The following is a 72,089-nucleotide window of genomic DNA, read 5'->3' as shown; positions in this document are numbered from 1 at the left end:
TTATTAGATATTAACTACATGAAAAAAATTAAACATTTATTCTATTTTTCTTTTTTGATACCATTCTTGCCGGTGTTATTGGATCCTAAAAATAGTCAGGAAGCAAAATAATAACTCATATTTATAGCAAAACAATCAAATGTTGAGACAATGAATGACTTTGGATAAAACTTAACTCTTTTACTACTACTTGAACTTTTATTTGGTATGTTGATATCTCAAAAATATTTCTTTCTTAAATTTCAGTTTCTAAAACATTATTTTTCAATAATAATTATTTTTATAATAATGTAATTGAAAATATTATTCTTAATTCAAAACCCATTTTAGTTGGCTATCTAAAAATATAAAAAATTCTTTAGCTAGGGAAAACGTTTTTACTCCATTTTGATATTTGACACTAACCATGTTAAATATCTGAGTTATTTGAATTATATGTAAATAACCTTAACATTTAAATCTTTTAAATAATTATAGATAATCGTCAAATATTAATTAAGAAACACTATATAAAAAAAGACTAACATTTTCTCAATTCTCGTAGTGATAATTTTATTTTTGCACTATTCTCATAGATATCATTGGAACCTAAAAATAGGCACAAAGTGAAATAATAACTCATATTTATGACAAAGCACAAAGGTTGACACGATATGAACGATTCTTTAATTACGATGTGACTCTTATACTACGACTTGAACTCTTATTTGGTATGATTTTATCTTTCAAAAATATTTCTATTTTGAAATTTCAATTTCTAAAACTTTATATATATTAAAATAATAATTATTTTTATAATAATGCAAGTGAAGATATTATCCTTAATTTAAAATTCACTTTAATCGGCTATCTAAAAATTTAAATGATTCTTTGGCCGGATTTATTTCAGTATGACTCCACTTTAAGCTCATCGATATCTCTAGCCCTAGAATTTGAATTTTTAATACCCTGTATATACAAAAAATTTGTTCTTTGAATCATTAAATGTTAAATTAATTGATTATTGTTAATAAACATTGCATATATTATCTTAAAATTATCAAGTAGTTTATTTTTCGACATCATACTTGGTTTAACCTCAATGAAAACTACTCAAATTGCTTTCGAATTCAAATTCGAATATCATATCAGTTTGATAGTAATAGTAATTTTTTAAAAACGCCACATAATGTAAATTAATAAAAAATATTCGAAGATATCCTTATCTTATAATCTGTGTATTTGAGTTGGAAAAAAATAATTAAAATCAATGAGATTAACTTTCAAATTTTTTATACTCAACAAAGATGAAACATAAGGAGAAATTTGTTATCATCTTTTATTTCTTGTTTTTAGATCTTTCTAACATTGTTTTTCAATATTTATTTTCTTTTATCTTATTTTTTATGTCATTATTTTTGTTGTTACAAAAATTAATTTATTTCACTATAAAAGGATGAGTTTTAATAAAAATTGTCTACATATGAACTTTAATTATATTTTTAGTTTTTGGTTGAAATTATTTCATATTTTTCTTTTGGCTTTATCTAATCAGCCTAAATAGGTGCTCACCCGATCACTTAAATTAAAAAATTAAAACATATATAATTTATATATAATCCATATATAATATGTGTATAATCGTGCATTGTCGGTATATCATCTATTTATATTAGCTATAAAAAGTAAGCAATAAATATGGCTGGATATTATATAAATATTCCATAAGATTTCAGTTTTTTAAGTTTATCCATGATATAACCTCTATTATAATAATTTTAAAACTCTCTATTAATGTTCAAAAATATCTTATCTTTTTATTATTTTGAATTAAAAAAGTAAAGAGATTTTTTGAAATAATTTGTTTACATTTTAAAAAAATATTTCACGTCATACCAATTTTTTCTTTATACATACTCTTTGTTACACGTAAAAGTCGCTATAGAAATTATCAATTAGAAACCAATTTATCTCTTGTTGAATTTGAAAAAAAAACCTTTCACATAATCTATTGAGTCAAAACTAATATTCTTCAACGAAAAAAATATTATACCCTTGCAATATTGGCTTGACTACAACTAAATGAAGGAGTTTCAGCTTATACCCTTCTTCCTTGAATGTGCTAAATTAGAATTAATGATAACAATTGTATAGCCAAAGTTTTGTTATTTGTTTGATGTCCATTTATACAAATTGACACTTCAAACAAATATTCTTCAAGAAGAAAAAAGAAACAACCTTTTTTTAAAATATTGACTGATTTTGTGATGTTTCTTTCTCCAGCATGTACGTTTACTTTATTATATATGTAAGTAAACTTTTATTTGGTTTTGTAAACTCTTTTTTGTTATTTAGATAAACATAGACGTGTACCCTATATATCATATTTATTTTAAAAGAATTTCATTTTATTCAAATCTAGCTACAGTGTTTCAAAGAACTATACTTATAGGATTTTAAATGTGAAAGAGTTTTATAGTTATATGGAGTAGTTTATTTTTTTGCTAGAGGCGAAGTCGTATTTAAATAATTATAAAAAATAATAAAAGTTCCTAACATGATTGCATATGATCATTAACCGAATTAAGTATGATAACATGATTAAAAAAAGATAAATTTTATTTTTAATTTAAATTCGAATTTTAGAACTTTATCTATAAATTCAAAATTATCTTTTAATTCAAATTTTGTATATATTATATTATATTATACTTGTATTTAACTAAAATAGTCAAATATAGAATAAAATTACCATATACTATTAACATTTATTAGCTTGCCAGTGGCTTAATCATAATGTCAATTATATATGGTAACTTTCTTGCTTTAATATATATATATATATACACATATATTTGTATTTAACTAAAATAGTCAAATATAGAATAAAGTTACCATATACTATTGACATTTATTAGCTTGCCACTTGGCTTAATCATAATGTCAATTATATATGGTAACTTTCTTGCTTTAATATATATATATATATATATATATATATATATATATATATATTATATTATACTTGTATTTAACTAAAATAGTCAGACTTTAACTTAACTACTTATACATTCATTTTATATACGTAAATTGAAAGAATACTCTCTGGGAAATGGATCCCCGACCTTATGCGCAACAACACACAATACCACCCAAATCCCCAGACATTGATCAAGACATGATCAAACCAAGCTTCAAAGAAATGCTAATCACTTCAAACCCTTTACTCTTCACTCCAATTGAAAATCAACCAAATATGGACTTCCAAAGTATGGACTCAGAAGAACAAATAGTTGATCAATCAACGTTAATGCATTCAAAGGGCATCAAGTTCATCACACTCTCTGAGGAAGAGAAGGTAAGAATTTATGAGCCATGGAGAAATTCCATCATTGTGAAACTAGTGGACAAACGAATGTTAAACCACTATCTAAAGAAAAAAATTCAAGAATTATGGAGACCAACGGAAGATTTCAACTGATCGACCTCGGAGAAGACTACTATATCATTAAATTCAAGAAAAAGGAAAATAGGGATAAAGCAATACATCAAGGCCCTTGGTTCATTAACAGACACTTTCTCTCCATCACAAGATGGAAGCCAAGCTTTGTTTCCACCCAAGAGAAAGTCACAAATTCAGCAGTATGGATTAGACTTCCCCCAATTGCCTACAGAATTTTACGATGGAAAAATTATAGAAAAAATTGGTAATGAAATTGGCCGGCTATTAAAAATAGATGTTTGCACATCAACCACCCTGAGAGGTCGTTATGCAAGATTATATGTGGAACTCCCGTTGGAAGTCCCAGTCCTACCTTTCATCTATATTGGCCACCACAAACAAGTAATACACTATGAAGGTGATATTTTTCTTTGCAAAAATTATGGATGACTGGGGCACATAGCAAAACAATGCTCCTTTATTATTCACAAAAGTATGGACAATGAAGAACCAAACAGGGAGATATCACCAATTACAAATGCTGAGGAACAAGAAGAATGAAAAACAGTTTCCTTTTCCAAAGGAAGACAACAAGGTGCAAAAGGTACTCAAAAGCACCTCAATGCTAATCCGATCAAAAAATCAAATGGCCCAGGTATCTCTGTCAAATTATTCAATGCCAACACCGGTAAGTATTTAGATACTCAAATTTTACAATACAAATCTAAAGAACAAAATGCTACTCCTTCATCACACACTCACAATCCTCAATCTTCGACCACTATGGTTGGTGATCAAAATAATTTGACAACAAAAAACAACTTTTCTCTCCTAACTGAAGAGCCACTAGTTTTGGAAGAAACCACCAAAAGAGAAAAAAAATCAAAAAGAAAATTCTAATGATTGCCATGCAATTGAACAAATGTCACTAACAAACAAAGACATTGACATGCTGGACATAAACATGTCTTTCCTTACTAATCCTACTAATCACTTTGATAAGGTGGCCATGCAAGATTACCACCAAACTGACCTTAATGCCCCTATTAAAAATCACAAGGATGCTGCCAATACTAACCTTCCTAATAAGCAAATTAGTAATAATCCTACTATTACCCAAAACCTCAAGCAAGATCCTTCCCCAGGATCTGATTATCCCCAACGGCCTAAGCATGTCAACCAAGTGGCAAAAGAAAAAGAAAAAAACAAGCCAAATGTCTGTTAACCCAAAACACGCAAAGGATATGGGAAATCAACCTATAAAATTCACTCTTGGGGACTCAAACGACATGCAAAAAGACTCCCCAATCATTACCCTATCAACCAATCCCTCCCATATACCCAATAGCCCCTCCCCCACGCCTAAGTTAGAGCCCTTAAGTTCACAGAACACCGGTCACAATGCCCAACATACTATAATCTCTAAGGATGAGACAAAGACTTCTCCAAATACTTCGACAAAACAGAATTACCATGGAAAACCTTCCACCTTTATACCCTCAACCAGCAAATCCTCAAATAATTTATGTTCAACCACCACAAGCTCAAAACTATCAACCTGTGTCATGGATGGAGATGGGCCTGATTAGCCATGCATGTTCATTCAATGTCCAAATAAATGGCCAGGACTCGATCATCATCAATCACGACACTCAATACCTAGCCCAGTTAGTGACAAAAGGCATGGGGTTGGCCATGAACAACTACCTCAATCGGGCATGGCTCAACAACATCCTTCAACCCTTAGCACCATCAGTGAATCCCCAACTGGTTCATGCAATGAGAAACTAGTGGAACCTTTCTCCACATTTCAATCTGATTTACCTATAAAATGCACTCCTGTACATGCCTTTCTTCATGCCAGAGAATTTATCTCAACTGAATCCCATATTCCTTCCATGGGAACAACCTCAACCAGTCCAAGAGCCACAAGTACCACAACCTCATCAACAACCTCCCTCTCCTCCCCACAATCAAGTACATGCACCAGATCCAGTAGAGGCAGAAATGGAAGAGAAGGAGGAACCCAAAAACCTACTCTTAGAAAAAGTCCTAGAATTCTCAAGTCTCGACGGAGTAAAAGTGTTTCTCTTTACGGAGAGGCAAGAGAAGGGGCATATTCTCAGTTTCCCACTAGCATTATACAAATGCTCGATGGACATAAGACCTCTACAGGATCCAACTGTGGGCAACAGAGCCATGATCCTAGTTCCATCATTGAGGGAACCCAGTACTAGGGGAAGTGAGGGAGAATGGAAATCCGGCCAACTCAAAACTTAATATCTCCATGAATTGACCTACTAATATTATCCTTTGGAACATAAGGGGAGGGAAAAATGACAACTTTAGGAGGAACTTCAGGGAAATGGTAGACACACATAGACCTTGCATGGTGGCTTTGTTAGAAACTAGGATGGGGAATCACATGGAGCTGCTGGATGATTACTGAGTTCATAGAAGTTCCAGCTGAAGACCAGGCAGGTGGGATAGTGGTCTTGTACAATCATGAAGTTGTCACCTTTCAAAACTTTGTTCGAAGGAATCAAGATATTCATGCTACGATTGAGGTAACTCCTATATGTAAAAACTGGCTTTTTAGTGCTATTTATGCTAGTATAGACATGCTCAATAGGAATAAGATATAGGATAATATTGAGAGCATTAGCAAAAATTACAATAGTCCTTGGTTATTAGGGGGAGATTTCAATGATGTTTTCTGCTCAAAAGAAAAATTTGGTGCCAATAGTATAAAGGACAGTAGGGCAAAATATCTTTGGTCCAAGGTTAACAATTATAACTTAATTGATTTAGGATATAAAGGGTGTAAATATACATGGTCGAACCATTGGCATAAGAACAGGAGTTTGATTATGGAAAGGTTGGATAAAGTGTTAGGAAATGAGGATTAGATTAATCTATTTCCTAAGAGTTCTATTATACACCTGCCTAAAATTCATTCGGATCACAACCCCATTTTAGTAGAATTAATCCCTAAAAATAATTTTCAATACAAGCCTCCTTTTCGACTTGAGACCTACTGGTGTAAACATCCTGGTTTCAAGACCCTAGTCCAAGATAATTGGACAAACAATGACTATAATAGAGCTAGCAATATGTTCATAGAAAAAGTCAAGTTTTGGAAGCATCAAACTTTTGGGGATATAGTGGGGAAAAAAGGAAATTTCTAGCCCGGCTTCAAGGTATTCAAAATTCCAAACATCACCCTTATAGTAATTTCCTGCAAACCCTAGAAACAAACCTAAAAAAAGATTACAATGATCTTCTAAAAATAGAAGAGGACTATTGAAAATTAAGGTCAAGGGTTATGTGGCTAAATGAGGGAGATGCAACTACCAAATTTTTTCACATTTCGGCCACCAATAGAAAAAGAAGAAATAAGATCAATTTCTTTAAAGACGAAGCAGGAAATTGGATTAACGATCCTCATCTTGTCACCTCTCATGTTGTAACTATTTCACTACTATTTTTACCACTACTTACAAAAATTCTAGTAGGGTTAGCCCATTAAAAAATAACTCTCAAAACTCCTTAAACCTCAATGGTCTAGATAATTCCTTGCTTAGTATTGAGATCAACAAGGCCATTTTCTCTTTTAAACCTTTTAAAGCGCCTGGACCAGATGGCCTCCATCAGTTCGTTTTTCTAAGGTATTGGGATATAATAGGACCCTCTGTAACAAACTTGTGCCATGACATTTTTAGAACCCAAGAGATCCCCCCTGAACTTAACAAAACTTACCTTTGCCTAATTCCAAAAATACCCAATACCAATAGTATCAAAAACTTTAGACCTATTGGCCTTTGCAACACTATATATAAAGTAATCACAAAAATCCTTACAAGACGCCTCAAACCTTTCCTTGACCAACTTGTTAGCCCTTGCCAAGCTAGTTTTATAAAAAATAGAAGGGCTTCGGATAATGCTATTATCATACAGGAACTTGTTTCAAAAATCCACAAGTTAAAAGGGAAACAAGGTCATATGCTCCTAAAAATTGACCTTGAAAACTCTTTTGAACGTTTAGAGTGGTCTTTTGTACATCACACATTAACCTACTTCAGTTTCCCTCCAAAATTTAAGAAACTCCTCTTAAATTGCATCTCAACTAGTTTTATAGTTGTTCTAGTAAATGGCTCTATTATTACCTTTTCTAAACCTAGCGGGGGAATCAGGCAAGGTGATTTTATATCACCGTATGTCTTCATCCTCTGCCTAGAAATATTGTCACGTTATATAAATCATCAAGTTGATGTTAGGAATTGGGATCCAATTATCATAGGAAAAAAGGCCACAAATTCTCTCCTCTTTTCTTTGCTGATGATCTCACATCAATGGCTAGAGCCAATATGAAATCAAGCCATACAATTCAAAAAGGCTTAGACCTCTTTTGTAATCTCTCAGGGCAATGTATTAACACCTCCAAGTCAAAAATTATCTTCTCCACAAATTGTCCTCAAAATCTTACTAATGAAATTACCAATATTCTGAATATTAAAAAAAGTGATTCCTTTGGTACTTATATAGGCTTTCCTATCCTAAACAAACACCCTAGACCAAAAGATTATCAATTCATTATTGACAAAATGAGAGCCAAATTAATGGCTTGGAAAATGAAATTTTTAAATATTTTCCGGACAACTCTCTCTCTTTCCTGTCTAAACTCAATTCCTAACCACTACATGCAATTTACCCTCCTCCCTATGAACATTCTTAATAAAATTGACAAAGTTCGAAGAGATTTCATATGGGGTACTACTAATGAGAAGCGAAAAAATCACCTTATTAATTGGTCAACCATTTGCAAACCTAAAAGCATTGAAGGCCTGGGACTCCATAAAGTCAAGGATAAAAACATTTGTAACCTTGCTAACCTAGCCTGGAGAGCCATTACAAAACCTACCACCCCTTGGGCTCATCTTATGATTACTGCCTATGCCAACAATTATAATACTAGAAATACTTCTTTTATATGGAAAAGTATTCAAAAGGGGTGGGAACTATGTTCCAAAGGTATCACTTGGCAACTTCATCACCACTCAAACATGAATATTTGGGAGACCAATTGGATCCCTAACTTGGGAAGCCTTACAAATACAATAGAAGGCCCTTTATTAAAATATAACTATTCTTTAAAAATAAAAGACATCTTTGATGGTAAGAATTGACACTTTGCCAATATATCCCTCAATCTCCCCGATGATATCAAGGACTCCATATCAAAGGTCAAAATCCCTGTTAAAAGTCCTAATGGTGATATCCCTATTTGGTCCCTAAATACAAAATGCTTCTTTACAAGCAAAACTTGCTATTCTTTAATTAACACTAATGAGGGCAAGGATATTGATTTTTATTGGATTTGGGACTTGGCGTGCCCTAATAAAATCAAATTCTACCTTTGGCAATGTCTTCATAATAGAATTCCTTATAGACAATATCTGGCAAAAATTGGTCTTAATATAGACCCTCACTATCCTATATGCAGAAATCAAATAGATGAATCTATAACTCATATCTTCTTTAAGTGCCAAGCAAGCAAACATCTTTGCGGCACCCTTGGATGTCAAAATTTTTATAAGGACGATGGTGATCATTGGTTAATCTAATTAAAGAATTTTAACTACCCCCTCAACAAAAGTTTTTTAAATTGGAATCTCTTCTTCCCTTTTGCTATTTGGCATATTTGGATTAATAGGAATAGCAACAACCAGAACAATACTAATTTCCCTATAAACATTAATCTCATCATGGATAGAGCTATTGAATTTCTCCTCTTAACTGAAAAAAGTGTGATTCCATCTCCAAAGCTCCATATCAAGGTTAGATGGCATAAACTCTAATGGGATGGTTTAAATTAAACATCGATGATAGTTTCCACAAAAACATGCAAATTTGTGGCCTAGGTGGCGTAATCAGGAATGCTAAGGGAAACTAGATTGTGGACTATAACAAATCTGCACATGCAAATGGTAGTCTACAAGATAAGATCAAAGCCCTACTAGAAGGACTAAAAACAGCCCTTGATTGGGGGTTGTTTCCACTACAAATTGAAATAGATTCCATGGAGGTAATCCTGTCAATCCAACAAGGAAATAATATGTATGCTAACACTATCAATAAATGCAGGTTGTTAATGCACCAACAAAAATAGGTCATCCTCCAACACGAGTTCTGGCAAGGGAATAAGATAGCTCACCAACTGGCACATATGGGAATTGCTAATACTAGGAAGAAGAAAGTTTTTGTTGATCCTCCAACAGATGTTAAGATCCTAGTAGAACATGATGTACTAGAACAATATGCTTTTGAAAAACTTTTATCCTATGATGCTTGTAATACTTTAGCAAGCTTAGGTAATCAAAGTGTCCTATGTGACACTAACTACGAATCAGATGTAATGCATGTTCCTTAACCTTTAATATATATATTTCCTATTTGCTCAAAAAAAAAAACTAAAATAGTCAAATATAGAATAAAGTTACCATGTACTATTGACATTTATTAGCTTGCCACTTGACTTAATCATAATGTCAATTATATATGATAACTTTCTTGCTTTAAATATATATTACAAGAGTATTCTAGTTTAGAAAAAGCTTTTCTAAGTTCTAACATCCAGGAAATGAGTTTTCAATATTTACAAGTGTTATAAGTGGGTTTAAGGATATGTGACTTCACTTGGCACAAACTGATAAATACGAGAAATAATGTTAGAAATTAACAGTAAAATAAAACAAACCAGTGTGATGAACAACTGTGGTTTCCTCAACATACCAAAAATAAAGCAAACCATTTACCTTCAAGCTTTTGAGTTTATTTGTTTGTTTTCCCCCAAAACACCAAATATCCCAATCTTTGTTCTCCCTTGTTCACAAAAACAAAATGGCCAAAACATCTAAAACCATTCCGCAGAAAAAAAAGCTTTCTCGTCTCATCCGGCCGGCGAGCAACCAGCGACGGAGCCACGCCCTAAACAATTCGTTCTCGTAGGGTGCGTCCTTGACTCTGACTTCAAGGTTGAAAAGATCCCCTCGGTTGCGGGCCAATACGATCCATGTCGGGGTACATATGCACGATCACCGGTGACCTTCTCGACCAAGTCAAATAGGACTACAATAGGTTGGCAAGCATGTGGTGGTGCCCTCGCCTGAGGAGTCAATCACTACCCATGTGGATGGGTTTCTAAGTTCTTACACTTACCCTTTCACATTGGGCCCCTTGGACCCGGTCATTGTGGACTTCTGCAAGAAGTACGAAGTGACCCTCGGCCAAATTCACCCCTCCTTCTGGAGGATAGTAATATTGCTCCGCTTTTTTGTGAGCCTAGTCGATGGGATTCCCTTCACCCTCGACCATCTCATACCCTTATATAGGCCCTGACTTTATCGAGGGGACTAATAAAGCATCAATGTTGGGCCTACAATGAAGCTTTCTCGAGTATAGATGAGTAAAAGGACCAGGGCTGGATGGGCCGATTTTGTCAGAGTGAAGACCCCGGACCTGATCCCGGGCGAAGGTACACCATTTCCGGAGAAATGGAATATGAGATGTAAGTATAACTCCATCCTTAACTTCTTCTTGTTATCTTCATATTTTTTTATCTTTTCTTATTGGCACTTTACTTGGTGTAGCTGTTGCCTAGATGCCGGGTACGATCCCCGTCTCGAGAACTGGGTCAGGAGCCTAGTCGAAGTCGACACACGTTAAGCGCGCATGGCGTGATTTGGCGAAGGGTCGATGGGAGTCCCAAAACCACGGTAAGTTTTCATATGACTCGACAATTTTGATCACCATCCGAATTTTTTCTTGATCTTACTTGTCCTTCTTTTGCAGGTCTCGGGAAGGACGTGATGATGAGGCCCCCATCTGGCGATGAAGTAAACCTTCCTCAATCATCTGCTCCAAAATAGAAGAAAGGGTGAAAAAGGAGAAGGGCTCTGAGCTCCACTAAGTTGGATGAGCAAAAGTCCAAAAAGAGGCGAACTCGTAAGGGAAATGCCATCCCTCTAACAATGGACTCAGTCCCTAGGCTATGAGATGAGCCCGAAGAAGGTGAAGAAGAAGAGAATGAAGTTGATTCCGGGTTGGTGGCCCGTGCACGAGCTAGTACCGGGGCTTGGAAAGCTTTGGAACTAGTGGGAGTCAATGCTGCTCAGCCTAGACTCGATGAGGTCGAGGAGGAGACTTCGACCCAAGTCCCCGACCCAAAAGGAACCAAATATGTTTTACCTCAGGGCAAAGAGGCCGTTGAAGAGGCAATGGGCGCCGATGCAAAAACCGAGATCGAGACTCCCCAAGACGGAGGAAGTGCCTCAAAGGATCCACTTGGGGCAATAGAGATTAGGGATTTCTCTTTGTTTCCTTTGGTCTCCGATTCGATGATACGTGATGCTCAGGCCGCGGAGACTTGTCATGCGGAAGGAGCCTACGGAGAGGAGGATCTCTTTCGTTGTTTATTTGTTGGGGTAGAAGATGTCACTGGTTTGAGTGACTTGGAGGTTCTGAAGAAAAGCTCAAGCGAGGCTTCCTCAAGTTTTAAATTGACCAAAAAAATTTCTGGCCCCAAGTGTCGATCCCGGGTGCAAGAAGACAATCATGATCACGGTCCTGAAGGATGCCCGGATTCTCGCTGCCCCCTAAGGGGTGGCCAGCTACCTCCGGTGTTTGGTCATAGAGGAAGACTGCACCCAGATGGATGAGGTGGGAGTTCCTTGTCTTTTCAATGAAGTCCAACAGGCTCTAAACCAGGTAATTCCTAATTATCCTATCCATTTTCATACTTAGGTTTTTCTCCCTTCGTATAACTTTTCCGTTCTATGTTTGCAGGCTTCGGTGCTTCATCATGAAGCTTTCCTCCAATTCCGAGTGGAGCTGAGCCGTTATGAGGCCGAGATCCGAGGGCTGGATAAGGAAAAAGATGCCTTCAAACTTCTCAATGAGCAAAGAAAAGGGGAAGGTAAAGCCTCCTTGCTAAGCTAGAAATGGTTCAGAAAGAGTACACTGAACTGATGGAGCATGTAAGAAGAATTTTTGAAGTTAGTGATAGAGATTCAGGCATCGTAGCTAATGGTTTGAACCAGCAGGTCCAACAAAAACTCGATGCGATCAGGCAGCTTCGTGAAGAAACAGATGCACTAAAAGCTGAGGCCGAAGGATGGAAGGAGAAGATAGACCGCTTGACCTCAGAGAATGCAGTTGCCCGAGCTCAACTGGCCTCGACTGAGAACCAGCTTTGAGTCTTGAAAGAGAATGCCTCAGTGCAAGCCAAGAAAATTGAGGAGTTCCAGTCTCGGTTGGGTTTAGCAACTTCCGATCGAGAGAAGCCTACAACAGAACTTGCAGCGGCCAAATTGGAGATCGAAACGGCCAAGGCCAATGCCGATGCTGTGGTGGCTGTCTATCGAATCGATGTTGAAGCTGCTTAGGCTCAGGCAAAGGAGGTTGCCGAAGCTGCTCAAGTTTGAGCGAACTGGGTTGTCGAGCATGCTAAATTCCAATCTCGAAGAGAGACTCTCGAGGAGATCCACACTCGTGGATTCAATCTTGTAGCTGAGATTGAGAGTGCTAAAGAGCTCGAAGTTGAATCCAAAGTGTTGGGATTTCCTGACGACGGCGATTCTGGAAGCATGATCGGGTCTGAAAGTGGGGAAGACCCCGAGAGTGAGGATGGTAATCCCGAAGAAGACTAGGCACTTGTATTTTTTCTTCCTATTTCTTTTAGGGACGTTTTGGCTTTTGTAGAGAATTCTGATCCGGCCATGTTGCCCTTGTAAATGATTTTTGATATATTTAAAAAATTTCCTTCTGTTCCATGGCTTATGAATCTATTGTCCTTTTTTTTGTGATTTCATGTAAGGGTCAAAATGCCTTAGCATAAGATCATGAAGTTGTGTTCAAGGGTCCTAGGTTTGGGAAAGGTAAGGGCCGATATTAAGCCTTGTCTTCGATCTTTTCTAATCGATGGACCCCGAATGATAACACGAATTTTGAGTTTATGTAACCCTTGAGCTTAATGATTGAGTGCGGACCTGATCGAACTTGAAATTAGGTCGCCTTTAGACTTTTAGTCGATTGAGAATGATATCTCGAACTCAAAGTAAGGGTTTGCTGGAACTCGAAATAAGTTAGTCCTTAGGTTTTTAGTCGAGTGAGAAGGATTTCTCGAACTCGGAGTGAAAGTAGCCCTTAGGCCTTTGTAAATTTTATATTAGGCCGATCTGGCCTTTGTAAAACGATGGTTTAATCACACATAAATAAGGCTTTTTCTACCCTTTTTTGCTTCTAAAGTTTTTCCTTTGTTTATCATTCATGTTCACAAAGGTTTCAATGCTTAGCACGAAGTAAGGAACCGTTCGAGAGTTCGAACAATTTTGTACTCATTAGAGTTTTCGAGGCTTGATAGCATCGAAGCCTTTTATGATTTTGCCGGGGGTAGCCCTTTTAACCGGTTTATGAAAGAATTTGAAGGCCTATTTTGTTACGGAATTCGGACGTCTTCGATACACGTTAATTTGGCCGTAGCCTCTTTAGTTCAGGATTTGCCCCTTAGGCTTATTTTTCCTGTTTTACTTCGAGCTTGCCTGAATTGTCAGTCCTCGAGTGGGGTGGCCGTGGCCTATATAAATCGAGAGTTGCCTAAAAGGTCTTTTGGTCTCGAAGTTTTGATAATTCGATCTCGTTTATTTTTTGGACGACAGTCCCCGAGCGTAGGGGTAATTATCCGAACTCCGGTTACAATCGGCCCTTAAGCCATAATAGATAGAGAGGGTAAATTTGTAAAGTAGAAAAATTTTTCTAAGGCATGAGATATTGGTAAGGAAAAATGCTTCTATTTATAATTGATTATACATGCGTACATGTTTTGTACCAGGGATGGAGCAAACTACGCGGGCACGGTTCGTTTGACTGTTTGGCCCTTACAAATTTTCCTATCGAAGCCCTGATGCCATGAAGTAACTTCTTTGCAACAAAGTTGACATTCGAGGGTAATGCCCCCAGTATTCGAGGTTGATTGTAAAGAAGCCTCGAATACTGTTGACTTGTTCTAAGTTAGCACGATCAATGTTTACCTCATCAAAAACCTCACCGAAAATCCCTTTTGGGACAAAACTGGTCTAAGGGAAAAAGAGTGCAACGCGTGCTTTCAGACCTAAAGTCTTCGTGTCGAGGAGTCCAATGATGTTTCTGATCGAACACCTGTAGGAGTTAGTTTAAAATATAAATGTAAATGGAAAGGGTAATACCCTATCAGTAGTATCGTTTTAGGTGCGATATGTTCCAGTTGCTCGATAATTGTTTGTTGTTTATTGTACTGAGCTTGTATGACCCTTTTCTAATTATTTCGAGAACCTGATACGGTTCTTCCCAGGTTGGACTCAGCTTCCCTTCATTTGGATTTTGGGTGTTGAGGGTGACCTTTCTTAGCACCAAGTCCCCGATGTTAAAATGTCAAAGATTGTCTCTTCGATTGTAGTAACTTTCGATCCGCTTTTTTTGAACGGCCAATCGGACGAGGGCATCTTCACGTCTTTCATCCAATAGTTCTAGGCTTGTATTCATGGCCTTATTATTTGACTTTTCTATTGCATATCGAAATCTGATGCTGGGCTCTCCGACTTTGACCGGGATTAGAGCTTTGATGCCATAAACCAATGAGATCGATGTTGCTCCGGCACTGGATTTCGATATTGTGTGGTACGCCCATAGATCTTCGAGCAGTATCTCTCTCCATTCCCTTTGGCATCAGTCAATATCTTCTTAAGGTTCTGAATGATGGTTTTATTGGTTGATTCGGCTTGTCCGTTCCCGCTGAGATGATAAGGCGTCGATAAGATTCTTTTGATATTGTGGTCCTCGAGAAACTTAGTCACTTTGCTACCGATGAATTGATTTTCATTATCATACACGATCTCGGAGGGCATCCCGAATCGACATATGATGTGATCTCATATGTAGTCTATGTCTTCTTTTTCTTTGACTTTCTTGAAAGCCCGTACTTCAACTCACTTAGAAAAATAATCAGTCAAAAATAAAATAAACTGAGCTTTACCTGGGGCCGATGGAAGAGGGCCGATGATGTCCATTCCCCATTTCATGAACGACCATGGGGATAAGACCAAACGTAGATGCTCTATGGGCTGGTGAATCATTGGTGCATAACTTTGGCATTGGTTGCATTTTTGAACGAACTCCTTTGCGTCCTTATCTATATCGATCTAGTAGTATCCTGCTCTGATTGCTTTGTGGACCAACGATTCAACACCGGAATGTTTTCCACAAGTGCCTTCGTGAACTTCCCATAGGACGTAATCGGTATCTCCCAGTCCCAAGCATATCGCCAGCGATCCATCGAATGTCCTTCTAAACAACGTTCCATCTTCAGACAAAGTAAATTGTACTGCCTTTGTGCGTAGAGTTCTCGACTCCTTTGGATCCGATGGGAGTTTTCCGTTCTTTAAGTTCTCTATGTACATGTTTTTCCAATCCCAGGTCAAACTCGTGGAGTTTATTTCGGCGTGGCCTTCTTCGATCATCGACCTCATGAGTTGTACGATATTCCCCGAGTTGAGTTTGTCGTCTTCAACCTATGAACCTAGGTTGGTGAGAGTGTCGGCCTCGTTGTTCTGTTCTCGAGGTACATGCTGCAAGGTCCATTCCTTAAACCGATGTAGAGTCATCTATAGTTTATCCAAGTACCTTTGCATTCGGTCTTCTCGGACTTCAAAAGTCCTGTTAACTTGGTTTAAAATGAGGAGGGAATACACTTGGCCTATAAGACCTCTGCTCCGAAACATTTTGCTAGTTCGAGACCTATAATCATGGCTTCACATTCGGCCTCATTGTTAGTCAATTTCGATGTTCTAATAGACTGTCTAACTATATTACCCGTGGGTGATTTTAGTACGATGCCTAGTCCGGACCCCTTCACATTTGAAGCACCGTCCGTGAAGAGGGTCCAGACTCCCGAAAATGTACCCAATTTCATCAGTAGTTCCTTTTCAACCTTGACGAGGGCCGGCACAAAGTCATCCACGAAGTCTGCCAATATTTGAGACTTGATGGCGGTTTGGGGTCGATACTCAATATCGTACCCATTGATTTGGACGACCCATTTGGCCAGTCGGCCCGACAGTTCGGGTTTGTGCAAAATATTTCGAAGAGGATAAGTTATCACAACACATATTGGATGACATTGGAAGTACGACTTTAGTTTCCTAGAGGCGCTTATTAAAGCAAATACTAATTTTTCTAAGTGTGGTTATCTAGTTTCGGCCTCACCTAAGGTCCGACTAACATAATAAATAGGGAATTGTGTACCTTGTTCTTCTCGTACTAGGACTCCACTTACCGCTATCTCCAAGACTGCCAAGTACAAGTAAAGTTGTTCGTCCATTTTTGGGGTATGAAGCAGCGACGGGCTCGATAAGTACCGCTTTAGTTCCTCCAAGGCCTGCTGGCATTCCGAGGTCCATGTAAAATAGTTCTTCATCCTTAGCAGTGAGAAGAATCGGTGACTGCTGTCTGAGGACCTTGAAATGAACCGGCCTAGGGTGGCTATTGTCGTGCCCCCTTTTTCCTCGCGGAGTCCAGGTTTCAACATTTTGGGACAACTTCTTTCCTTTTGGGAATTGGGTAAGATATTTGAAGAGGTGCCACCTAACGGATTAAGGTGCGTTAGGGCACCTAGAGCAAATACCTCATGAACTAGTTTACATTATCAGAGATTGGGTAAGGGCTCGAAATTACCTTGAGAGGAAGGTGTTAGGCACCCCTCGAGGTCCACGATGGTGGGTCCCTCCCAAACTCAATTTAGGTGAATTAGTCTTTAAGGAAATAAAGCAATTTAAACAAACAAGTATCACTTTTACACAAGGAATAAAAGGGGTCCTACGTTTTTTAGCCTATAGGATCACTTCTGTACAATACTTGGTAATCGTCCCTAAGTTGGGGTGCTACACATAGCATTAGCGCACAGGTCATCATTTCCTTTGCTACCCATTTACCGTTCCCAGTTATTACTTAAGCACACTAATTGATTCGTATCCTATGTGTGCACTACTCGTCCTTTTCCTCTGGCCCTGGAGGTGTTTAGGGCCTCTATTTAAGGCGGTTCTAGACTTACCTATGTTGTTTAAAAGGATAAAACTAAGCGACAAACAAAAGTCAAGTAGGACTATCACATAAAGAGCAATTAAGTGGGCTCATATTAACCTTCACAAGTAGACAAACAAATGCACATTGTTCAAACAACTTTAAATGCTTTTAGGATCCTATAGGCAGGATATCTAAATAAGCACTAATAGTATATACAACAGTTTTATTAAAGCGAGCAGACGAGTACCTATCAGTTGCCTACTGATTTTCATTAATACTCTAAAACCGGGCACATGTCACACAAGCAGTCATAGTTTTTAGACCCAAAATATAATTAACCTACAGGCTTGCCTAAGTGATAACCGGGCAGAACCTTATAGACATGGCATCTAAGCTGTAGATCAACTACTGATTTTTAACATGCAGATTTTATCTTAAATCCTATAGGCATGCTTTCTAAATGCAGAAACTGATTCCTATAGGCATGATTTCTAAGTGCAGAAACAGATTTTTTGAACACTTACTTCCTATAGGTATGATGTCTAACTGTCAAGACTGATTTTATACTTATTCCCTATAGGCATGATATCTAAGTTGCATAAAACTGATTTTAAAACCTTATGGGCATGAATTTTAAAGGCAGAAACTGATTTTAAAACCTTATAGGCATGATATCTAAACACAGAAACTAATTTTAAAACCTTACAAGCATGGTTTCTAAATGCAGAAACTGATTTTAAAACCTTATAGGCATGATATCTAAATGCAAAAACTGATTTTGAAATTCTATAGTCATGGTATCTACAATTATAAACCTATTGGCATGATATCTATTAATCACACGTGGGGGAGAATTCTTTAAGCACATTGCTAGGAAAATTTATTAATCAAACGGACAGAAACCTATAGACATGGTCACTAGTGCACGTTGAGTTGAAAATACATGTAGATCCTATAAGCAGGATTTCTAATACGCAGAATTAAACATAAAGTCCTATAAGTAGGGTTTCTAATAGAGTCAAACGATCATAAAAATCCTACTGGCAGGATCACAGTATAGTATCCACATAGTGCAATCAGCATAGTTAAGTCCTATAGATAGGATTTCTACCCAATTTCAACAGGAAATATGAGAATAGACCCCCCAAGTTTACTAATAACCCTATATCTGTTTATTACAGGCCAATATAAATAAACTACACAATAAGAATTATTATACTATAGGGAGCCTTAGCAGGCCCAATATAAACTTGAGAGCCAAACCTTCAGCACAATAGCCTTGAAATAGTAGCAGGGATCCATTCATAACACATTAAACCAAGCTTCTAGTGTATCAAAGTTCTCAAAGAGCCTTAGGGACCCCGAGCAATGCTCACACTAGAACTATGTATTCAACACAGAATTCATAAAGGGTCTGAAAACCATCCCCAATGTGTTAGAGTTCAAAGAAGTCTCAGGGAACCTAGGCAGTGCTCACACTGGGGTTGGTAGGAGCCTAAAGAACTAAGAGTAGCAATTTGAAAACCAGTACATAGAAGGTAAAGGGGACAATTTTAGAAAATAGTTTAGTTTAATAAGTAAATATATTCAGGCTACAAGATTACAAACATAGTTGTACAAACAGAATCTATATTTAGCACATGATTCAGGAAGATTGGTATTTGTTTAGACTGGATGCTTGTATCCGTGATCATAAAAAAAGCAAGGACAGAGTTAGCCACATTACATGCTTGCAGTATCTAGCCATGTTCAGAATATGGAACATACAACTGATTTAGCTAGGGTTTCACATAACTTAGTTTATTAGCTATCACTAGGTGGACTCATATAGACATACATTGAATAGAAGCATGCTGGATTTGAAATAACTATCCAAACAAACATATAGCACAGGATAGCAGGAACTAAAGCTCGCTAGTCTAGAAAGAAGTAAACAGAAATCAAGGGCTAGACATGCTATGGTAAGCCCATCACATAACCCCATAGAATAAAGCAAATTATCAGGATTTGAGGCATACTAGTTAGGGAGAATGCAAGAAGGAAACACATGGCAAATAAAAGCTAATCATATAATCATATGGAACAGCAATAACTGAGGCATAAAACGTGAGAACAAGATGACCAGGAATCATGTATCAAACAGAAATATGTTGAGGTCTATAATAGACTGACTATATAGCATATAGAATAGAACATGGTAACGGTAATTGAGATATACTAGTTAAGAGAGCAGTAAATAGGAAATAGAAGGACAAACAGAATCATATTGAAGTCTAACTACATAACATATAGAAGAGAACATGATAACAGAAATGGAGGCATACCAGTTAAAGAGATAGCAAACAGGAAGGTGAAGACGAATGAAATATAAGAGTCTAGCCTTGGCTTTCATCCAGCTAGACAGTGCAACAAATCAAAGAAACTGAAATTGTGTGTGTAAGCGTGTATCAGTATGTGTTAGTAAGTATAGATGTCTGAGTCTGAGCGTGTGTGTTCGTGTCTTGTTTAAAAAAAATCAGAACGGTGAGGTTATATAGCATTCAACAGAGTAGAGCAAATAAGGTAAAGGAAATTAAGAGTTCACAAATAAGGTATGCAAATCATTCAATCAGTTAATTAAGGCTAAACTCAATCAATTAACATGATAGGATCCGAAAAGACCCCTTAAATTAGGAATAAATCTCATACGAAATCAATTAGTGGACAGAATTGAGGTTTAATAAGGTAAGAAATAAGTCTAAGACCATTTATAGGTTGGTCAGAACAAATCAAACCCAGAAATTAGGCCAGTAGCATAATTAAGGGAGGCAGTACTAATTATAAGTCACATATGGGAAAGAATAAATAAAAATCTCATAAATATACCAATTTTAAAACAAAAATATAATTTCAAATCCTAATTAAGCAAGTAAACCAATTAATCCGCTTATTTAACAGAGCCAAAATAAACGGGCAAGATCAGTGAGGTAAACAATTGAATAGCGGAAAACTTTAAGCATGTAGAAGCACAGAGATGAAACATCAAGCAAAGACACTAGTCGAACAGTAGAGAAGAAAGGCCGGAGTTGAGCCTTTAGGCATTTTAAAGCATTTGTGAAAACTTAAAAAGTTGAAACCCTAGTTTTTTTAGGGAAAAACGAAAATCGACCAACAATAATAAGAAAAATAGCGGAATACTAAAAGAAAAATAACAAACAAACAGAACAGTTTTAGATCTAAGGAGATCTGAACGATTTAACCAGAAATAGTTAGGTCTTGCAAAAGATAAACAGAGGTGAGAAAAATCTGGTTTGAACCAGAGATTTGAAGCCATGAAAACGAAGATACCCACACTCACAAACATAGAGATGAACATAGGCAGGTTCATCGAGAAAAGTGAAGAGTTGAAGCCAGGTCTGTGTTGAATCTCTTCGAGTCCCCATCAAACAACAAGAAAATCGAATAGCCAATAGGGATAAGAGGCCAAATGTGGCCTAAAATCAAAGGGAAACCTCATGGATTGAAGGGTTTCCGGCGACAATGGGCTAGGGTTAGGGGAGATTTTGAGAGAGAAGAGAGAGGGGGAGGGATTCAAAGGCAGCAGATTTTGTAAAATGAGGTAGGGTTTGGGGGTTTGGTTAAGTTAAAAAAGGAAAATTAATCCTGGACGTTGATCTTCTGAGATCAACGACCAAGATTAAATCTTTGGCTAGGTCGGGTTAGGAAATTGGGTCGTGGGTATGGTTTAATTGGGCTAGAGTAATTTTGAGCTAAGTCCGAAATTAAACAAAATTAAAGAGGCTATTTGTTAAATAGCCAATTAATTGATAAAATAATTTGTAAAAATAGTTAATTAAATGATAAAAATGATTTTTATGCATGAAAATGATTTAAAATAATTACATAATATTATAAAAATAGAAAAGTTTTTTTTGTGAACTAAGGTAATTATGCACACATGGGCCATTATTGCATTGCAATTATAACCCTAACATGTGAATGTGGCTATACATGAAATAATTAAAGCTTAGTATAAATATAAAATAATAAAATTAAGCAATAAAATTATCATAAAACTGTTTGTGATGCAATTAGTAATTATTTGGATAATAAAATACTAGAATAAATTAATTGAAATTTAAAATTACAGAAAAATTATGGAAAAATAGTGGTTGATGTTCATGCACTATTTTGAAAGTATATATGCATTTTAAAATATATCAGGGAAAAATTGGGTATCAACAGCTGCCCCTCTTTACCCGGGAAGGATGAAAGAGTTTTCGGGTAAAGAAATGATGACTAATTTTGACCGAATTAGGTTTTTTTGAAAAATATAAGCCGCACCCTGGTCTCTGAGCTGCCTATATATCCCTGGTTTTACAGGAATCAGGTGTAGTTTTGGACCCGCCAGTGAATGAAGCCGACGGAATAAGAATGGTAGTCTGTTTTAGAAAAGGGTTTCTTTTGAGAAAGATAGTATCAGATGGGTCTGTGCAGAGTTATGAAGGCGAATCTAAATAATGATGGATGTACCACAGGGCATGTATCTGAACGGTCATGGAGTGAAGGCAAGCAATTGATGAGAATTGGTTACGTTTGCAATAACAGCAAGGTATGAGCAGAAATCAGAGAGAAGGTTGCTCCCGTTTGAAGAACAGTTACCTCTTGGATTTCTTGCAAAACTTAAAACACGATGCATGCAAGTATATAGATTACTGCAAAAATTTAAACATGATGCAAATTCCCTTTGGACCATGAAGGTTGTCTTTGGACAGAGAGGATGGCGTCCTTAGACCATGACGTCCTGGGCCATGAATCATGAGATAGGGGATTCGCAGTCCATTAAATGATGTTCTCAGGACATGAAAACGGTGCCTCTAAAACCATGACACCTTTGAATACTGATGTGCAATATTGAGAGATCCTCAGGACATGACATGGTGTCTTCAGGCTATGAGGATGATGCCTTCAGACAAGTTGGCTACACCTCAGTTTATGAAATGTGGAGACATGATACCAAAGGTGACAACAAGACAAAGCTTAGTCTTATGCAGAGTTTTGGGATAGAGCTTAGCCTCGAGAGAAGAAGATAATGTAAAGTCTAGAATAGGGCAATAATTATGCAGAAGGAGACAAAGCTTAATCTCACGAGAAAGCAGTGCTTAACTTTATGCAAATATGGAAGCAGGGCTTAGCCTCATGCGAGATTTGTGACAAGGCTTAGTCTCATGCAAAGAAAAGGCAGTGCTTAGCCTTATGCAAATATGGAGGCAAGGCTTAGCCTCATGCAAGATTTGAGACAAGTCTTAGTCTCATGCAAGGAGAAGGCAGTGCTTAGCCTCATACAAATATGAAAGCAGGGCTTAGCCTCATGCAAGATTTGAGACAAGGCTTAGTCTCATGCAAAGAGAAGGCAGTGCTCAGCCTTATGCAAATATGGAGGTAGGGCTTAGCCTCATGCAAGATTTGAGACAAGGCTTAGTCTCATACAAGGAGAAGGCAGTACTTAGCCTTATGCAAATATGGAGGCAGGGCTTAGCCTCATGCCAGATTTGAAATAGGGCTTCATCTCATGCAAAGAAAGGGCATTGCTTAGACTTATGAAAATATGGAGGCAGGGCTTAGCCTCATGCAAGATTTGATACAACCCTTAGTCTCATCCAAGGACAAGGCATTGCTTAGCCTTATGCAAATATAAAGGCAGGGGTTAACCTCATGCTATATTTGAGACCGGGCTTAGTCTCATGCAAGGAGAAGGCAGTGCTTAGCCTTATGCAAATAGGGAGGCAGGGCTTAGCCTCATGCAAGATTTGAGACAAGGCTTAGTCTCATGCAAAGAGAAGGCAATGCTTAGCCTTATATAGTGAACAAGTATCAGATAAGAGTAGAATATTTCTTAGCTAGAGATATATTTGCATCTGATGGCCTGATTATTATGAGGATAGTGACTTTGATATGTGTATATTTGCGAATACTCATGTTATGTTCACTGTGCCTGTATCCAAAGAAAAATCGTGAGTTTTGTAGGGGGAGGTTGGTTCGTGCCCTTGTCTGCTTGCTTTGCTCTGGAGGCCCTGTTTGAGTTGTTCTGGGTAACACCGGGCTAACATAGAAATAAAGTTTTCAAAAAATATGCACTTATTTGATGAAATAGAGTTATTTTAGAAACATAATGGTGCATAATATCAAGTAAATTAGATGAACTAATGACTGTAACACTTTTATAGACATTGCAACTTCCTTGCACTAGAATATTTAGGGTCATCCTCAAAATTCTGCTCCAGTTTGATCTTTTGATCATTCTGCGTGCAACGAAGTTTGTTGGATCTGCTCCAGAATTTTGAGAATCCTTCTTAAAATTCTACCCTAGTTACTTAACTGATTTCTGATTTTCTGGCATATGATGGCATCAGTTGGACTTGCTCCGGAATTTTGAGGGTCCTCCTCAAAAATTCTGCCCTAGTTTCTAGTTCTGAGGGAAATGAAGGTTTTATAAAGATATGACTGAACCCACAGGGCTGCCTACATATCCCCTCTTAAATGGAAATCAGGTCAAGCGTAGTTCAGTTACATCAGATGAATGAATGCAAACAATCTAAGCATAGTATCTCTTGACTGCATCTTAATTGATAGGTTTTGGCCAAACTTCTCCGTCCATTTCTCCGAGTATGAGTGACCCTCCTGTTAGCACCCTGTGAACTATGTAGGGACCTTTCCAGTTGGGTGAAAATTTCCCTTTGGCTTCATCCTGATGTGGGAAGCACCAGCTGCCCCGGTCCGAATCGTTTTGGTCTGACACTTTTGTTGAAAGATCTAGACATTCTATTCTGATAAAGCTGAGTGACATACTGCGTTCATTCTTTTTAGTCTATGAGGGCTAGTTTCTCACAGCGGCTCCTTATCCATTCTGCATCGCTGAGTTCGGATTTCTCTATGATCCTTAGAGAAGGAATTTCTACCTCGGCTGGAATGATAGCTTCGGTACCATAAACCAGTAAATAGAGAGTTGCCCCAGTTGATGTACGAACCATAGCGCGGTACCCCAATAGGGAAAAAGGTAACTTCTCATGCCATTGTCTGTGATTTTCAACCATCTTCCTTAGTATCTTCTTGATGTTCTTGTTGGCAGCTTCCATAACTCCGTTCATTTGAGGCCTGTATGTTGTAGAGTTTTTGTGCTTGATTTTGAAAGTTTTACACATGGCTTTCATCAGGTCACTATTGAGATTGGCAGCATTATCAGTGATAATGGACTCTGGAACCCCAAATCGGCAAAAAATACGATCCTTGACACAATTTGCGACGACTTTCTTGATTACAGCTTTGTAAGATGCTGCCTTTACCCATTTTGTGAAATAGTCGATAGCCGGTAAAATGAAATGGTGTCCATTAGAAGCGGTGGGCTTGATCGGACCAATGGCATCCATTCCCCAGGAAGCAAAAGGCCATGGTACACTTGTTGCATTGAGCTCATTTGGTGGTACCCTTATCATGTCTGCATGTACCTGGCATTGGTGGCATTTTTGGACGTACCGGATGCTCTAACAACTTCCTCAGGTATTTCATCTTCTTATTCTGAGTCACTATCCTTATGTTGCATTGTCTCATTACATGTCACGGTCATTGGTTCATCAGGAAAAGTAATAATAACACTGTAGAAGAAATTTTTTAAGATAATCATGAATACTAAATGGCAGTGCATTAATTAAATTTGAAAATATAAAAAATAGGTACGGCTCGATGACTCGAGCAATTATTTCAAAACAACATGCGTCTTTAGAAACAAAATTGCTGAAAATATCTTAAATGCCTAGCATGGCTATTAAAACAAGTCAGGCTGATCGCCAAGCTACCCAAGAACTCGGCGGGCCCGGGATGGTGTGGCAATCCAATTCTTGAGAACAAATCCCTTCTCCACAATCTGAATGGTGAGGCCTTCTTTCTCCTTCTCCTCTTCAATTATCACATTGCAATCCATATTTTCGTTTTCTAGGAACAAGTTTCTCAACCCAGCCAAAACTTCTTCCTCTGTAGATCCCCATATTGTATCGGCCTGGTGAAAAATCTGACTTAGGTATGGTACCAGCTGCTCGAGAGGGTAATAAGGACCACACCATGGGGGCGACCAATCATCATATTCTTTCCAGGTGTATGGATATCCCATCCCGAAAGTTGTGCCATGATGTTTCAACTGTATCGGTTTAGTAATGCCCTAGAGTTTCTTCCCCATCCCTTTGCCGGGTTCATACCCAGACCATGCCAGTATGTTTTCTATTTTGTTACTCCACCACTTGTCCTTCTCAATCGCGTTGACATGCTTAATGTGGTGATAAATCTCTCCACCCAACCTTCTTCTATTCTCGATAACCGAGACAGTTTGACTGGTGTAAATGGGGTTACTTCTATCTCCGTGAATGATTACCTTCTGATGGTTCCATTCGAACTTCATGGCATGGTGTTGTGTGGAAGCCACGGCCCCAACGGCATGTATCTAAGGTTGTCCCAATAGAAGATAGTATGTAGCTGATATGTCTAGTACTTGGAACTCGACATCGAATCAAGTTGGTCTTATCTACAGACATAGTTTAATCTCTCCAATCGTGGCCCTTTGAGATCCATCAAATGCTTTCACGTTCATACTCCCTGCTCATATCTCATGGAAATCTTTGCCCAACCGTTTCAGAGTAATCAATGGACAAATGTTGAGGCTTGAACCCCCATTTATTAGGACCCTGGCGATAAATTTGTCCTCGAACTGTACTATGATATGCAATGCCCTGTTGTGACTTAATCCTTCAGGTGGTAGTTCATCTTCGTGAAAGGTGATCTTGTGACTTTCCAGTACTTGCCCTACCATGTTGGCCATCTCTCCACTGATAATGTTATTGGGAACATAATATTCATTCAACACCATCATCAGAGCATTCTTATGTGCCTCCAAATTTTGCAATAGTGACAGGATGGATATCTGGGCGGGGGTCTTGTCTAAATAATCGATGACAGAGTATTCCCTCGCCTGTACTTTCCTCCAAAGATCGTCCGGTCCAGTTTCAATGACAGGTTATTTTGTAGCAGTCTCCTTGCTTAACTCTCCTAAATTTTTGGGTGTATAGATCCTTCTAGTCCTGGTCATCCTCTGCGCGGCCTCAGATCCTTCCATATTTGTTTTTCCTTTTTGCCTAGCTTCGGCAACGTAATCCCAATGTATAGAATTAAACTTAAAAGGAGGCGTAGTTGCCACTATCACTGTGAAAGGTGTGGCCACTTCTACCTCAAATGGAACAGGTGTGGCTACAGGTAGTATAGGTGGTGTTACTTCTACCTCAAACGGAACTGATGTGATTACCTCAACCTTAACTGGAAGCTATAATTGGACCACAATAGGATTGAGCATAACTGCGGTCTTCTTAGGATCATCGCCTTCTTTGATAAGTCCAATTGATCCCTTGGGATCCCACTCCTCATCAGTTTCTATCACACTGATCCCTTCGCCCCTATGATCTAGAAGAGGATTGTTGCGGATGTTGGGTGCAGCCTCATTCACATGTATGACCTTATTATCAATCAATGTCTGGGTCTTATCTTTCAATGTTCGGCACTCGTCAATGGTGTGCCCCTTCATACCCGAATGAAATGCACAGGTTTTGTTTGGGTTGACCCATTGAGATGAATTCTCTATTGCCACAATGGGAATAGAGGCGACATAACCAGCAACCTTCAATCTTTCATATAGATGGTCGATGGGTTCAGCAATGGCGGTGTACTGTCTGGGTTGTTTGCGATCGAAATTAAGTCGGGGTTTCTGGTAATTTGGACAAGTTGGAGGTGAATGATAGTAGGCTAGCTGGGTGTTATAAGTATGATAGGCGGTGGTGTGTTTATAATATCTGGGAGGTGAGGGTTGGTATGTAGGTGGAGGTGTTTGGTATGTGCGTGGAGATTTTGGGCCCTGGGCTACCATTACGGCCCTTACTTCTTTCTTCTTCGATATGCCGCCTGATTGCAATGCTTTGTTTGTGGCTTGCAGTGCCTCAAAATTTTTCACCATCCCGCTTTTAATACCCTCTTCAATCCATTCCTCGAGTTTGATGATATCAGAGAACTTATGATTCTGAATAAACATTCGTCTTTCATAATACTGCGGGTCTTGTGCCCTGACAAAGAACTTGCTCATCTGTTCCTCATTGTGACAACCCGGCCGGTGATCTTAAGAATTAACGTCCCGATCCTGTATTAACTAATTTCCCCATGTTTATTTCTGCTATTTTGATTTGCCGAGATGTTCAGTTTTGAGTTTCAGCGAGTTTTGGGACACTTAGTCCCTAAATGAGAGCTTAAGTGTTGGAAATTTGACCTAGTCAGAACAGTGTGAAGACGGCCTCAGAATGGAATTCCAATGGTTCCGTTAGCTCCGTTGGGTGATTTGGGGCCTAGGGGCATGTTTAGATTGTGTTTTGGAGGTCTGTAGCTAATTTATGCTTGAAATGCCGAAAGGTCGAATTTTGAAATTTCCGGTTCGATAGTGAGATTTTGATCCGAGGGTCGGAATGGAATTTCGGAAGTTGGACTAGCTCTGTAGTATTAAATGTGACGTGTGTGCAAAATTTCAAGTCATTCGGACGAGGTTTGATAGACTTTTTGATCGAAAGCGTATCTTTAGAGTTTTGGAGTTCTTAGGCTTGAATCCGTGGGTGATTTGTCGTTTCGAAGTTGTTTTAGGTGTTTTAAGGATTGGTATAAGTTTGGACAGTGGTATTAGACTTGTTTGTGTTTTTGGTTGAGGCTCCAGGGGCCTCGGGATGATTTCGGAAGGTTGTCGGAAGGTTTGGGAGTTGTTTGAGCAGCTGAAGCTGCTGATCTTCTGTCATAACTGCACATGCGGTTGGGTCCCGCAGGTGCATTGCCGTAGAAGCGGCATTTGTCATCGTAGAAGTGGAATTGGGTAGGAGTAGTAGGATCCGCAGATGCGGGATATTTACTGTAGAAGTGGTAACACATCTGCGAATGGGGAATCGCAGGTGCGGAAACAGGCTGGGTTAGTGATTGTCGCAGTTGCGACCGTTGACCCGCAAAATTGGGGCCGCACGTGCGGTCCCATAACTGCAGAAGCGGATTAGCTGGGCAAAAACATATAAATTCTTGCCTTCGCGAATTTTAGCCATTTTCACCTCTTTTCAAACGAGAAGAAGCCTTGGGGAGCATTTTCAAGAGGGATTTTTAGAGAAGTTCATTGGGGTAAGGTCTTTGGTCCCTAAACTCGTTGTTGGAATGATTTTTATATTTTAAGCATGGAAAATTAAGGAAACTCAGTGGTAAATTGGAGGTTAGGACTTGGCTAATTAGAGACCTTTGAGTGATGATTTGAGGGGCTATTTGAAGTCCGATTTTGGTACTTTTGGTATGACTAAACTCGTGAGAGTGTGAGGATTCTGGAAATGTAAATTTTACCCGATTCCGAGACTTGGGCCCGAGGGGCCTTTTGGTCATTTTACCTAATTTTGCGTATTAGCTTAGAATTTCTTCGTAGAATTAGTTACTTGAAGTGTTATTTACATTATGAAATTGAAAATGAATAGATTTGGGCCATTAGTAGTCGAGTACTCGTGGAGAAAATGTGGTTTCGAGTTGATTTTGAGCCGGTTCGAGGTAAGTGGCTTGCCTAACCTTGTGTGGGGGACCTTCTCCTTAGGATTTGGTATTATTGTTAATTGAAATGCCTTGTACGTGAGGTGACGAGTGCGTACTTGTGCTAATTATTGAAAATCCGATTTTCATTAAATTACTAGAATGTTTCCTCCCCTGTTTATATTACTTGCACTTTAAGCCTGTTGTTAGCGTAGAAAAGCATGTCTAAGTAATTTAATTGCTTTATTTGCTCAAACTGCTCTACCTGAATTTTGTGCAGCATGCTAGACTAGAATTACTCGTTTGCCTTAATATGGAATTGACATTTGCTGAATATTTATCTGTTGCTGCTATGTATTTACATTGGGACTACGGATATGGGATTCTGGTAGATCCCCCTGCACAGTTATATGGAACTACGAGACTTCACCCTGTAGATTCCCCTAGTACTGGGTATTTATATTTGGGACTATGGAACAGGATTCTGATAGATCCCCCTGCACTATGAGTTGTTCTACGAGACGGGATCCCGGGAGATCCATTGGATATGTATATTTGGGACTACATGACGGTATCCTAGGAGATCCTCGATTGTTATTGTGGGGCTGTGTCGTACTTCTTTTTGTGTTTACCTTGCCTCTGTAATAATGGTCGTTGCCCTTTTTATCTTGTGTTACTTTTACTGCTGTACTTATTTATATTGTTCTGTTCTACAATGTGAAACTTTATATTTTATTTAACCTCAGTAGGGCCCTGACCTTTCTCGTCACTACTCGACTGAGGTTAGGCTTGGCATTTACTGAGTACTACTGTGGTGTACTCATGCCCTTTCTGCGTATGTTTTTCATGTGCAAATCCAGGTACTTTGACTCAGTCCTATCACCCTTGAGGCGAGGCGACTGTTCTAGAGACTTCGAGGTATATCTGCCGCGTCCGCAGACCGAGGAGTCCCTTTCTACTCTCCATATTGTATTAGCCCTTCTGTATTTTCTTTTCCTTGTTAGATATTCCAGAGTTAGACAACGGTAGACATTCTAAGGCTTGTGGTTTCATGAGATTCCGGGTTTTGGAAAATGTTGTTAGTTCCGAGAAGTTGTATTGTCTATGCCGAGCGGCATTTTAAATACTGTTTCATTCGGTTATTTTGGCTTTCAATTATTTCTTTCGTAAATTTTGTTTATTTTTCACATTTGTTAGGCTTACCTAGTCATAGAGACTAGGTGCCATCACGGTAGTTCACGGACGGAGAACTGGGGTCGTGACAAGTTGGTATCGGAGCTCTAGGTTCATAGGAGTCATGAATCACAAGCCAGTTTATAAGAGTCTCGCTGATCGGTAGGGAGACGTCTGTACTTATCTACGAGAGGCTGTGTAACTGTTAGGAAAATTCCATTTCATTTGATTTCCTTGTCGTGCGATATTTGATGTCACAATTCTAAACCTCTGTCTTCTATTCTCTCACAGATGGTGAGGACACGCGCTACCCGAGATGATCAGGAACCCGCGCCCCTACTACAGACGTCAGCGGCCAGGGCTGGGGTAGAGGCCTAGGACGCGCACGTGGTGCAACCAGAGCACCTGTGCGAGCTGCCATTGAGGTACCACCAACAAATCCAGTCAGAGTCCAGGCATCTGATATGCCTACTGCTACTACTACTCCAACACTTCAGGAGACTCTGGCATAGTTCATGAGCATGTACACCACTTTGGCTCAGGCAGGGTTGCTTCCCCTTGCTGTAGCTACGTCTCAGGTTGGGGAGGGGTACAAACTCCCCCTGCCCGCACTCCTGAGCAGCGAGTACATGTTGAGCAGGTCCCTAAGATTATTCCTATATAGCCTGTAGTCCGAGATCAGCTCGAGGATAGGGTAGCGGTTTCCGAGGACGAGCAACTGAGGATTGAGAGGTTCAAGAAGTACAAGCCTCCTGTATTCAGTGGTCTAACATCGGATGATGCTCTGGGATTTCTAGATGAGTGTTACTGCATTCTCCGTACCATGGGTATATCAGGGTCGAGCGGGGTTTCCTTCATTACCTTCCAGCTTTGAGGAGCTGCCTATGAGTGGTGGCGCACCTATGAGTTAGACAGTCCGGATGAGGCTGCTTCACTGACTTGGACTCAGTTTTCAGATCTATTCATGAGAGAGTATATTCCTCAGAGCCTCAGGGTCATATGGCACACAGAATTTGAGCATTTGTGCTAGGGTGCTATGACTGTCTCAGAGTATGCCGTCCATTACACTAGTTTGGCTAGACATACACCAGCCTTGGTTTCTACTATTCGTGAGAGGGTTCGCCTGTTTATTGAGGGCCTTATTCCGAAAATCAGGTCTAGCATGGCTTGTAAGTTGGATTTGGATATTTCTTATCAGTAGGGGGTGTGCATTCCTAGGAGGATTGAGGGTATGCATGCTAGGGAGAGAGAGGAGAGGGAAGCCAAGAGGTCTCGAGAGTCAGGCCATTATTCTAGTGCCTGTGCCCCAGCTACAGGTCGTCATGGTAGGGGTTATATGAGTCGCCTTTTTCATTCAGCTCTTCTAGCAGCTAGTGGTATTCCAGCTCCTCCTAGACCTCAGGAGCCTTATTATGCACCTCCAGTTTCTAGTGCACCTCCCGTGTGGGGTGCTTTCAGAGGTCAGTCCAATAGACCTGGCCCGAGCCAGTCACAGCTGCCACGTCCTCTCAGAGCTTGTTTTGTGTGTGGTGACGCATGCCATATGGTGAGGGATTGCCCCAGACTTAGGAGGGGTGCACCTCCGCAGACTTCTTAGCCACATCGTGCCCCGCAAAGTTCTCAGGCTATGATTACAACTCCAGTTGCTACCCCACCTGCTCAGCCAGCTAGAGGTGGAGGTCGGGGAGGTAGAGGTCGCCCTAGAGGGAGAGGCTAGGCCCGATACTATGCCCTTCCTACCCGTACCGAGGCTGTTGCCTCCGATTCTATCATCAAATGTATTATACTAGTTTGTCATAGAGATGCATCGGTTCTATTTGATCCAGGCTCCACTTACTCTTATGTGTCTTCTTATTTTGCTCTGCATTTGGTTGTACCTCGGGATTCTTTGAGTTCCCCTATTTATATTTCTACTCCTGTGGGAGATTCTCTTGTTTTGGACCACATTTATCGGTCGTGTTTGAGTGCTCTTAGTGGTTTTGAGACCAGAGCCAATTTATTATTGCTCAACATGGTAGATTTTGATATTATCTTGGGCATGGACTAGTTGTCGCCCATTATGCTATTCTTGATTGTCATGCCAAAACTGTGACGCTGGCTATACCAGGTGTACCGCGTGTTGAGTGGAGGGGTACTTTAAATCACACTCCCAGAAGAGTTATTTCTTTTCTTAAATGGTTTAGAAGAGTTATTACTTTAAATCTGTCAGTATTGATACCCCTTCAGTTGATTCAGTCCCAATAGTACGGGATTTTCCCGATGTGTTTCCAGCTGATCTTACGGGCATGCCACCTGATAGAGATATTGATTTTGGCATTGATCTGTTGTCGGGCACTCAGCCTATTTCTATTCCTCTGTATCGTATGGCTCCTCCTAAGTTGAAGGAGTTAAAGCATCAGTTATAGAAATTGCTTGATAAGGGTTTTATTCGGCCCAGTGTATCACCTTGGGGTGCTCCTGTCTTGTTTGTGAAGAAAAAGGATGGTTCTATCCGTATGTGTATTGATTATCGCCAGTTGAACAAGGTTACGGTGAAGAACCTTTATCCTTTGCCTCATATTGATGATCTATTTGACCAGCTTCAGAGCGTACAGGTGTTTTCTAAGATTGACTTGCACTCAGGTTACCATCAGTTGAAGATTCGGGAGCCAAATATCCTGAAGACTACTTTTAAGACTCGGTATGGTCATTACGAGTTCCTTGTTATGTCATTTGGGCTAACTAATGCCCCAGTAGCCTTTATGCATTTGATGCACAGTGTGTTCCGGCCGTATCTTGACTCGTTCGTCATTGTCTTTATTGATGATATTCTGGTGTATTCCCGGAGTTGGGAAGATCATGAGCAACACCCGAGGACTGTGCTTCAGACTCTGAGAGAGAAGAAGTTATATGCTAAGTTCTCAAAATATGAGGTTTGGTTAGATTTCGTGGCATTCTTAGGCCACGTGGTATCGAATGAGGGTATTTAGGTGGATTCGAAGAAAGTAGATGCCATGCAGAGTTGTCCCAGACCATCCTCAGCTATAGAGATCCTCAGTTTCCTTGGCTTGGCGGGTTACTACCGTTGTTTTGTTGAGGGGTTTACATCGATTGCAGCCCCTATGACCAGACTAACCCAGAAGGGTGCTCCATTCCAGTGGACAGAAGAGTGTGAGGAAAGCTTTCAGAAGCTCAAGATAGCTTTGACTACAACCCCAATTTTGATACTACCTATAGGTTCGGGGTCTTATACAGTCTATTGTGATGCCTCGAGGATTGGCCTCGGAGCGGTGTTGATGCAGGACGGTAGGGTGATTGCCTACCCGTCCAGACAGTTGAAGGTATATGAGAAAAATTACCCTATCCACGACCTTGAGTTAACTACGCCCTAAAGATCTGGCGTCATTATTTGTACGGAGTTCCCTGTGAGATTTATACTGATCATCGGAGCTTGCAACACCTGTTCAAGCAAAAGGATATAAATTTGCGCCAGAGGAGGTGGTTAGAGTTGTTGAAGGACTATGATATCACCATTTTGTATCACCCGGGTAAGGCCAATGTGGTGGCCGATGCTTTGAGTTGCCGGGCAGAGAGTTTGGGGAGTTTGGCTTACTTACTAGCATCGGAGATACTTATGGTGATGGATGTTCAGGCCTTAGCCAGCCAGTTTGTGAGATTGGATCTTTTGGAGCCCAGCCGGGTTCTAGCTTGTGTGGTTTCTTGGTCTTCTTTATTTGATCGTATCAGGGAGCGTCAGTATGATGACCCTCATTTTCTTGTCCTTAAGGACAAGGTTCAGCACAGTGATGCTAGAGATGTGACTATTGGTGATGACAGGGTACTAAGGATGCAGGGTCAGATTTGTGTCCCAATGTTGATGGGCTTCGGGAGTTGATTCTATAGAAGGCCCATAGTTCGCGGTATTCCATTCATCCGGGTGCCGCAAAGATGTATTAGGATTTGAGACAGCACTATTTGTGGAGGCAGATGAAGAAAGATATAGTTGGATTTGTAGCTCGATGCCTCAGCTGTCAGCAGGTGAAGTATGAGCACCAAAGACTGGGTGGGTCGCTTCAGCAGATAGAGATTCCGGAGTGGAAGTGGGAGCGGATCACCATGGACTTTGTAGTTGGGCTCCCACGGACTTTGAGAAAGTTCGATGCTATTTGGGTGATTGTGGATCGACTGACCAAGTCCGCGCACTTCATTCCTGTGTGTACTACCTATTTTTCGGAGTGTCTAGCAGAGATTTATATCTGGGAGATTATTCATCTGCATGGTATTCCAGTTTCCATCCTTTCAGATAGAGGTACTCAGTTCACATCACGGTTTTGGAGGGCCGTTCAGCATAAGTTGGGTACTAGGGTGGAGTTTAGTACACAGATAGATGGACAGTCCGGGCGCACTATTCAGATTCTTGAGGATATACTCCATGCCTGTGTGATTGAGTTTGAAGGGTCTTGGGATCAATTCTTGCCATTGGCGGAGTTTGCTTACAACAACAGTTATCAGTCCAGCATTCAGATGGCGCCGTATGACGCCTTATATGGTAGGCGGTGTAGGTCCCCGGTGGGTTGGTTTGAGGTGGGTGAGGCCAGATTATTGGGCACAGACCTGGTTCAGGATGCTTTAGAGAAGGTCAAGGTGATTCAGGACAAACTCCATACAGCCCAATCTAGACAGAAGAGTTACGCGGACCAGAAGGTTCGTGATGTTTCCTATATGGTTGGAGAGCGGGTCCTGCTTCGAATTTTGCCTATGAAGGGCCTTATATGATTTGGGAAGAAGGGGAAGTTGAGTCCGAGGTTTATTGGCCCTTTTGAGATATTGAGGCGTGTTGGGGAGGTTGCTTATGAGCTTGCCTTACCTCCCAGCTTGGCAGGAGTCCACCCGGTATTTCATGTTTCTATGCTCCGGAGGTATCACGGTGATCCATCGCATGTGTTGGACTTCAGTTCAATCCAGTTGGATAAGGATCTATCTAATGTTGAGGAGCCTGTGGCGATATTGGACAGGCAAGTTCGAAAGCTCAGGTCAAAGAATATTGCATCGGTGAAGGTTCGGTGGCGGGGTCAGCCGGTTGAGGAGACGACCTGGGAGATCGAGCAGGACATGCACAGCCGTTACCCGCATCTTTTCACTACTTCAGGTATGTCTCTATGATCGTTCGATGACGAATGAATGTTTAAGTGTAGGAGGATGTGATGACCCGGCCAGTCATCTTAACAATTAACGCCCCGATCCCCTATTAACTGCTTTTCCCGTGTTTATTTCTGCTATTTTGATTTGCCGAGATGTTCGTTTTTGAGTTTCAGAGAGTTTGGGACACTTAGTCCCTAAATGAGAGCTTAAGTATTGGAAATTTGACCATAGTCAAAACAGTGTGAAGACGGCCTTGGAATGGAATTCCGATGGTTCCGTTAGCTCCGTTGTGTGATTTCGGGCCTAGGGGCGTGTTCGGATTGTGTTTTAGAGGTCCGTAACTAATTTAGGATTGAAATGCCGAAAGGTCGAATTTTGAAGTTTCCGGTTCGATAGTGAGATTTTGATCCAAGGGTCGGAATGGAATTCTGGACGTTGAAGTAGCTCCGTAGTGTTGAATGTGACATGTGTGCAAAATTTCAGGTCATTCGGACGAGGTTTGATAGACTTTTTGATCGAAAGCGTATTTTTAGAGTTTTGGAGTTCTTAGGCTTGAATCCGTGGATGATTCGTCGTTTCAAAGTTGTTTTACGTATTTTAAGGATTGGTATAAGTTTGGACAGTGGTATTAGACTTGTTTGTGTTTTTGGTTGAGGTCCTGGGGGCCTCGAGATGATTTTGGAAGGTTGTTGAAAGATTTGGGAGTTGTTTGAGCAGCTGAAGCTGCTGATCTTCTGTCATAACTGCACCTGCAGTTGGGTCCCGCATGTGCGTAGCCGCAGAAGCGGTATTTGTCATCACAGAAGCAAAATTAGTCAGGAGCAGCAGCATCCACAGATGCGGGAGATTTACTGCAAAAGCGGTACCGCATCTGTGAATGAGGAAGCGTAGGTGCGGAAACAGGCTGGGTTAGTGATTGTCGCAGATGCGACCATTGGTCCGCAAAAGCGGGACTGCATGTGCGGTCCCATGACAGCAGAAGCGGATTAGCTGGGCAGAAACATATAAATTCTTGCCTTCGCAAATTTTAGCCATTTTTCACCTCTTTTCAAACGGGAAGAAGCCTTGGGGAGCATTTTCAAGAGGGATTTTCAAAGGAGTTCATTGGGGTAAGGTCTTTGGTCCCTAAACTCGTTATTGGAATGATTTTTATCATTTTAAACATGAAAAATCAAGTAAAATTAGTGGTAAATTGGGGGTTAGGGCTTGACTAATTAGAGACCTTTGAGTAATGATTTAAGGGGGCATTTGAGGTCCCATTTTGGTACTTTGGGTATGTCTAAACTCGTGAGAGTGTGAGGATTCTAGAAATATAAATTTTACCCGATTCCGAGATGTGGGCCCGAGGGGCGTTTTGGTCATTTTACCTAATTTCGCTTATTAGCTTAGAATTTCTTTGTAGAATCAGTTACTTGAAGTGTTATTTACATTATAAATTGAATTGAATAGATTTGGGCCATTTGGAGTCGAGTACTCGTGGCAATAACGTAGTTTCGAGTTGATTTTGAGCCGGTTCGAGGTAAGTGGCTTGCCTAACCTTATGTGGGGGACCTTCCCCTTAGGATTTGGTATTATTGTTAATTGAAATGCCTTGTACGTGAGGTGAAGAGTGCGTACTTGTGCTAATTGTTGAAAATCCGGTTTAATTAAGAAATTACTAGTATGTTTCCTTCCCTATTTATATTACTTGCACTTTAAGCCTGTTGTTAGCGTTGGAAAGCATGTCTAAGTGATTTAATTGCTTTATTTGTTCAAAGTGCTCTACCTGAATTCTGTGTAGCATACTAGACTAGAATTACTTGTTTGTCTTAATATGGAATTGACATTTGCTGAATATTTTCCGGTTGCTGCTGTGTATTTACATTGGGACTGCGGATGTGGGATTCCGGTAGATCCCCCTTGTCTGTTTATTTGGGACTATGGATGTGGGATTCCTGTAGACCCCCCTGCACAGTTATATAGAACTACGGGACTGCACCGGGTAGAGTCCCCCAGTACTGGGTATTTATATTTGGGACTACGGAATAAGATTCTGCTAGATCCCCGCGCACTATGAGTTGGACTACGGGACAGGATCCCGGGAGATCCATTGGATATGTATATTTGGGACTACAGGACGGTATCCTAGGAGATCCCCGATTGTTATTGTGGAGTTGTGCCGTATTTCTTTCTGTGGTTACCTTGCCTCTGTAATAGTGGTCGTTGCCCTTTATATCCTGTGTTACTTTTACTGCTGTACTTATTTATACTATTTTGTTCTGCAATGTCAAACTTTGTATTTTATTTAACCTCAGTAGGGCCCTAACCTTCCTCTTCACTAGTCGATCGAGGTTAGGCTTAGCACTTACTGAGTACAGTTGTGGTGTACTCATACCCTTTTTGTGCATATTTTTCATGTGCAGATCCAAGTACTTTGACTCAGTCCTATCATCCTTGAGGCGAGGTGACTGTTCCAGAGACTTTGAGGTATATTTGTCACGTCCACAAGCCGAGGAGTCCCTTTCTACTCTCCCTATTGTATTAGCCCTTCTGTATTTTCTTTTCCTTGTTAGATATTCTGGAGTTAGAAACTGGTAGACATTCCAAGGCTCGTGGTTTCATGAGATTCCAGGCTTTGGGAAATGTTGTTATTTCCGAGAAGTTATATTGTATATGCCGAGCGGCATTTTAAATACTGTTTCATTCGGTTAATTTGGCTTTCAATTATTTCTTCCGCAAGTTTTGTTTGTTTACCGCATTTGTTAGGCTTACATAGTCGTAGAGACTAGGTACCGTCACGACAGTTCACGGAGGCCGAACTGGGGTCATGACACTCATCTAATGCTGGTCTGACTTTGGCTGCTTCCGACCTCCACCAAGTAGCATACTCGTGGAAAGTCTCAGTTGGCTTCTTCTTTAGGTTCTAGATATAGAAGACATCTGGTGCATTAACCTGAACCGATCCATAAAATTTGATGCCATGCTCACCCAATTGGCCCATTTCTTAGGATTCTGGCTTATGTACCAGGACAAGGCATCTTCGGTAAGACTTCTCATGAAGAGCTTCATTCGAATCCTTTCATCTTTTCCAACTCCCATGAGCTTGTCACAATAAGTTCTTAGATGAACCTTGGGATCACCCCTTTCGTCAAACATTTCGAACATGGGAGGTTCGTAACCCTCCGACAGTTCCACATCTTGTTGTATGCACAAATCCGTATAGTTCAGACCTTTTATCCCTTTGCCTCCTTCAGCACCCTGAACCCGACTTGTCAACTTCTTGAGCTCCTCGGCCATGTTCTTGATAAGCAGGTCCTTCTCAGCGGATTCTGGTGTATAGGAGATTGTTGAGTGGAGTGAGGTACGGTCTCCACGTATATGGGTTTGTTTTGGTGGGTGCCAGGGATTTGGGTGTAGTGGTGGTCGTTGGTTGAGTTTTAGGGATCGGGAATAGGTTGTGGTATGTTCTGAGGAGTGTGATAGGTAGTGGTTTATGGGTACTGAGTTGGTTGATTATGGTGTTGTAGAGGAGTTGGTATCGGTAGAGAATTGGGGTTTTGAGGTGGTGTGGCGTACTGATGGGGCGCAGGAGGATTTTGTGGACGTTGGTTTGGCGTATTTTGTAGAGGTGTTGGGTTTTGAGCATTTTGTTGGTTGACGTCTGGGATGTTTAGGGTGAAGGAGGTTTGCCATGTTGCGGACCTGCTCAAGTTCTCCTTGTAACTCCAATATCTTTTGTTCCAATCGTATGACCAAATCATTCTGGGCCGGAGTACTTCGACCATCTGAAGTTTCGATATCTCAGCATTTTCTTTTATGGATACCACTCAAATCATCTATCTTAGCTTTCCCTCTGCTTTTTGGATTACTTGGAGGAGGAGGAGGTGGAGGGACTCTAGATCTATTGTGATATGCTGATGATGCCAGTATGTGTGAACCAACCTTAGGGGATGGGAATAATAAAAAAAAGAAAAACAAAAGTTAAACAAGTCAGTAAGGATTCTGAAAGTGTTTGCAGTATTTAAACACATATTGCGGGAATGTAAATTCGCGTCCTAATTTGGGAGCCTCGTTGTGCCCAAGGTAGGCCTAGCGACAAATAGATTTGGAGAATTTCAGTGCCAATAATTGCCTCATTTCATTAATGTAAAAATAAACAAATCTAAAACGACACTAAATAAGATAAGTCACTAATGGCACTTGGCCTTATTACATTTGAAAAAGAAAATAAACCTAATCTACTTGGTCCCAGAAGGACCTTCTCCAGGCTGGATGTTTTTGGCTTCGTCGATCGAATTCACCAGTTCGCGCAGGTTCAGCAGTAGGTATGCCCTTGCTAGATATTCTCCTTCACTTCCTTCGGCATTTTGGCAATCAGTGACTCTTCCTTATTTTTCCCTCCAATTCCATCAGAGTGTATTCCAAATATTCCAACCTTTCGCTTGATTTAATAGCCATCTCCCTCCATTCATTGATTAGTTCCATATCAGTCTTGTGTCGCTCCAGATGCTCGGCTCGGACTCGTGAACTCTTTTGCACAGTTTGTTATATTTCAATTGTGCCTCGGCAACTTCATCTATGACTCTATTTCCTGGACCAACCCTTGGCTCGAATATTCCTTCTATGTTATCTTCTAACCATGATGGGTAAAAGTACACATGACCGGCATGATACCGATCTGGCTCGATGGTATTCTTTTCCATGATAATTTACAATTGCCACATATGCTGAGCTTCACATTTGTATGGGACGTGGTCATCCTGAAATCTACCCTGTAGTGACCCATTTTAACAACCCGCAGTATGACCTGCTTCCTACATGCCTGTCTCGGTAGGGAACCACTCTAACATCTATTGAACCTGATTCTCGGTCAAATTGTCAAAACACTGCGCCCATCCTATAGCATTTTTGGTTTGGGCAAACCTATCTGGGATATAGGTCATTCTCTTAGGATGATGGAAAGCTATGTGATCATTCCATGGTCTTCGCAGAAATTCTTGATGGTATTGACCTTTTTGGAGATGCTCTAACAACCAAACTTGTAGTAGCATATTGCAACCTTCAAAGTATTTGTACCCCTTCTGGTAGTGCTCTAAGGCCCGGTATATGTTTGCTATGATAATAGGGACAATGGTATATGTTTCTCCCTCTGTCCCATCCATCAAGGTTTTGGTTACCATGGTTAGTCTGGTATGGATTCTATCCCCTTGGATCGGGAATACTATCATACCCAAGAAGTAGACGATGAACACAAAAACCCTGTGGTGAATCCACCCAAAGAAATGATGGATAATTCGTCATCAAAAATACGATAAGATTTGCTATGACCGTATCGTTCATAGAGGAAGTCGAAGGGTATGTAGGAGTTTTTCAGGCACTCCAAGTCATCATTCTTCTTTAATCCCATCATCTTCAGAAACCCCCTAGTAGTGCAATTTTCCGGCACCAATAAACCAGGACTATCCCAAGGTAGCCCAGGACATCCCCCTATTTCTTCCAAGAGAGGGGTCATTTCTATGTTTCCAAAGCGAAACACCACTCTTTTTTTGTTCCAGAACATTGTGGCAGCTTCGATTAACATGTTGTTCGATTGGAGGTCCAATAAAGAAGGTAAATTTCCCAAAACCCTTTTCACATGATTCTTATCACTTGATGGAAGATCCTTCCACCAATCTAGCAATAATGGTGGTATGTGACGGACCATGCCAAACCTGGGGACTTCGTGCCTCATTTTCTGCAAAACAAATATGGTTAGGCCCTTTCCCCCTCCAGATCCGACTATTTATACATCAATGATTAGCATATTGGCAATTATTTCTCCAAAATTAATGCACACAATCGTGGTTGCGTCCGTTGGAATAATGGAAAACCTGATGGACTTTTGGACGAGGCTTGTCTTAATGGGTTATTTATGTAGACAACATATTAACCCAGCTAGGTTTGACAATGATGCATGTACAATTAATTAGAGTAAGGTTTTTAGACAGGTCTAGACTGGTACCCTCAAGTGGACAACTTGAGAGGGAAAGGCACGGAACTATCGACTGCACCGCTGATCGACTAGTTTTACCGCAAATATGCCTTTCCAAATTTAAAGGGTGATATATATGAAGAGCATAAACACTCATCAAGCATTTCTATAGGATTGATTACGCACGAGTGGAATATGATGTTGATCATGATTTATGCAACAATAAATACCATGTTGTCACGTATTTGCACATTAAAAATGATAAATGTGGTATTTAATAATTGAAAGGCGTTTAAGAAGAAAACAAGGAGACAAGTCATTTTCTGTAGTAAAGGAAATTAAATCCAAATAAGGGGGAAGGGGAAAGGGTGCACATGTATTAACAGAATAAAGCATTCTTAAGACTAATTTGCAAAAAAGCAAGTTTGTTATGGTAAGAACCTAAAAATATCCCCAGCAGAGTCGCCATGCTGTCGCGCCCCCTTTTTCCTCGCAGAGTCCGGGTTTCGACATTTTGGGACAACTCCTTTCCTTTTGGAAATGGGTAAGAGATTTGAAGAGTCGCCACCTAACGTATTAAGGTGCGTTAGGGCACCTAGAGCAAATAACTCATGAACTAGTTTACATTACCAGAGATTGGGTAAGGGCTCAAAATTACCTTGAGGGGAAGGTGTTAGGCACCCCTCAAGGTCCTCGATAGTGGGTCCTGACCAAACTCAATTTAGGTGAATTAGTCTTTAAGGAAATAAAGCAATTGAAACAAACATGTATCACTTTTAGACAAGGAATTAAAGGGGTCCTAGGTTTTTTAGACTATAGGGTCACTTCTGTGCAATACTTGGTAATCGTCCCCAAGTTGGGGTGCTACACATAACATTAGCGCATAGGTCATCATTTCCTTTGCTACCCATTTACTGTCCCCAGTTATTACTTAAGCGCACTAATTGATTCGTATCTTATGTATGCACTACCCGTCCCTTTCCTCTGGCACTGGAGGTGTTTAGAGCCTCTATTTAAGGCGGTTCTAGACTCACCTATGTTGTTTAAAAGGAGAAAACTAAGCGACAAACAAAAGTCAAGTAGGACTATCACATAAAGAGCAATTAAGTGGGCTCGTATTAACCTCCACAATTAGACAAACAAATGCACGCTATTTAAACAATTTTAAATGATTTTACGATCCTATAGGCAGGATATCTAAATGAGCACAAACAAAATATACAACATTTTTATTAAAGCAAGCAGACAAGTACCTATTAGTTGCCTACTAATTTTTGTTAATACTCTGAAACTGGGCACATGTCAAACAAGCAGTCATAGTTTTTAGACCCAGAATTTAATTAACCTACATGCTTGCCTAAGTGATAACCGGGCAAAACCTTATAGACATGGCATCTAAGCTGTAGATCAACTATTGATTTTTAACAGGTAGATTTTATCTTAAATCCTATAGGAATGCTTTTTAAAGGCAAAAACTGATTCCTATAGGCATGATTTCTAAGTGTAGAAATAGATTTTTTGAATACTTACTTCCTATAGGCATGATGTCTCAGTGTCAAGACTGATTTTATACTTATTCCCTATAGGCATGATATCTAAGTTGCATAAAAATGATTTTAAAACCTTATAGGCATGATATCTAAATGCAGAAACTAATTTTAAAACCTTACAGGCATGATTTCTAAATGTAGAAACTGATTTTAAAATCTTATAAGCATGATATCTAAATGCAGAAACTGATTTTGAAATTCTATAGGCATGGTATCTACAATTATAAACCTATAGGCATGATATGTATTAATCATACGTGGGGGAGAATTCTTTAAGAACATTGCCAGGAAAATTTGTTAATCAAACAGACAGAAACTTATGGACATTGTCACTAGTGCACTTTGAGTTGAAAAATATATGTAGATCCTATAAGAAGGATTTCTAATGCGCAGAATTAAACATAAAATCATATAAGCAGGGTTTCTAACAAAATCAAACGATCATAAAAAATCCTACTGGCAGTCTCACAGTACAGTATCCACATAGTTCAATCATCATAGTTAAGTCCTATAGACAGGGTTTCTACCCAATTTCAATAGGAGATATGAGAATAGACCCCCTAGCTTTACTAATAACCCCATATTTGTTTATTACAGAGATTATTACAGGCCAATATGAATAAATTACACAATAAGAATCATTATACTATAGGGAGCTAGCAGGTCCAATATAAACCTGAGAGCTAGGCCTTCAGCACAACAGCCTTGAAACAGTACCAGGGATCCATTCACAGCACATTAAACCAAGCTTCTAGTGTGTCAAAGTTCCCAAAGAGCCTTAGGGACCCCGGGAAATGCTCACACTAGAACCATGTATTCAACACAGAATACATGAAGGGTTGAAAAACCATCCCCAATGTGTTAGAGTTCAAAGGAGTCTCAAGGACCCTAGTTAGTGCTCACACTGGGGTTGGTAGGAGCCTAAAGGACTAAGAGTAGCAATTTGAAAACCAGAACATAGAAGGTAAAGGGGACAGTTTTAGAAAACAGTTTAGTTTTATAAGCAAATAGATTCAGGCTACAAGGTTACAAATAGAGTTGTATAGACAAAATCTATATTCAGTACATGATTCAGGAAGATTGGTATTTGTTTAGACTTGATGCTTATATCAGTAATCACAAAAAAAAAAAGCAAGGACAGAGTTAGCCACATTACATGCTTGCAGTATCCAACCATGTTCAGAACATGGATCATACAACTGATTTAGACATGGTTTCACATAACTTAGTTTATGAGCTATCACTAGGTGGACTCATATAGACATACGTTGAACAGAAGCATGTTTTAGTTTGAATTAACTAACCAAACAAACATATAGCACAAGATAGCAGGAACTAAAACTGTCTTGTCTAGAAAGAAGTAAACAGAAATCAAAGGCCAGACATACTAAGGTAAGCCTATCACATAACCCATAGAACAAAGCAAATTAACAGGATTTGAGGCATACTAGTCAGGGAGAATGCAAGCAGGAAACACATGGCAAACATAAGCTAATCATATAATCAAAAGGAACAGCAATAACTGAGGCATAACAGGTGAGAACAAGATGACCAGGAATAATGTATCAAACAGAAACATGTTGAGGTCTATAATAGACTGACTATATAGCATATAGAATAGAACATGGTAACAGAAATTGAGACATACTAGTTTAGAGAGCAGTAAACAGGAAACAAAATGGCAAACATAATCATATTGAAGTCTAACTACATAGCATATAAAAGAGAACATGATAACAGAAATGGAGGCATACCGGTTAAAGAGATATCAAACAGGAAGGTGAAGATGAATGAAATCCAAGAGCTAGCCTTGGCTTTCAGCCGGCTAGACAGTGCAACAAATCATAGAAACTGAAATTGTGTAAGTGTGTAAGCGTGTATCAGTATGTGCTTGTAGGTGTAGATATCTGAGTCTGAGCATGTGTGTTCGTGTGTTTTTTTTAAAAAAACCAGAATGAAGAGGTAATATAGCATTCAACAGAGTAGAACAAATAAGGTAAAGGAAATTAAGAGTTTACAAATAAGGTATGCAAATCATTCAATCAGTTAATTAAGGCTAAACTCAATCAATTAACATGATAGGATCCAGAAAGACCCCTTAAATTAGGGAAAATCTCTTACGAAATCAATTAGCGGAGAGAATTGAGGTTTAATAAGGTAAGAAATAAGTCAGAGACCATTTATAGGTTGGTCAGAACAAATCAAATCCAGAAATCAGGCCAGTAGCATAATTAAGGGAGGTAGTACCAATTTTAAGTCACATATAGGAAAGAATAAATAAAAATCTTAGAAAGATACCAATTTTAAAAGAAAAATATAATTTCAAACCCTAATTAAGCAAGTAAACCAATTAATCCGTTTATTTGACATAGTCAAAATAAAAGGGCAAGATCAGTGAGGTAAATAATTGAATAGCGGAAAACTTTAAGCATGTAGAAGCACAAAGATGAAACATCAAGCAAAGACACTAGTCGAACAGTAAAGAAGGAAGGCCGGAGTGGAACCTTTAGGCATTTTAAAGCATTTGCGTAAACGTAAAAAGTTGAAACCATAGTTTTTTAGGGAAAAAAAAATTGGCCAACAATAATAAGAAAAACAGCAGAATACTTAAAGAAAAATAATAAACAAACTCGAACCGTTTCATATCTAAGGAGATCTGAACGATTTAACCAGAAATAGTTAGGTCATGCAAAAGATAAACAGAGGTGAGAAAAATCTGGTCTGAACCAGAGATTTGAAGCCATGAACACGAAGATACCAGCACTCACAAACATAGAGATGAACATAGGCTTGTTCATCGAGAAAAATAAAGAGTTGAAGCCAGGTCTATGTTGAATCTCTTCAAGACCCCATCAAACAACAAGGAAATCGAATAGCTAATAGGGATTTGAGGCCAGATGTTGCCTAAAATCAAAGGGAACCCTCATGTATTGAAGGATTTTCGCCGACAGTGGGCTAGGGTTAGGGAAGGGTTTGAGAGAGAAGAGAGAGGAGGAGGGATTCAAGGGCGGCAGATTTTGTAAAATGAGGTAGGGTTTGGGAGTTTGGTTAAGTTAAAAAAGGAAAATTAATCCTGGACCGTTGATCTGCTCAGATCAACAGCCATGATTAAATCTTTAGCTGGGTTGGATTAGGAAATTGGGTCGTGGGTATGGTTTAATTGGGCTAGGGTAGTTTTGTGCTAAGTCCGAAATTAAACAAAATTAAAGAGGCTATTCGTTAAATACCCAATTAATTGATAAAATAATTTGTTAAAATAGTTAACTAAATGATAAAAATGATTTTTGTGAATGAAAATAATTTTAAATAATTACTCAATATTATAAAAATACAAAAGGTTATTTTTTGTGAAATAAGGTAATTATGCACACATGGGCCATTATTGCAAAGTTATTGCAATTATAACCCTAACATGTGAATGTGGCTATTCATGAAATAATTAAAGCTTAGTATAAATATAAAATAATAAAATTAAGCAATAAAATTATCATAAAACAGTTTGTGATGCAATTAGTAATTATTTGGATAATAAAATACTAGAATAAATTAATTAAAATACTTTTAAAATTATAGAAAAATTATGGAAAATATTGGTTGATGTTCATGCACTATTTTGAAAGTATATATGCATTTGAAATATATGAGGGGAAAATTGGGTATCAACAGCTATGCTTCCGGTTAGCCTCTGCACGACCTTTAAATTATCTACGACCTATATCCTTGATAGCTTTGATTTTATCGGGGTTGATCTCGATCCCCCTAGCGGACACCATGAAGCAGAGAGACTTGCCCGAACCAACCCCAAATGCGCACTTTTCTGGGTTGAGCTTCATATTATACTTCCTCAGTATATCTAAGGTTTCCTGCAAATGCTTTAAATGGTCCTCTGTTTGCTGGGACTTAACTAGCATGTCATCAATATAAACTTCCATAGATTTCCCTATCTGTTCTTCGAACATTCAATTTACTAGGCGTTGATAGGTTGCACCAGCATTTTTGGTCCAAATGGAATTACATTATAATAGTAGGTTCCATACTTCTTGATGAACAAAGTCTTTTCCTGATCTTCGGGATTCATTTGTATTTGGTTGTACCCGGAATAGGCATCGAGAAAAATGAGAGTCTCATGGTCGGCTGTGGGATTGATCATACGATCGATGTTCAGAAAAGGAAAAGAATCTTTGGGGAATGCCTTATTCAAGTCTTTATAATCTACACACATTCTAAGTTTGTTTCTCTTCTTAGGGACTACCACTACGTTTGCTAGCCATTCGGGATACTTTACTTCCCAAATGGATCCTATTTTAAGAAGTTTGGTTACCTCATCCTTGATGAAGGCATGCTTAACCTCGAACTGGGGCCTTCTTTTTTGCTTCATCGGGCGGAATTTATGATCCAGGCTCAGCTTGTGAGTGGTAATTTTTGGCGAGATCCCTGTCATATCGAGGTGGGACCAAGCAAAGCAATTCACTTTAGCTATAAGGAAATGAATAAGCTTTTTCCTGAGCTCGGGGGTTAGCCCCGTGCCCAGGTATACCTTTTGTTCGAGCTAATATTCGGCCAGTGTGACTTGTTCCAGCTCTTCAATCGTTGATTTGGTGGCATCGGAGTCATCATGCACTATGAAAGACCAAGGTATCCCGTAGTTGTAGTCCTCATCGGTCCCCCTCTTCTCCGATTGGGTTGAGGCTGGTGTCTGTGGTTACTATTTAGCCTCCTATTTTCCCTTTGAATCTGATCCCTTTGCTGAAAAAAGTGCCGACACCGGTGTTACTTCATCGATTGCAAACATCTCCTTGGCGGCGGGCTGCTCACTGTACACTCTATTGACACCCTCAGATTCCAAGGCCTTTCAAGCAGCGTTGTACCTCATGCCACCCTCGATTACATGTAATTTTGTTTCCTGGATGGTCCCTGCCAAGTTCACTAGCAAAATAATCTCACCTTTGGTAGTTTCGCTCGCCATGTTAAAGTCGTTAAGTACTCAGTCTGTGGGCACAATTTGATTTTGTAGGCTGAGTTGTTCTACGACCCTTGATCAAATAATGTTGGTCGAGCTTCCTAGATCAATCAAAACACATTTAACTTGAATTATATTCATAAGGACAGATATTACTAGTGCGTCGTTATGAGGTTGTTCGATCCCTTCTGCATCCTCATCGTTGAAAGAAAAAGTTTCTTCCAGTAAGTAGTCCCGTGTATGCTTTTTCCCTTGTGATCGTCACCTTGGTGCGTTTAAATACCGGTCCTTTGTCACGGCCCAAACCGATGGACTGATGGACTGCGACGGGCACCTGATACCTTACTTAATCGAGTACCAACATAACAGTTCTTTTCGTATCATGCTATCATAGGTAAATGAGACGAAAAGGCTGTCGTAGGATAACTACAATAAAACATGTAATACCAACTTATACATAAGATATACAGTCTTATAAGACCAAAATGACGACTCGTACACTGAACATAGGCCGACAAGGCCATACAATCATTTACGTACATGACATATATCTACAAGCCTCTAAGAGTAGATAAATACCATAAAGGTTGGGACAGGGCCCCGCCATACTAAACAATACACGTCCAAATCATACTGACCAAATAAGCAACTCCGGAGCAAATGGAGTGCACCAACATCTTCCCTAAGCTGATAGCCTACTTGCAGGACTCTCGACCTGTCTATAGGGACTTGCGGGCATGAAATATAGCGTCCCCAGGCAAAAGGGACGTCATCACAAATAATTTACCGAGTATGTAAAGTATGAAAACTAGTAAATAATAGACATGAGAGAAATATGGAGTAAAAGAATCGACATGTAAATCTGGATAACTCTGCAAATTATGAAATACTTATAGTGTCATGCATATGCATATGAATGTCATGTCGTGCATAGATACATGTGTTCATAACATCATCAAGCCTCTGAGGGCATCCCATCATATCATCTCAGCCACTGTGGGATAAATCATTAACGTATACCAGCTGATCAGGTGGTGGTGCGTATATAATGCCGTAACATTTTCCCATATCCCATATACATATAATATACATATATACATGTATATAACGTCATCTGGTCATGGGTAAGTGTATATGTATAAATGAATGCAATGCCTGAGAATTATGTCAATAAAATCTCTCGGAACGTCATAAGACCATTATGCCTTTGAGTAATATCATGAAGTGAACTTTTTTCAAGTTATGTATTTTTCTGAGACCCATAAATAGAAGATATAATAAGACACATGGGAATTCAAGAACATAGGCACCTCTAATACTCCTATGAATAGATTCATTTATGGAAGTTGTGCATTTGCTCGTTTTGTTCGTGTCATGTAGATCAAGCTAAAAGGAAAGAAGGGATAACCTTAACATACTTGAGCCGATTCTCTTGACAATCCCTCTAATACACGTCAATTGCAACAAAACACGTAACGACGAATCAAAGTAGGGAAAAATCCGTATGATATTCTTGAGAAATATTGTACCGTGCTCCGTTAGAATGACAATTCTCACATTACTAAGTAGCCTTGTATGGATTTTATAACAAATCATGTTGCTTTTACCTATATAAGTTTGCTGAATCATTCTTCCTTACATTAGAGATATATGTATCTCCCTTAAGTGATTTAGAGGGGTTATTTTAATCTTAGGGGGTTTGGGCCCCGCTTATGTGGTGACTAAGCCACAAAATCCTCTAAATAAGCCACCACCTCCTTAAGCATATGACTAGATGGCAACTTGCTGCCAACTTTCCAAAATCCCACGTGAATGTTGCCCTCCTTATAATTATCCAACAAATGTCTCTTAAATATTTATCCAAAAATCCAATAATTAACCAATTACTCACATAATTAAGAATTATCTTAAATTACTTAAAATACTACTCACTTTTAACACACTTTATACATCTTGTGTAACGACCCGACCGACCGTTTTGAGCTTTTTCACTTTGCTCGCCAGCTCTCGGGCATGACTTACCCCGTGTGATATATTATGACTTATGTAAATCATTGGTTTTAGTTATCAGGGTAATCAGAATGAATTTGGAAGAACAGTTCTCAATTTGACGCTTGAAATTTGAAAGGTTTGACCAAGATTTGAATTGTTAGTATATGATCTCGAATCAGAATTTTTATGGTTTGGTTAGCTCCGTTAGGAGATTTGGGACTTAGGAGACTGATCGGAATGCATTTTGGAAGTCCGTGGAAGGTTAAGGTTTGAATTGGCGAAATTGAGATTTTTGGCGTTTTCCGGTTGATAGGTGAGATTTTGATATAGGGGTCAGAATAGAAATCCGGAAGTTGCAGTAGTTCCGTTGTGGCATTTGGGACGTGTGTGCGAAATTTCAGGACATTCGGACGTGGCTTGGTTGGGTTTTTGATCAAAAGCGGAATTCGGAAGGTTTTGGAATCCTAGGCTTGAATTTGATGTGATTTTGGTGTTTTAATGTTGTTTTGAGCATTCTGAAGGTTGGAACGAGTTTGAATAAGGTTGTGTGATATATTTGTGCTTTTGGTTGAGGCTCCGGGGCCTCAGGGTGATTCCGGATGGGTAACAAAAGGATTTGGAATTGAGTTTTGCAGTTGAAGCATTTGGTTCTGTCATAATCGCACCTGCGGTTGGGAGACCGCAGGTCCGATGATCACAGAAGTGGAACGAAGCCGCAAATGTGGCCAAGTAGAAGTCCTCAGGAATCGCAGAAGCGGTGGTGTGGGCGCACTTGAGGTAGCACGGGTGCGAGTTTTTAATCGCAGATGCGGTAATTGGCAATTTAATGAAAACTGCAGATGCGGTGGTTTTAGTTGCAGAAGTGGGAAATGGACTGCAGGTGCGGAAATGCCTGGGTCAGAATGTATATAATGTTCCTTCGCGAAATTTTGCTAAAGTTCTACATTATTGAAGATGGGAAGCGAGCTTGGGCAGTGAATTCAAGGGAAAATCGAAGAGAATCAGTTGGGTAAGTTCCGTGAGCTTCATTACTCATGTTTATGATCATATTTCCATTGTTCAATCATGGTATTAGTGGAAATTAAGGAAGAAAATTGAGGGATTAGGGCTTGAGATTAAGAGACCTTTGAGTGGGGATTTGAGGGGCCATTTCAGGTCCGATTTTGATGTTCTTGATATGTATAGACTCGTGGAAGGATGAAGATTCTATTGAGTTTAGCAAGATAGCTGCCCGATGCCTGCAACACTACTTTTCTCCCTTTGATGTTATTAGACTGTATTTAGTACATTTACAGAAATTCCGTTATATTTTAGACCTTAGTAGATGCTCGTGACTTGTGACACCCGGATGTTGGGCTGTATCTTTTTCCGCACTGTTCTTTTAAACTTACGTTATGCAATACCTGACTAACAAAAAAGGCTTAAATTGACTTATTAGAACTTTTGAACGAACTTGGGGATTGTGTCGGCTGGCCTTGTCTACACGGGAGGCGCCATCACGACCGGGTCCGGTTTGGGGGCGTGACAAGTTGGTATCAGAGCCTAGGTTACATAGGTCTCACGAGTTATGAGCAGGTTTAGTAGAGTCTCGCAGATTGGTACGGAGACATCTGTATTTATCCTCGAGAGGCTGCAAAACCTTTAGAAAAAGCTTCAGATTCTTGAAATTCTTATCGTGGGTCTTTGATTCAGCTTGAAATTTAACTCTTTGAATTCCTTCCACGCATTCGTATGTGCACAAGAGCACTCGATATCATATGTGCATCGATGGCTTGTGGTTCCCTGATTGAGGGGCGAGATATGGTCTCTGTGTGTTGATGTTGGGCCAATCTGGAGAACTCGAGGCCGGATTTTTGCCTATAGCTTGAGCACCGAGGTGTTGATTGTGAGATCACATGTTTTTGAACTGATATGTTCGGAAGTGTCCCTATTAGCAGAAGTGATGGTTGGATGGCTATGCGATAAGTATGTTATGACTACGAGATGTATTCATATGATTTGGAAGTGACGAGAAGTGTCTTCTGGAGGATAGAGGAAATACTAGGTGCTTGATTTCCATCTTGATTTAACGTATAGCCCCAGTTATGGGTGTGTGAAGAATCTTTTCATTTTTCCTAGTTGGGAGTGAAGTAAATTTCACGTTGCGATATGGGTTCAGACTCAGGAGGATTAAGTGACTGTGTAATGGTTATAAAGGTGGAAGGGTATAAAGAAATCCTAGGTTGAGGCAATGCAGGTGGGTTATCTCCTACGGAGTGTTCTGAGGTTGTGTGATCCTTATGTTGTCCGTTAGAAGATCTCATTTACAAGTAAAATATATGTGTTGCAATTTAAGTTTGGGTCGCTTAAGAGAGTGGATTTAACTGTTACGAGAGTGAATGCGAGATTTGCATAAGAGTTAAAGTACCAGATGGTTTGTGTTTCACGAACTTATGAAGGATCGAGTTTAATCTCACTATGATACTATGGCAATAATAGAGTACATGCGTTATGAGTTATTGAGTGTCTTTTGATCTATGACGTCAAGCCAAGTGGGGAAGTCTGGTATGGATTAGTTGATTGCACAGTTATGTGCTATGTTGGTTCTAGTTTGAGGCATACGGGAGAATCAGTTATGACCTACGGAGATTGAGACCGAAGATGGCTTGAGTAAAAGAAAATTCTTGACAAAGGTTTTAGTATGATTCATAGGTGTGTGAGAATCGCGGAATGTCGTGAGTTGTTGTTGGTAAAGGATGTTCGGTGCATAGAGCAGGAAGTTGCTCGGTTGCTTTAGGATGAGGTTACACACTGCGGTGTCGGAGTGCTAATGAGGCACAGGTTGTTCGGTTTGTTTAATCAGGTTAATTGCAGTTGGAGTAGAGTGAATGATTCTCGGGAGTGGTTCTAAGGGGTTCAAGATTTTTCATGTAATAAGTGGAAATTTTGGAGTTGTATGTTTGGCTAGAAACTGAAGTTTGCAGTGGGGGGTGTCAAGACTCGTAGTATTTCTATATCATTATGGGATTCTATGTATCAGTATCAGAAGGTGAAGGTAATGTCTTTGGATCCGTAGGGAAATCTCTTCAGGGTAGGTATTTTGAATGTGGTGCGTTCGGGAATATATAAGAGAAAGTTTGGCGGCTTGTGAGCCTTAGACGGTGTAGTTTTATGCTTGGGTCTCATCTGGTGAGTCTGGGTTGAGGAATTGTGGTGTTATGGCAAGGAGAAGTATCAATTTAAAGGTAATTTAGAAGGAACTAGGATCAATAGGATAGCTTGGTAGTAGGCCGGATCGGCATGGTAAAGATATGATTAGTCCTTTGGGTGATTACGAGGTAATGAGTTTTTGCAGGTGTTTCGCGGCAATTCTCTTGGGTTTTTAGTGGCATGCATAGCTCGGTTGAGTTAGAAGGATTCAGTCCTGACGGTTTAGTTTTGTGCGAATGGAATTTGGAAAGTTCTTGATGATTCTACCACGGTTAGAGGTGTATATTTTCCACGGGCATGAGGAACATGGGATGCATAGTGATTTTCTCCCAGATGAGGTCCAATGGAAAAGTTCTTAGCTAGTTGAGTACGTAGCTTCTTGTGACCCGGAAAGGGTATGAAGTTCTCATGTGTATCCTAGGGTGATATGGTATGTGCGATATGTTGCGTAGCATCGAGATTTGCATATGTGAGGTCACGGTTCAGTTCTAGAAGGAAGGTCACAAATTCTTAGGCAACATGATCTTCATATGATTAGGGAAACGATCTTCAGATGATTAGGGAAACAATCTTTAGATGATTAGGGAAATTATATTACTAACTGGTATGGCTTGATGAGAGTATGTATTTTCAAAAAAAAGGGGGCAAGTGTTTGAGTTGATGATACTTCACTAGTATTGCGGCACTCTCTTCATGGATTGACCGTTGATATTCGAGTTTGCCTGGTGGCATAGAAGAGTTATAAGAGTAACTCTTGTGGAATGATTGGGTGTTTGAGGTGTGTGGTATATTCGGACGGTGGACTTTAGATCGGATGTAGAGATTCATGTGTTATATGGAGTTGGAGACTGGAGTTCTCATAAATAGTTTAGGTCATGGTTGTGGACCATGTATATCGGTCTGGTGTGGTAACTATTGGGGGTTCGGAGACCTGAGTGGATCCTTGTTGCTTGGTATGTTAGATTTTGGATGTGTTATTGGGCATAGACTGGTTGTCTTAGTGTTGTGTTATTCTGGGCTGTTGTGCTAAGACGACAATGTTGGCTATGCCGAAAATGCCATAGATTGAGTGACGAGGTCCGGTGGACTATGTTCCTAGTAGGGTGGTGTTATTTTTGAAGACCCAGCGGATGGCTGAGAAGGGTTGTCTTTCTTATTTGGCCTTCATGATGGATGTCAGTGCAGAGACTCCTACCATTGATTCAGTTCTAGAGATGGGGGACTTTTCCGGATGTGTTTCCTGCTGCCGGGCATGTCGTCGGACAGGGTTGTTGATTTCGGTATTGATTTGGTGCTGGGCACCGTATCGTATGGCACCGGCAAAGTAATAGGAGTTGAAGGAGTAGCTTTCGGAACTCCTTGATAAGGGGTTAATTGGTTGACCTATATGGATGTGCGTTCTGCATCGAGACGGCTTTGTTGACTTCGAGTCGCTATTGGTGAGGGATATGATGATTCGGTTGTTTTGAGCTATTAGTGTTCTGAGGTGATCTATGAATTACTTTTCTGTGTTGCGAGACGTTATGATTTATTGGTTATAGGCACAGATGGTGTGGTTCCATTGGGGTTTCATAGTGGAAGTCGAGCGGGAAGATTACTGGGTATTGCTAGGTAGATGGCGTATCTGTTATGTCCTTTCGGGTTTGTGTAATGTTATGTCAATTGCTCCACGGTGATTATGATGATTGCTTTGTTTTCAGACATCATATTGCGCATGGTTGTCAATTTTGAGCATAGTGACTTGAGGTGTTTCATGTGGACCAGTGTTTGGATGAGGTCGTGCATTGGAGAGAAGCTATGTGGAGGTATGATCCTGCGGGTTAGATTCGTGTGTTCTATTTCTATGATGTGTGACAGGTTCTCAACATTGTGTGTGGTGGTACTGGTGAGCTTGCGGTACATCTCTTTCAATTGAGTCATTTTCATGATTTGAGTATGTTCGGATTGTTGATTTGGTGCGCGGATTGCGCAAGTTGTGGCTTTAGTTTGTATTGATGTTTCATGTCATCAGAGTAGTTGCGTTGGATTAGATGAGATCGTTAAGATCTTTAATGAATACGAATGGATTCGATTTCAGCATGATTGGAAGGATAATATCGAGGTTTGGCTCAGAAATTTGCTATAGTCTTTGCCAAGGGAGAAGTGGCTTCATGAATGGTTGATCTGAGAGATGATTATGGGTTTCTGCGTGTTTCATTTGTTATTGGTAGTATATGAAAGTGTTGGAATGAGACTTTAGTTGATAAGAGGTTTTCTATCGGTAACTGGGTGTTGTATGCAGCTGCTGTGATTAGAAGTTATTGCTACAAGCGTTTGAGTTATGTGGTATATCATGTAATTGCACATGAGGTTGTAGGTATGGGTTATTACAGCTTGTTCGGGCTTATTCAGAGTATAGATGTGATATTCTAATCTGGTGGATGATTTCGGAAGTGGAAATGTGGTTCTAAGGTTTATGGGCTAGGCTGGATTGTAAAATTTTAGTTACATTATGTTATCGGACCTATATGAGATAGGGTGGTGTGGGATCACCCACGGGTATATGCATGGTAAGGTTACACAGCGATTTGATAGTTTTCGGAACAACTCTGGGCACATTTGAGGACAAACATATGTTTAAGTGGGAAGGATGTAACGACCCGACTGGTCATTTTGAGCTTTTGCACTTTGCTCGCCAGTTCTCGGGCATGACTTGACCCGTGTGATGTATTATCACTTATGTAAATCGTTGGTTTTTATTTTCAGGGTAATCGGAATGAATTTGGAAGAACAATTATCAGTTTGAAGCTTGAAATTTGAAAGGTTTGACCAAGATTTGACTTGTTAGTATATGATCTCGGATCGGAATTTTTATGATTTGGTTAGCTCCGTTAGGATATTTGGGACTTAGGAGCATGATCGGAATGCATTTTGGAAGTTCGTGGAAGGTTTAGGTTTAAATTGGCGAAATTGAAATTTTTGGCATTTTCCGAATGATAGGTGAGATTTTGATATAGGGGTCGGAATGGAATTCCGGAAGTTGCAGTAGTTCTGTTGTGGCATTTGCGATTTGTGTACAAAATTTCAGGTCATTCGAACGTGGTTTGGTTGTGATTTTGATAAAAAGCGTAATCCGGAAGATTTTGGAATCCTAGGCTTGAATTTGATGTGATTTTGGTGTTTTAATGTTATTTTGAGCGTTCTGAAGGTTGGAACGAGTTTGAATAAGGTTATGGGATATGTTTGTGCTTTTGGTTGAGGTCCCGGGGGCCTCGGGGTGATTCTGGATGGGTAACGGAAAGATTTGGAATTGAGTTTTGCACCCGAAGCATTTGGTTCTGTCATAACCGCACCTGCGTTTGGGAGACTGCAGGTGCGATGATCGCAGAAGCGGAAGGCAGCCGCAGATGCAGCCAAGTAGAAGTCCTCAGATACAGATGTAGTCCTCAAATGCAGATGCAGTAACTGCAGATGCAATAACTGGCAATTTAATGAAAACCACAGATGCGGTGGTTTTAGTCACAGAAGCGGGAAATGGACTGCAGGTGCGAAAATGCCTGGGTCAAAAAGTATATAATGTTCCTTCGCGAAATTTTGCTAAAGTTCTCCATTTTGAAGACATGAAGCGAGCTAGGGCAGTGAATTCAAGGGAAAATCGAAGAGAATAAGTTGGGTAAGTTCCCTGCGCTTCATTACTCATGTTTGTGATCATTTTTCCATTGTTTAATCATGGTATTAGTGGAAATTAAGGAAGAAAATTGAGGTATTACGACTTGAGATTAAGGGACCTTTGAGTAGGGATTTGAGGTCCGATTTTGATGTTCTTGATATGTATAGACTCGTGGAAGGATGAAGATTCTATTGATGTTAATTTTGTTGGATTCCGAGACATTGCCTCGGGGGCCGGGTTTGAGCAATTTCAGGATTTTTGATGTAAATGGTATATTTTCGAGTGGGTTTTGTTCCCTTAGCATATTTTAATGGTTATGTTCTGATTATGGCTAGATTTGGAGCATCCGGAGGTCGATTCGTGAGGGCAAAGGCATCGCGAGCTAGAGATTGGTCCGAATCGAGGTGAGTAATGATTGTAAATGATGTTCTAAGGGTATGAAACCCCGGATGGCACATCGTTGTGCTATATTGAGGTGACACACACGCTTGATGACGAGCGTGGGATCGTGCACTGTTGGGGATTGTGACTTACTCCGTCTCAAATGACTATTTTAAAGTGTATTTGACTGAAATCTATTTGTGAACATCGTGTTTTGCGCTGAATGCCATATTTGGGCCTCCTGCCAACTATTTGAACCCTTAGGGGATTGTTATTGGTGTTTCCTCATTGTGTTTGACTTTATACTTGTACTCAGTCATGCTATATTTCATTTTTTTCTTAACTCAGCCATGTTCACTCTGTTTTAATATATCAAATGATATTTCAAATAATATTTTGGGCCGAGCATCATGTTTTACTGTTGCCCGAGTGGCTTATGTGATTTTGACTGAGTAAGGCCGAGGGCCTGTGTTGTGAGGATACTTTTGGGTTGGGCTGCACGCCGCATCGGTGATACACTGATTCTGATTATGAGGCCGAGGGCCTGAGATTTGTACGCCACAAGGTGGCTTGTTTATATGAGGCCGAGAGCCTAGTGATGATGCCACGAGATGGCTTGATATTGCGCTTGGGCCGTAAGGGGCCCCTCCAGGAGTTTGCACACCCCTAGTGAGCGCGGGTACCCATTGTGATGTGAGGTATAGCCCGAAGAGTTGGTATTGTTGTCATTGTGCCCAAGGGGCAATCCTTTATGTGCTTATCTGTTTTATTTTCTTGTCATTTACTTGTTTAATTGTGTATTTGTGCCCGAAGGACGGATCTTTTGTGCTTATCTATTCTAATTGCTTTGCATTCAATTGCTTAACGGTTAAAACACCATTTTTAAAGAAGTTTAAAACTGAGCTAAGATGCTTTAAGAAATTTTACAGCTTCATTGCTTGCTTAATGGTTCTGTACTACTCTATACAACATGTTGATGTACTTTTCGTGTTTTCCTATCACTCAGTGTTTAGTTATTATTATTACTCACTGAATTGGAGTACTCACTTTACTCCATGCACCTTGTGTGCAGATCCAGGTATTTCTGCACCCGGTAGCGGGTATTGGTTGATCAGAGACAGAGTCTTTGGAGTTTAGCAAGGTAGCTGCCTGACGTCCATAGCACTGATTTTCTTCCTTTGATGTCATTAGACTGTATTTAGTACATTTACAGAAATTCTATTGTATTTTAGAGCTTAGTAGATGCTCGTGACTTGTGACACCCCAATGTCGGGTTGTATCTATTTCTGCACTGTTCTTTTAAACTTACGTTATGCAATACCTGATTTACAAAAAGGCTTAAATTGACTTATTAAAACTTTTGAAATGAACTTGAGGATTGTGTCAGTTGGCCTTGTCTGCACGAGAGGCGCCATCACGACCGGGTCCGGCTTGGGGTTGTGACATCTTGTTATCAAGGTCATGTGGTTCCTTGTATGGCACTAGTCTATAAATACGGGGTATTGTAGCTTGGACCGTATTTTATCTCAAAATGTCAAACTTCGATGAAGTACATTTTCTTCGATTTGCTTACCCTCTCACCTTCAAGAATTTACTCATTACTTGTTTGATATAGCATGCTAATAATAATCAAAATAATCTCATTCCCGAGCTTAACTCGATTAACTTATGACGAAACTTTAACATCCAAAAATATGGGATGTAACATCTCATTTCCGAGCATTCATCAATTCACTTATGGCATACTTTCGTGTACGAATACATGGGGTGTAATATTATTCCTCCTGTGGAACATTCGTCCTGGAATGTTGACTGATGCACTTATCATTATCATAACTTATAGCTTTTGGGAATATTTTAATACTCTCCTTTCCATCTAGGTAATTGTTCTGTGAATAAATCGAAAGTCTAGGGCATTTCCACCTTTAGACCTCTTTCTCACACCACGACCTGTGGTCGGAATCCTTTCAATCTCGTAACTGTTGCTACCTTCTATCATGCAGCCTGTACGACACTGACCTTGTTAGTGTGCCTATGCGACTCATCTCTAGGCACTACTTTGTGAACATATGCAGACCTTGACAAGATATCCCTTTGGGCATCTATAAGTACAATGAAGTTCTTCGCTTGATACTTTGTTGAACCTACGAATGTTGCTATATCTTATTTCATAGACCTGAATCCCATCCGTATGACTTTACTGCATATAGGTAGTGTTACATCTTGCATTTTCGTACATTAAAATTTCGTTTTCAGTTAACCGACGTAGACTCGGGGATGAGATCATCTTGACGTTAACGTACTTACTCTATTTATAACGAGAGATAAATAAGTGTTATAAAGGATAAAGGGGTACACGGATAAAAGAAAATAAGTTTCGTTGAAAGTGGCCAAATTGGAATAAAATACGGTTCGAGCGATAATACCCGATAATTATGAACTAGTATCATGCAAGGTACCATATGGCCACGGTAGTATAATATATAAAGTATATATGAAGTATTTTAAAAATAAATAGAATTTTAAGTAATTTATGGTAACTTTTAAATTATGCGGGTAATTGATTAATTACCGGGTAACAGAACATTACCCAGTTAACTAATAAGCGGACAAAACTTAACTAATTATGCCCAAAAGAAACGTGCACAAGGCCACTAATCAAGAAAGATGACTCATTGAATATATGTGTAGGTGTCTAAAGTAACTTAATCAAAGATAAGTCTTAAGTTCAAGGAAACTTGATATAACAATTTAATATCAAAATCCATTCTGGAAGTAGAAAGCTAGAAACAGAAGCTTGATGCAAACTTCATAAACATTGGAACAAAGTTTAACCTTTAGCTTAAATCCATTCTTTGGGTCACAAAACGATTAGAAGCAAAAAACAATTTCGTTTCAATCCAAGTGTAGATTTTGTTCATATTTCACAGAAGCAGAAGCTTCATTTTGTTCAAATAATTCAAGGAACAGGTATGTTAAGGCCCTCCCTTCTTTCTTTTGTCATGGTCCAAATTATACTGAAGAAATGAGCAAACACACAGTTTTCATAAATCACTCTACTCATAAATATAGTAGGGGTGTCTATATTCTTGATTCCCAATGAAAATTATTATTATCTCATGTTCATAGGTCTCAGAATAATACACAGTTGGAAAAGTTTATCCGGAAGGAATATTGAGATTATTACGTATTTTTCATGCATTTCACTCATTTATACATGTGCATTGACCCATGACCAGATGGCGTTATATACGCATATATATGTAAATATATGTATATGGGATATGGGAAAAGGTTACGGCATTATATACGCACCACCACCTGATCAGCTGGTATATGTTGATGATGTTGCCCATAGTGGCCAAGACGATATGATGGGATGCCCTCAGTGGCTTGATGATATTATGTACACCCATACCTATGCATGGCACGATATTTATACGCACGTGTATGACATTATAAACTTTTCAAAATTTACAAAGTTATTCAAATTTAAAGATGTGTTTCCTTATTCCATGTTTCATCTATGCCTTTAACGTACTAATTTTCATGTCTTACATACTCAGTACATTTTTTGTACTGACGCTCTATTTCACGGGGCCTGCATTTCATGCCTGCAGGTTCAGGTAGACAAGCTGACGGTCCCCCTTCTTAGGATCCCTGATCAGCGAGAGTTGGCGTGCTCCACTTGATCCGGAGCTGCTTTTGATTTTGGTACGATACGTTTGTATATCTATATATATATATATATATATATATATATATATATGTATATGGGTATGACGTGGCTCAGCCCCGTCTTTGTACAATTATGTTTCTATTAGAGGTTTGTGGATAGTATGTCTAGTTGGGCTGTATGTGGCCTTGTCGGCCTTCAGTTTTGAATGTATAGTTGTCTATAGCAACCTTGCCGGCTCACCCACTGTATCCTACATGTATACGTATATATGACTTGTTGGCAGGTTTTCTTCATATTTGTTATTTTCGTAATTCAGTAGATGTTATTCAGATTCATATCCAAGATAAATGCTTAGGGGTGTTTGACTGGTAAGACTCAGGTACTCGTCGCGGTCCATTGGTTTGGGTCGTGACAAAAGTGGTATCAGAGCAGTTCTATCCTAGAGTTGTCTACAGACCGTGTCTTGTAGAGTCTTGTTTATGGGTGTGTCGTGCACCACACTTATAGACAGGAGGCTGCAGGACATATAAGATGTTATCCTCTCTTTTTATCTCAGATCGTGCGATACAAGAATTCTTGTACCTAATAATATGCTATATTTTCAGCAATGCCTCCAAAGAGTACGGCCGCCTAGAAGGGAAAGTCCGTGGCCGCTGAGACTACTAGTCGAGTGCCACAAGTTACCAGGGCTCGGGGAGAGTCTCATGGCGAGGTTCCATCTCAGACTTCACATACCACGCCCTTTCCAGAAGAGCTCTGAGGGGCACCAGGTCCAGCGCCCGCCCTTGTACATTCAGCAGCTCAGCCGGATGCACCGGGTTAGGAGATGAGAGATGTTATTCAGTTATTAACATGATTAGTAACTGCACAGGCTCAGCATCAGAAAGTAGGTATTGGTCATGCAGATAGGTCCGTTGATGTTTTATACTTCAATACCACACGAGAAGGGGAAGTGATTTGTGTGGTACCCAATTTTCGCTTAACTATATTATAAAAGGACCTGGTTCTTCTATGTGTTCCAACTACTACTGTTTGCGGAATAATAAGTAAATAAAATAAGAACACAGAAATTCTTACGTGGAAAACACCTGGCTCAAAAGGTGAAAAAACCATGACCTACTACTCAGTAGGATTTTCCCAAACTTTCACTAAAATCACTGAGCCAAAAAGTACATTTACAAAAACTCTTTTGTAAACATAGGATTAACTCTAATCCCATTGTGGCACACAGCCTCAGCTGTTGCGACAACTTCAAGTTAACTCTAACTTGAACACTCTAGGTACCTAATACAATTGCTTCTATAAAAGCTAAAAGGTACAATGTAAAATCACCTACTATAATTGAACAAGAATAAAAGATAGACACTTGAACTGGTTCTTCTATCTCGTTCAAGTAGCTTCAGGATTGCACACTTGAATCACACATAAATTGCTTGCAAAATCGCCTTGCTCTTTTGCTCTCAATTTAAGTTTAACTTTTGCTTATGTGCATTACCTGTAAAAGAGAACAACACTGATATTTAATGGGTTAGTAATTAGAGATTGACTGGGATTCAGATACTACTCTTTTATCGTAGAAGAGTTCTAGTTGATCTCATACTCTAACACTATCTTCTTCCTAAACTGTGTTCTCTTCATGTAAGGAGTCTTTCTCTCCTTATCCAATATGCAACCTTTTCGATCAGATCAGGAGATATTACTTCTAATAAGTTAGATTTATCTCCTTCACGTGCATCTCACATGTTTGGGTTGATCATGACTACGCTTCACAAGATGGACCTGGTCCATGTCTGAGTTCTTTTGTCAGTCTTCACAACTTCACCTATTCTTGGGCCAACAAATTCCCCCTTTTTGATGATGACAAACTCTGTGTTTTTTACTTACTTGGATCCTGTAAGAACTCAGCTTAACCATCAATACAAAGTTATGGAAATTCACTTATCATCAAGTACCAGGTTAATTAGGTTATAAATATCACTTATTCAGAATATGTAATGCACAATATTTCTTCCCCCTTTTGGCATCATCGAAAAGTTGCATATAAAGTGTGAGTCCTAGATTTTAATAAGTACTCATGGCCACTGGGGCAACTGTAAGTGCAATCATGGATTAATCATCAGTAATCATGCAAACATATTTAAATTATCAAGGAAAGATTAACATTGAACAAGAGCAAAAATAGTAGATATTATTGATAGAAGATATGTTGCTACCACAATCCATAACCAGAAAGCAAAAACATTCAAAACATGAGCAAAAAGAAAGAAAAATCCCTAATCCGTGTCACTGAAGGTACTAGACAGTTCAAGAGATAGAGGCTAGAATTCCTAAGGCTTGGGAGAGCTAGAGTGTTGGATTTAGGCTTGGAGAAGGGTCAACATATTCTAAAGAACCCCATCATTATTCTCCTTTTCATTAGTGAGCTCAGTTCTGAGAGCATCCCTCTCAGATTCAACCTCAGCTAAGCGAGCTTTCAGCCTAGCTATCTCTACTTCTTTTGCTCCACTCTCCTGCACCAGGGCTCTGACTTTGTTGTTTATATGTGTCTTCTTGGATGAACCAGGTTCATTAGGAATGGCAGTGATCTCATAATCACAAGCAATCAAAGTGTTGATTCCAAAGTGATCTTTGGTTGAGGCCATTTCCCACTTCTTCAATGGCACCTTGCAGCGATCAAGAACAATAGTCAGAATGAACCTATAAGGAGTGGCATGGGCCTTGGAGCCATTGATAACCCTGTCTAGCAGCTTGATAATGAATGCAGGCTAGTTGATCTGCCTTGTTCTTTCAAGATACTCCATCAGCACCAAGTCCATGTAGTTAGTAATGTGCCTCCTTTCCTGTCGAGGCAGCAAACACTTGTTGACAAATTCAAACAAGAATATGTGTTGTGGCCTCATTTCACTCTTCTGAATAGCCCTAGCCTCAGTCACATCTGCAGCATCACAGAACCTCCTGGTAAATTCAAGGGCAGTAGGAAGGGATTCCAGACATGGCCCCTTTGCCTTGTATAGTCATCAAACCCTTAAGAGGGTATATCAAGGATCTCACCTAGCTTCTTTGCATCAAAGGTCACGTGAACTCCTTTCACCAGGCTGCTAGCTCTGCCATCCTTAACCTCTACATTTGCCATGAACTCAATGATCTCATTCATGGTTAGCCTTCCATCCATCTGAAGGACCATGTCCTTCCAGCCCTGAGCAACTAAGGCATCCACCGGTCTCATCATTCCTAGTTTCACCAGGTCTTTCAGCAATCTACCCTTCAAAAATTTTCTCTTGCCAAACTTGGCCAGCTTGTCTTGTTCACCATTAGACTCACTTTCTTCTTCACCACTCCATTCCTCCTCTTCAGAAACTCTAACTTGTTTACTTTTCACTGCATACCTTGTCCTCTTGGCCAATAAGGGTTTAGTAGCCTCAGACATAAAGGAAAATTATCTTTGATGGCCAATGAGGGAAGAAGTCCCGGGATTTTTGGGCTTGGGGGTCTGAACCTCCACTATTGTAACTTCCTCCTGATGGACCTGTTTCATCTCCTCAATAGCAACAGCTTCTGAGGACTCTGCAACCTTACCCTTTCCTTTAGCAATCATTTTCTTCTTACTTTCAGCCAGAGCCTTTTGTAGATCACTCTCACTTTGTTTCACCCTGCGTCTTGTGGCACTTCCCTTTGGCAAGGAAGTTTCAGTAGTGTTGGGGATGAAGCCTTTCCTTTCTTGAAGGGTTTAGGAGCACTGGGGGCTTTTGGTGTGGGAGTTCTTCTTTTCTTTGGATCGTAACTTTCCCCTACCTTTTTCAACAGGTCTACTAGGGTCTCTTCAGTTAATGAACCAAGTTCATCTCCCTGTGCGCTTAGATTAACTAACCCTTCAGCAGCTTCACCAGAACCACTTCTCCCTGACTTCTTGCCACTCTCTTCAACATGTTCTTGTTCAATCCCACAAATAGCAGATATAGACAAATCAACAGTGGGTGAATTATCAACCACTCTTTTCCATTTTTCCATCTCATCACCACATTCACCCTCTCTCTCTTTTTCTTTTTCAGATTTGCGTCTTAACTCAGGTAATTCCACATCCCTGATAGGCCCAACCAAAACAAACCTATTTTCTAAATTCTCAGTCACAGAAGAACTTACCTTAGAAGGGGATTCTTCTGCCTTCTCAGAGTTAGAAGACCCAGGTCCTTCCCCCTCACTAGCAGATTTGTACGACTCAGAATCAAAGTTAGAATCAGAGTCTTGAGTCTGACTTGCCTTTAATTGCTCATTCAATTTCTTTGAAAGAGCCCCAGAAGCTACTATTTTTCGAGCAAGCATTTTTACCCTTCTTAGCCTGGGTTTGGGAGCAGTGTTAGGTGGAGGAGAGGTAGATGAATCAAAGGGAGTGGGCTGTGGAGGAGTTCCATGGTTGTCTTGTGGGTTTGTCATTATCGCTGATTGCTTGAGAGGATTGGTGAGTTAGAACTTTGGAGAAGAAATCAATTGAAAGTGAAGAATGGTTTTTGATGGTTTTAGAATTATGAAGATGGCAGGAGGTAATGATGTGTATTTAAAGAGAAATACACATTTAATGTATAACGACAGCTTTAGCAGTGGTGAATTAGAGGTCTAATCAACCTGAAATTTCAGGTTTTAATGAACGATTAAGCTTCCCTAGATTTTAGGCAAATTTTGTGGATTAGAGTTCTAAAGCTGATGGAACTGATTCAAAAACAAACAGATAGAATTTTCTAAGGAGTTTAACAATTGTAGGAATTCTGCTCATGATTTAAATTTATATTTCTAATTATGCAGAGTATAGAAAACATACCTTAGCATTCAGATGAACCAATACTGATGAACCAGGTTCTTCATTTAGAATTCTCTTGACCATGCCTCAATTAACCATAATAGAAAATTTTTTGTAAGAGATCAGTGAGTCATATTAACACATGTCCCAAGAGTATACCCTTGTTCGGAAATAATCGACTGAACAAGAGTGGTCCATAGGATAGTCATATTATAGCCTTTTCCAATGCAATAAAGTTACGTAGTGTCTATTTATCTTTGATATAAGTGGTATTTCCATGGGTTTGCCTTGGTATCATGTTCATACCGTTGTATTGAATGATCCCGATCGGTTGCTTTCTGTTCATATAATGCATATAGCTCTGGTTGCTGGTTGGGCCGGTTCGATGGCTCTGTATGAATTAGCAGTATTTGATCCTTCTGATCATGTTCTTGATCCAATGCGGAGACAGGGTACACTAATTACATTATGAAGTTGAGTAAAAATTAATCTAGATATTTACACAAGTTCAGATTTCTTAGCCAAAAAAATCAATTTTTTTCTTTTTTTTTCATTGTGCATTCTGATCTGGTCCCATTAGGTGATCTTAATCATCCCTAATTCCAACCCGTTCCTTTCAAAGTTTTCTCTACTCAGTGCTTTAGTAAAGATGTCAGCAATTTGTTTATTAGTAGCACAGAATTCTATGGTGATCAATCCTTTCTCATAGTTATCTCTTAAGAAGTGGTGTCTAACATCTATGTGATTAGTCCTCTTATGATGAATAGGGTTCTTTGTCATACCTATAGCACTAGTGTTATCATAGAAGATAGGAATGCAACTAACTTCAATGCCAAAATATATCAGCTGTTGTTTGATCCACAACAATTGAGCACAACAAGAGGCAGCAACAACATATTCAGCCTCAGTAGTGGACAAGGACACTGAATTCTGCTTTTTAGTGGCCCATGATACAAGACATGAATCAAGAAAATGAGCCATACCTGAGGTGCTCTTCCTATCCACAAGGAAACCTGCATAGTCAGCATCAGCATATCCTACCAGATTGAAATTACTAATTTTAGGGTACGAAAGACACAGATCAGTAGTACCTTTCAAATATCTCAATATCCTCTTGACAGCAGTCAAGTGAGATTCTTTGGATTAGCCTGAAAACGAGCAGAAAGCGCTACACTGAAAACTATGTCAGGTCTGCTGGCAGTAAGATACAAAAGTGAACCAATCATACCCCTATACAACTTCTGATCAACAGATGAACCAGGTTCATCGATGTCTAATTTAGTAGCTATTGCAATGAGAGTGTCTATTTCCTTTGATTCATCCATTTTAAACTTTTTGATCAACTCTTTTGCATATTTATGCTGATGGATCATGGTTCTATTTGGGTTTTGTTTGATCTGTAAGCCTAAGAAAAAGTTAAGCTCACCTATCATACTCATTTCGAACTCACTCCCCATTAATTTGGCAAAATCCTTACTTAGTTTATCAGCGGTTGCCCCAAATATTATATCATCAACATATATTTGTACCACAAGAAGATCCTTACCTTTTTCCCTCAGGAATAGAGTACTATCAGTTTTACCTCTTTTGTAGCCATGTTCAAGCAGAAATTTGGACAAGCGTTCATACCATGCTCTAGGGGCCTGCTTCAGTAGAGCCTTGTCTAATTTGTAAACATGTTCCGGACACCTTGCTCTCAAACCCTGGAGGTTGTTTAATAAACACTTTTTCTTTTAGGTATCCATTCAGGAAGGTACTTTTGACATCTATCTGATGAAGAATGAATTCCATGTGTGCTGCAAAAGCTATGAGGAGTCTTATTGCCTCCAGTATTGCAACTAGAGCAAAGGTATCATCATAATCTATACCCTCATCTTGGCTATAACCTTGTACCACCAGTCGTGCCTTGTTTCTTGTAACTGTTCCATCTTCATCAAGCTTGTTTCTGAAGACCCATTTAGTGCCAATTATTGATCTGTCCTTGGGTCATGGAACTAGATGCCAAACTTGACTTCTCTCAAACTGATTGAGTTCATCTTGCATTGCATTTACCCAGTCTGCATCCTGCAAAACCTCAACAACATTTTTAGGTTAAATAAGAGATAGGAAAGCATCAAAAGCACACAAATTCTTTAATTGTGATCTAGTTTTAACTCCAGAGGTTGGATCAGTGATTATGTTCTCAATGGGATGAGAACTTTGATACTTGTAAGGTTTCACAACCAACTAATTTTGCTTGATGTTTCTCCCATGTTCTGTTGCTGAGGAATAGGGTCATGAACAGGTTTCTATAGGGGATTAGTTTCAGTTCCTCTTTGTTCAACCCTATCAGGTTGCCCTGGATGGAAGAACCTCTTCCATCACCTGTTCCTTCTTTTGGTGCCACTTTATCTTGAGCTGAGACTTCACTCAAATCTTTTACCAGCCCAATAGCTTCATCTTCATGTTCCTGTCTCTCAGAAAGAATGTTAGTTTCATAAAAAACTTCATGTACACTTTCTTCTACACACAAAATTCTTTTATTGAACACTTTATAAGCTTTGCTATGTTAAGAATATCCCAAGAATACTCCCCCATCACTTCTGGCATCAAACTTACATAGGGAGTCCTTTCCATTATTGTGCACAAAGCACTTGCATCCAAATGCCTTAAGATGAGATATATTTGGTTTTCTCCATTTAAGTAACTCATAGGAAGTCTTCTCTACAAGAGGTCCAGTCATGCATCTATTAATGATGTAATATGTACTATTTACAGCCTCTACCCAGAAGCTATGGGACAGTTTACTAGAAAGAAACATAGTCCTAGCCATATCTTCAAGAGTCCTATTCTTTCTTTCAACTACTCCATTTTGTTGAGGAGTCCTAGGGGAAGAAAAATTATGATCTATACCATGCTCATCAAAAAATTCAGCAAACTTAGCATTTTCAAATTCAGTTCCATGATCAGACCTGATTGATGCAAGTTAATTACCTAGTTGTTTCTGAGTTTTTTTAACAAAGGTAGTAAACATGGCAAATGCTTTATCCTTAGATGTTAAGAACAGTACCCAGGTAAACATAGAGTAATCATCAACAAGTACCATCATATATTTTTTACCATCTCTGCTCAAAGTTCTCATTGGACCACAGAGATCCATATGAACCAGTTCTATCGTCCTGGTTGTGCTTACCATTTTCTTGCTTTTAAAGGATGATCTTACCTGCTTCCCCCTTGCACAGGCCTCACAAACTTTGTCTTCCTTGAACTTGATGTTAGGTAACCCTATCACTAGGTCCTTGGAGACTAATTTGTTGAGTTGATTCAGACTTGCATGACCAAGTCTTTTGTGCCACAGGAGGGAATCATTGTCCAACACACTCAGGCAAGTGAGTTCATTTTCTGAAAGAGTGGACAAATCTACAATGTAAATATTGTTAACTCTTTTTCCCTGCAAAACAATCTTGTCAGTGGTAAGATTAATCACAAAGCATTTGGTAGAGGTAAATTCTACAAGGTTGCCTCTGTCACACAGTTGCGATACACTGATAGATCTTAAATACTCTTACCTTATGTTTTGATGAACTAACAAACCTACTGATAAGAACTAGATAGGGAACCTGACCTACTTGGATTGCTGCAAACTGGAACGGATCCCAGCTAAGGATGAACTGCTACAGATTCAGGAGCTAGGAACCAAACAAGGACTTGATGCTCCTGTGGTTCCTATGTAGCATTACATAGTCATTTGGACACAGCTAGAACTGAACTAACTGACGGCATTGTTTCTGATGCACTGCAATATACTGCCAGCCCACTCATTCTCTAACCAAACAAAGTACTCACATCACTTCAAGTGATGTGATCAAGATGTACCAGATGAAGCCTTATACAAAGACATCACTGGAAGGTTTCTGTTTCTCATTCAAGCCTTTTGCAAAAACATAAAAATCATCCTCTCAAGCTTGAAGAACAAGGTTAAACGTCACTACGGACCAGTTCCTAAAAGATTGATTGTTGCTGTCCTAGTTGGTAACCTTGTTATTGTACTTACTATATCTCCTAAATCAGTTACTTAGAAGCATACTAATTAGCAATCCTCTTGTAAATCCTTAAACTCGCTGAGTTTAGGTTGTGACTAGATTTAGTCATAAAGAAAAGTCTTTGTAATTGTAGAATTACAAAGTGGCTTATGGTGATAGCACCACAAGTTAGAAAAAGCCTTTGTAACTAGGATAGTCACAAAGTGGCATGTGGTAAAGGTACCACAAGTTAGTTGGGTAAATCTTTTGTAATAGGAAGTATTGTAAAGTGGCTTGTAATAGGTAATATTACAAGTTAGTAAAGTTAAAAGCCTACAAGTGTAGGTCATGGTTTTTTGATCCCCTTGTGCGGGATCTTTCCACGTAAAAATCCTCTGCCTCATTTACTTACTGGTTTACTAAGTGTTCTCAGTAGAAACTTGTAGAGGACCAGGTACTCTACAATTTGGTGGACCCATATAAGCTAACAATTGGTATCAGAGCAGGTTCCTCCTATCAGGTTAACACCTAGGAAGGATCCTCATGACGACTCCACTAAATTTTGAAGAAGGTCAATCCATATACCACCCACCCAAGTTTGATGGAAAATGCTATTGGTGGTGGAAAGCTAGAATGCATGATTTCATCATGGCTGAGGATTGAAAGCTTTGGGATGTTATCTACGATGGTCCATTTGTTCCAATCAAGGTATTAAATGAATTTTTATTTTCAATAAAAAAGACCAGCGGAGAATACACTGAAGCAAACAAGAAAGCAATGGAGAAGAATTTTCGTGCCAAGAAAATTCTGGTATATGGTTTGGAACCTAAAGAGCACGACAGAGTATCTACATGCGACACTGCCAAGGAAATATGGGAGGCTTTGCAAATAGCCTATAAGGGAACTACACAAGTAAAGCAAGATAAATCTAATACTGATGATAGTTCTACGATGGCAGTTGCAGGCGAGGAGATTGGATATGACTCAACACTTGCTTTGATGGCTCAATTAGATACTGACGAAGACAATGGAAACAAAGAAGTAAACTTCAGGGATGTTCAAAAAAATCTGAAATCCGATTCTCCAAAAAAAAAACTCATATGTTTAGTTGATGTTTTAACTACTGCCTCCTGTAGTATTGCGGAGGATAGGGATTTCTTGTTCTTAGAACTAGAAAAATCTTAACATATTAGAAAAGACTTAGTGGCTGCAATCACTTATCAAAAGAAGGCCATTAAAATTCTTAGAAAAGAAAAGACTGATCTCTTGGCAGAAACTGCTGACCACAGGGAACTAATAGCAAAACCCTTGACTGAGTCAAAACCTGAAAGCTCTGAAAGAGGAAAGGAGATAGTAAGTGAGAAATATTCCAGGCTTGAAGATGAGGTCCTCCAAGCCAATTTAGAAAAAGTAATGAATGATCTTGAAAAGTCTCTAAAGTGGACCTGGTTCGTGGAAGCTACCACTACCTTGCTCACTAATAACAGTGAAAAAGGGCAGAGAGCAGGGTTTCCAAGGAAGAAAGATCCTTACAACCCTCACAATAAGAGTGGCACTGCATCTGAAAACTGGCCTCGTACCCAATGTGGGAACACTGGCCACTCCAAGGAAGGTGTCCAGGTTAAGAATCAATCAGTCCTAAAAGATAAAGTGGTTGCTAAAACTGTGATCACAAAAGAAGGACCAGGTTCCACTCATAGAAAATGCATATTACCTGCTTGGACTAAGAGAGCTCTTATTCATCCTCTTGGTTACTACAAGGGACCCAAACTTGTTTGGGTTCCTAAAACTAACTCCTAATTTCTTGTGCAGGGAACAGTGAAGAGAAGTGGTCAACAATGGTTCATGGATAGTGGATGTTCGAAACACATGACTGGGAACACCACAAACTTTCTTTCACTAAAAGCCCTGCAAAGAGGGAGTGTATCCTTTGGAAATGGCAAAAAGGGGTACATTCTTGGAGTTGGAAAAGTTGGGAAGTCACTCACTCACTCTATTGAAAATGTGTACTATGTCAATGGACTTAAGTATAGTCTCCTGAGTGTCTCTAAAATTTGCGATAAGGGAAACAAAGTGGAGTTCTTGTCCAAAATATGTACAGTCACTGACCTTGTGACTGGTGAAATAGTCCTGGTGGCCAAAAGATACAAGAACATCTATGTTGCTGATTTCGAATCCCTATAGAGTGGTGATCTGAGTTGTCTAAAGGTTGTTGATGATGATGCTGAACTATGGCACAGAAGACTGGGCCATGAAAGTTTCTCCCTTTTGAACAAACTAATTCAGAAGGACCTGGTCCATGGTTTGCCTATGTAACAATTCAAAACTCAAAAGGTCTGCAATGCTTGTGCTAGAAGAAAACATGTAAAGTCCTCTTTTAAGTCAAAAAGATATGTGAGCACCTCAAAACCGCTTGAGCTCGTGCATATGGATCTGTGTGGACCTATAAGGGTGCAAAGCAGAGGAGGAAAGAGATACATTTTCATGATCGTGGATGACTATTCCAGATTCACAT

The 72,089-nt window shown here is 39.6% G+C and overlaps 2 protein-coding genes across 2 annotated transcripts; both read right to left on the bottom strand.

Annotated features, from left to right (window-relative positions):
• Positions 1 to 20,463: 20,463 nt before the first annotated feature.
• On the bottom strand, positions 20,464 to 25,005 carry LOC138869380 (uncharacterized). Its single transcript, XM_070146992.1, has 3 exons — positions 24,711 to 25,005; positions 20,730 to 20,758; positions 20,464 to 20,604 (listed from the first exon to the last, which is right to left on the bottom strand). Exons 1-3 carry the CDS (start codon positions 25,003 to 25,005, stop codon positions 20,464 to 20,466), a joined length of 465 nt encoding a protein of 154 aa, XP_070003093.1.
• Positions 25,006 to 64,217: 39,212 nt separating this feature from the next.
• Positions 64,218 to 65,212, bottom strand: LOC138869378 (uncharacterized). The gene is made up of 2 exons (XM_070146991.1): positions 64,574 to 65,212; positions 64,218 to 64,451 (listed from the first exon to the last, which is right to left on the bottom strand). The coding sequence occupies exons 1-2, from the start codon at positions 65,210 to 65,212 to the stop codon at positions 64,218 to 64,220; spliced, it is 873 nt and encodes a 290-aa protein (XP_070003092.1).
• Positions 65,213 to 72,089: the final 6,877 nt, after the last annotated feature.

Source organism: Nicotiana sylvestris, chromosome 5 (genome assembly GCF_000393655.2).
Source record: "Nicotiana sylvestris chromosome 5, ASM39365v2, whole genome shotgun sequence".
NCBI lineage: Eukaryota > Viridiplantae > Streptophyta > Magnoliopsida > Solanales > Solanaceae > Nicotiana > Nicotiana sylvestris.
Note: the sequence above shows the minus strand (reverse complement) of the source record. Positions and strands in the feature narration are given on the sequence as shown.

Bases quoted from the DNA above. Each gene is read 5' to 3' on its own strand.
- LOC138869378 (XM_070146991.1), bottom strand. From the start codon at position 65,212: ATGACAAACCCACAAGACAACCATGGAACTCCTCCACAGCCCACTCCC. The intron at 64,452-64,573 runs GTAGGGGAAAGT...TCCTTGCCAAAG, and splicing joins TAGTAGACCTGTTGAAAAAG to GGAAGTGCCACAAGACGCAG.
- LOC138869380 (XM_070146992.1), bottom strand. From the start codon at position 25,005: ATGATAAGGGTACCACCAAATGAGCTCAATGCAACAAGTGTACCATGG. The intron at 20,759-24,710 runs GTAAAACTTTCA...TAAATCGTTCAG, and splicing joins TGACCTGATGAAAGCCATGT to ATCTCCTTAGATCTAAAACT. The intron at 20,605-20,729 runs GTTTGTTATTTT...AAATGCCTAAAG, and splicing joins GATCTAAAACTGTTCTGTTT to GCTCAACTCCGGCCTTTCTT.